At 40.9% G+C, this 59,359-nt stretch overlaps 2 protein-coding genes across 3 annotated transcripts; one reads left to right on the top strand and one right to left on the bottom strand.

Moving 5' to 3' along the window:
• Nucleotides 1-17,462: 17,462 nt before the first annotated feature.
• On the top strand, nt 17,463-27,412 carry LYSMD2 (LysM domain containing 2). Its single transcript, XM_058847140.1, has 3 exons — nt 17,463-17,820; nt 20,880-21,217; nt 26,651-27,412. The coding sequence occupies exons 1-3, from the start codon at nt 17,623-17,625 to the stop codon at nt 26,700-26,702; spliced, it is 588 nt and encodes a 195-aa protein (XP_058703123.1). The 5' UTR covers nt 17,463-17,622; the 3' UTR covers nt 26,703-27,412.
• A 5,656-nt stretch (nt 27,413-33,068) lies between these two features.
• SCG3 (secretogranin III) lies at nt 33,069-58,563 on the bottom strand. 2 transcript variants are annotated; one of them, XM_058847260.1, is made up of 12 exons: nt 58,327-58,563; nt 57,600-57,652; nt 57,010-57,055; nt 56,694-56,909; nt 55,507-55,649; nt 54,219-54,380; nt 53,742-53,919; nt 51,852-51,968; nt 40,553-40,636; nt 39,828-39,956; nt 37,731-37,811; nt 33,069-33,630 (listed from the first exon to the last, which is right to left on the bottom strand). In XM_058847260.1, the coding sequence occupies exons 1-12, from the start codon at nt 58,409-58,411 to the stop codon at nt 33,512-33,514; spliced, it is 1,413 nt and encodes a 470-aa protein (XP_058703243.1). In that variant the 5' UTR covers nt 58,412-58,563; the 3' UTR covers nt 33,069-33,511. The 2 variants fall into 2 exon arrangements, with proteins under 2 accessions (XP_058703243.1, XP_058703244.1); XM_058847261.1 differs by having other exon boundaries at nt 37,743-37,811.
• Nucleotides 58,564-59,359: the final 796 nt, after the last annotated feature.

Genomic DNA, 59,359 nt, shown 5'->3' with positions numbered 1-59,359 from the left:
TAATAGAACATCAAAGCATGGGGTGCAAGCTGACTAAATCTTGTGCCCTACTGCAGGAGCTGTGATCTGTTGGCTGGTGTGTTCCTCTTGCCACAGCCAGGAGCTCCGTGCTCTCTGCCCAGCACAAGCTGCTGCCAAACCTGCAGCAGGCTGGCACCCAAATGCAGCTCAAGGAGAGCACAGAGAAGAACTACAGGGCAAGTACTCTGCTGGGAATGAGGCTGTTGGACAGGAACCACGAAACCATGCTCAAATCAATGTTTTGGATATTTTAATGGAGGACATCATTTGCACATTAAACCAAACAGTCTGTCTCAGCCGCAGCAAATGTAATTCTGTCTGAATGGAGCAGAGTGGCCAATGCCTTTGAGGCATTTCCCCCCTTCCTTTTGGAGGGGGTGGCAGAGGGGCAAAACACCAGCAAAATTGTGTTCAGCTTGTTCCCGGCCACAGCAAAGTGCTTTAAATATTCATGCTTTTCCCATCTATTCCCATAAAGCAGATGAGCACAAACAAAAGCAGCACAAGGGCCCTCCCTTAATGAGGGTCTGTTTCTTATAGGCAGCTGCCTGACTTTATTGAGTCTGACATTAGGTAGACTCAGTGAGCAAGGGAGGAGAAAACAAGGCAGTCAGATAAAGCGATTGCATGTATTGTTTCACAGTCAATCTTCTGGTAATGACTGCATTGGTAATAAATTGAAGAGAATCTAGAAGCAGCAGTTTCCTAGTTGCAGAATTGTTTATTTCTCAGCTGTCACCACAGATGCAGGTCACCTAAAATCTCCTTAGATCTCAATCTGTGTTGGTGAGCACTAAAGAATTCCCTGAGTATCTTGCATTAATTCTGCCACTTGTCCATGAAAAGGTTGTGTACTCATCATTCATCCAAATCGGCTTTAAAAGCTTTCAGATGATGATGGTGGAGAAAGAGGTCACTGCGCCCAGTGTCTGGTGAAGCGGGCGCTGGCATTCATGGTTGGTTTGTACTCAGCAATGCTGGCACCCCATGGACCAGATTGCTTAGAGATGCACTGTGGTTCTGTGTTCTAACAGCTCACGGGTCCTGCATTCAGGAGCCACAGAATTCAGGAGCTGCTACCCAGGCTCCTCCTGCCCTTTGGCTGGAGGGCAGCGCCAGGCAGCACAGTCACTATTGCACCCCTGTATTCCTGCATGCTTTTAGGCTGCTTGAGGGAGAAAGGAAAAAATAAGAGGAGAAAGAAAAAAAAAATGTCATTAAGGTGTTAACTCACTTGAAAATAAGAATAAGCCCTCAAAAGAGTCTCCTTAAAATTTCATTCTGCAGAACCAATTGCTCTGTTGCTGCTGCTGGAAGCTCAGGTTAAGCTCTCTCTGCCTTCACACTCCGAATGTGCTGGTTGACCCAGGTGAGTTACTGTGACATCTTAAATGCACCACAGGGAAGTTTATGGCATCTCTTCTGAGCCTGGAATAAAGTCAAGGGCACTTTTACTGAACCTGGGCCTGGTTACCTCACATTTAAGTTGCCCTCTTTTTTTGCAGGGTACTGATCTCATGCATTTGTGGAAAAAACTAGAGTGCCTGACAGAAGGGAAATGGAAGTTTGATTGTCATGAGCGGACAGAAGCGCTCAGCAGCTGTGACAAACCCAGCCAGCAGGAACATAAGTGGTTATGCCACCTGCCAAGAGCTGGGGTCCCTTCCAGCACTAGAGATTCATGGGGTTTGAAAGATCATTTCCATGATGAGAAAGACTGAAGGTTTAAACAAAGATATGTGATGACATTTAAATAAAAATGCATTTTCTCTAATTTCATATACATTTTTCATTAAAATGAGACAGCTGTACTTAATATTTTCTAGATATTTCCTATTCTATTTCTGTACCAATGAGAAAATCCAATTAAAAGTATTATTTTCCTTCACTCTTCTGAAGCTTTCAAACTGACTCCATAATTAAATGAACAAGTCATAACAAGTTACTTTTAATATTTGCACAATGGAAAACACTGTTTCCAAGGAGAAGCAGCATGATCCTGCATGCTGAGAAGTCAGCAGGGACTCTAACCTGCACACAGCCAGTGCTGGCAGGGCAGTAATCCCCAGAGACACTGGCTGAGGCACCTCATTCCATTTGGTCTCATTTTTCATGAGAGGGACTACTGGGGCCACCTAGTCTGGCCTCTTGTGTATTGGATATCCTTAAACTGCACGCCAGTACCCTATAATTTAATCAGGCCAAATACTTGTGTCATATAGAGTAAAAGAAAAATGCTGACACAAGAACTGTGCTCCAGAGAGTAAGTGATGCAATGGCAGGAATGAATTAGGTGTGACATATGCAGATATTTTCATGTGCTGAAGGAAAAAGCCACCTGCTACAGAGGAAGTGAAAAGCCTGATGTCTCCATCAGCTCAGATGGGTGGAGACAATCAGCTCAGAGTTGGTGATTAAGTTTACCTCTGGACACATGAGCAGTCTGGCTCACAAGGTCTGCCAGAGATACTAAAAAAGCATTGGCACCAACATTCTGCATCCTTTTCCGGATGTTCACATTGAGCCCAATCATTTGCTCTGCTTGGAGCCTGACAAAGAAATCTCAGCAGTCTAATTTACTTGAAAATGTTTAAACCCATGCCAAGCTAATCAGCCCTCTGGATGACCCTTTGAATCTCCTTCCCCTGGATAAAGCTGCCCTGAATTAAAGAAAATTTTGCCCCCAAAAGGTTTTAAATACCACATGGGTACATAGAAGGGATGGTTATCAATGGCCTTGTAACTGGTACAGGTGGCATTTAAGTTTATGGACCATCTTCAAATCATTAAAAACTCACAGTTTGGTGCATTTTGCCAAGCACTTTTGGTGTAAACATTAAAAAGTAGTCAAACATAGACTACTGCACATATTCTTCACACAGTACAGAAGTGCTTCACACTCTACAGGAAACTGAGGTATGGATACATTCAAGGCTTTTTTTCTCATTCACCCAACAAAATGTTAAAAATAGATGTCCCTCTGATATTTGCTGTAGGAGTTTCTACAGATCTTCATGCACTAGCCTGTCAATGAAGGTTTTTCTGCTGGCCATGCATTTGTTTCCAGTGGAGCTCACTGGGGCTGCAGTAATGCTTCTTGCCCTCTGACCTGTGAGCCACCAAAGCCATTGGGGTCACCCCTTCTGCACAGGGAGAGCCAGGCCCAGCACAGCAGAGGGGAGCATGAGGAGCATGACTCAGCTGGAGCATCCAGAGGCAGTGCTTTAACCACTGGCTTACTCAGACTAGGCAGCCTTTAATTAATGGCTTGATCCTCACTCCCTCCTTTCTCCCACACTTGTATTTATTGCACTCCCTAGGCAAGGCCCTGGCACACTCCAAACAGACAGCAAGGAGCACAGACTACAGCTGGTCCAAACAGCATATGGGACAATCTCCTTGATGAATCAGGGCTGGGTACAGCTGCTGGCTGCCTCCAGGGAGGGCAGTAGCAAGGCAAGGGACACCAGCTGGATCTGCCTGGAGCCTGTGTGCTCACTAGAACTGAGATTCACTGCCAGCACCTGCCAGTCTTAACACCGAGAAAGCCCCTTCAGCATCAGAGCAAGGAAGCAAAACATACACTTGGAATTAGAAGCTCCCAAGCATGCCCTCATGCTGGCTGTGGGAGGAAGAGGCCAAGGTTTGTCCCCTCTCCTCACAATGGGATGACTGAGACCTACAACAAACTAGCTTTATGTCTTCTGAATGACAGACAGTAGGCCAGTGACCTTTAGGAATCCAAAGTCTATAGGCTAGAGAACAGTTGAAAACTGAAGACACAGTTGGAAATGTTGAGGTCTTTCTACTGTCTCAGTATTAGGTGAAAGTCTACAGTAGCATTCATTCAGGAAAAAGGTTCAAAATCAAAGACAATAGGAATGCTAACATGTATGCTGGTAATTTTTAGCATTGACACTTTTGAAATGCTTCTGCCCCTTCTCCACTCCTCAAATGCCATTAACTCTCTCTCAGAAGACACCCAGGGTTCAGGGTTCCTGATGAACTTGCCTTAGAAGGGAAAAATTACTGCACTACCCAGAAGGAATTCCTGAGGATAAGAGGTTCAAAATGCTGATGACTTATTTTGGCTCGGGTAGAAGCAGGACACATTTTTTTCTCTAGAACACCATTTTATCTTTAATAAGCTCTAGGCAAAATCCTGTTTAAGTACAGAGGAGGAACATGAATTACGAAATGTTCTCTCCAATTTGAGGACAATTTCTTGTCCTGCACTTCACACCTGAGACACAGAGGAGTTTGATGCTAACAAGTTAGAACTAACCTATTTACAGGGATTGTTCCCAGGATGACACAGGGAAGAGCAAACCTGCATTTCAAAATGACCAGTCCAGCAGTAATAAAGAACAGGGAGCTTTTGTTGTTTTGACCTAATCACATTTACACATGCAAACTGGGAGGAGAATAATGGCTTTAATTTGAACTATTTCAGACTGACTTGAAGGATTTATGTGTCACACCACAGACTAATCAGGGTTCATGCTCTTGTTAGGGGATGAAATAGTAAAACAGGCATAAACTGAAACTGTTTGTGGCCACAGACTGGCCTGAGTCTCCTGAAGCTCAGTGTGGAATTGCCATCCAGGAGCATCTATGCTCTGTGTAATGGCACAGCTGAAATAACAGCAGCCTCATCCCCAAACCAGATGTAATCCCCAAAACAAACCCATATGCAGGGAAGACTAAAATCTGTGTAAGAAAATGCTGCTACTCTGCCAAGATCTGGGTTTATGAGGACTAGAGAGCCTGAGAATACTGTCCACACCAAAGACTGACAGGGATATTCTGATGTAATAGCTGATACCCTAAAATGGAGCTTTACAGACTGTCAGTGAAGCTAAGGTAGATTTTGTACACAGAGGGTGTCCTGGCAATAGGAACGATGAGGAGAAACCCTTGCAAGCAAAAACATTTGCTAAGAGAATTCCCAATTAGTGACTGCAGCTAGGAAAGAGACTAAATTACTAGGATGGGACTAAATTACCATGATGTTGTCCACTGGAAATAGGTTTTGGTGTAATCAGTTTTGGAAAAATAAATTCACTTCTGAGCTAATCCTCATAGGCTTCACCTTTGAAATGTCATCTCTGAGTACACAATCTACTTGACTTATTTGTGTGTTAGATATAACATCCAACAACAGAAGCCTGCCTGTTTACAGAACCAGGTCAGGAGCTGGTCACAGGCCTACAGGATGTTACAAAAGGGACCTAGGGATATAATCCAAGGGAGGATGAGTAATGGTACCTGCTTCTTCAGATGTGCGTCAAAACCAACCATCATTAACAAGTTCGGACTGTTAATCTTAGGATTTGCAATGCTGTTAGATTTTAAGTTATTCAAGGACAGAGAGAGTTATGATTCATAAAAAGGCTTTTAAGAAGATGAGTCTAAGCCCTGCACTGGAACAGCTGATGTGGTGCTCTCTCTCTGCAGCTTAGATAATCACTTGGGTCAATTAAAAGCTACAAAACTAGCACTAAAGATGCATTTGTAACAGCTATTTGTAATTTACAGAGCTTAGCAGCCTCAGCTGAGTGGGAGGCCCCAGTGTGCCATGCAGAGGTCACATATCTAGCAAATGCATAGTTACTATTGCAAAAAGATTAGCAACTAAACCAGCAGGATTATTATTTCTATTTCAGAGTTCAAAATTACTGACACACACCTGGCCCCACTGCACCTAAAAGCCCAGCTGCATTTAACTTCATGGATTCTGCTCTCTCCAGTGACCTCAAGCCAAGGTCCCTCTGACAGCCAGACTGGGCCAGCCCAAGCATGACTGAGTGCCCAGGGACCTCACTGAGCCTCTGCAGCAGAGCAAGGGCTCCTCACCTCCTGAGCCTCCACCTCTGCTCCCCCAGAAACTCCTCTGTGTTTGCAAGAGTTTTCCTCACAGAAATCCCTTCTGGGTGACCAGTGCCAGCACAGCCACTGAACTACAACTCCTAGGCAGCTGCAGTCCTACTGGGGAGAAAGATCTGCCCAAAAGAACTTGAGTTTCTCGTTTCCACTTTCAGATTTAATGTAAATACCAAAGAAAAGTACTAAGAAAAAAGAAAAGGAAGTTTATGAATTTTTAAACAAAAGATGAAAACTGCTGTTTTTTCAGGACACGGAGCCACTGGAGGACATAATTTGTGTTTGTCGTTTGGATTATACAAAGAATTAAAAAGCCAGTAACTAGAAATTAGCTTTTTTGGGAAAAGCAGTTATTTTTTGGACAGAAACATTGCAACTATTTTGAAAAGGTCCACAATTAAAAGTGCTCTCTGACTCCTACTTTGAAACAAGTCTAATAGCTGCAAACAACTATAGATTTTAAAGGTCACTGCATAATTCAATCTCAGTGATTAACATTTTCCTTTTTAGTTATGACTACACTAAAATAATGATCTCAGTTCAAAGAACGATTAAACACCTATTAATTTATTGCAGTAAAACAGGCTGAAGAATCTTTGTATAAGCAAGCTAGCTGTAGTTCACACAACCTTATCATTCAAGGTGCCAATTAAAACAAAAAAAAACAACTAGTTCTTTTTCAAACTCAGATTTTTCCCTACTCAAAACTGTGAAATAAGATTTCAATTTTAATATCTACTTCAGAGCCAGTATCTCAAAACTACTGTTGAACATTATCCTGGTAATTTAAAGCATTCATTATTGCCTTAGGAGGCAGATAATTGTTTACCATGAGAGTTCCCCTGCTGGTCGAGCCATTTGTACAAATATTCACCGTGATGAGTGACTGCACTTGATATGTGAAAAGCCTGCAACTTCCCAAAATTACGCCCTCAGAGCCACTTGATACCCACAGTTATATCTTTCTGTAAGAAACATGGTTTTAGAAGACTTCCCTCGTTTTTTTTTTAGAATTCATTTATTTCTCAGCACTAACTTGGACATGAGCAGACATCTCCATCATGCAAAAGAGCAATCAATCTGCAATATTGTACTCCAAATAAGTTCTTTCTTTTCTTGCATTTTGTACTTCACATTTCATACTAAGGCATTGCATGAGTGAGCAGAAATATACTGATAGTATGAAATGCTACTTTTAATGAAGGAAAATAAACCTCTTACCCTGACAGACAATTAAACAAGTAAGTAATGAAGGCAGATGGCAACTATGTCACATCACTTAAGAGAGAAATACACTCAGTCCTTCTTGTTTCTCAGTCATGTGTTAAATACTGCTGGCCAGCTCGCTGAGTTTAATCTGTACCACTAAATACATGCAAGTGGGTGAGGAGGAGAGAAGTCTAGCCAGCTCTTTTTGCAGCTTCACATTATCTCACATTATGCTGAGGGGGACAGAGGCAACAAAAGGGTCTGAATCCATCCCACAGTGCCATCCTAATCCCTGGGGACTCATGCAAAATGAGGCCCAAATCTTGATAATAACAATTATTATTTTCTTTGCAACTCATTGGAGAGGCTTTACAGAGACCCTGGCTCCAGAGGGCTGCTCTTACTCCACTCCTGACACAGCTTGAAGTCTTTGAGCTTCTGTTCCCAGCTATGGAGCTGTGCAGGTGAGTGAGCTGCATGTTTTGTATGTATAAGGTCAAGACACAGCTCCTGCTGCATTTGCTCTTCTGATGGGATTCTTTTACCCCTGTTTTTGTCTCCTTCACCTTTTCTTTCCCTTTTTATCATGCATGATTCTCTAGAAGCAAGGTACTGAGCAGTAGGTAATAAACAAAGGCATCACTTAGTGGTGCCACGTTAGTGATCACACTGCATCTTGGCAGCTGCAACCAGTGCAACAAACAAATATGCTGCAGGGTTTTATATGATTTTACAACAAAGTCAACCTTGAAACTAAATGCTAATTAATTCCCAGATTGCTTCCTAATGAAAACCTACTTGGGTTTCTCACCAGGAAGCAGCAGAAGATTGATCCTGAGAAACTGAGGATACCTTTTCAGGCTCTTCACATGCATGGAGTTAGGAAATTATTCAGAGCACCTTGAAAAAATTGCTTAACAGGAGAGAAGATGGCGGGCAAGTTCCAGCAAATCTGTGTGACTAAGAACAGCACAGGTATTTACATAAAGTGTTTGGACTCTTTCAGATAATTGGCTCACTTGCCACCTTGAAAATATTTGTTCAGCTGCTACAGCTGACAGGATTCTCACAGGACAAGGTAGGTCTCACACACAGCTCTGTTCAGGTGAATTAGCTGATGGCATCAGTTTGTTCTGCAATTCTTCCACTCCATCAGGTTGATGGCCAGCAGTGGAGTTCATCTCAGGAAAGTGAAAATCCTGGTGCCAAAGAATAAAGCGACAGATTGGAATGGTCTATTTTAAAAAAGAGCTGCCATGTCTAGTTAGTATCATACAGAGATTCACTGCACAGTAACAAATGGATGTTGGACTCAGCTTGGAAACTAAAGCCAAAAGTATATGGAGTATTTCAGCCAGAAAAAGGAAGAAAAAAAATGCTTTTCTGCACTGATTGCAGAGAGCAAATATTCCTATTTTACTGATGTTCTCCATTTTCCTCCCTTAAATTTACTTTGTTATGTTTTTAAGGATACAAGGCAAAATTTGAAATTCAAGGGAATTGATGTAAGCAGCAAGCAAATCAATGGGTCCCTATTATCAGGTTTCACCAGAATGGATTAAATGTTTCAAAATGTATTCATATTTGTTATAAACAAATGTGAGCTATAATGGGGCCAATACAGTCTAGATGAAACACAGAGCCTGCCTCCTTATGCTGCAGCTCTGGCCTGTTAACTACCTTCATTTGCAGGCCCAGTGAAAAGTAACTACCATTGTCCAGACCTCTATATACACACAGCCTAGGCACTGACATTAGCATCTCACCTGTCCCTGGTTTAATATTAGACATAACCACTGCTCCAGGCACTCCAAGTGACTAACTTCAACTCTAGCATTAGCTGCCTGTAACATCGGCTTGAGAGTCCAGAACTCATGTTTGAAAATTCAGAGCATGAACTAATATGTACCTGGTTTCTCCTGGAATAGTCTGGGCATTTGCTTTCTATATTTCTTATTACTCTGCGGTAATAATGCCCCAGACAGTCTTCCCATACTTCGCTGTTTTGATGGGATTTCAGAAGAACTGGGTAAAAAAGGATGAGGTGCTAATATGATCATTTGAAAAAAACCCACATTTTATGGTTAGCATCAGCATCTTAACTAAGGAGCTCTCAGCAACTAGAGATGAGAAGAATTTTTGAGAGAGCTTTTCAGTACAAGAAGCCTTTAGCTGAGCCAAATCATAAAGGAAATTATTTAACTGACAGTTTTTGACAAAGATACTTCACACAGAGCCTCTCAGAGGCTTTCATATACTCACTCATGCCATATATTCACACACACATAGGTAGAACTATTGCCAAGAACAATCACCCAAAGGATGATGAGCAAGAATTAGCTGGTCATTGCAGCAAGCACCTAAATAACCAGTCCTGAAGGACTCCCTAGAAGGGACTCTGCATCTGAAATTATCTGACTTTCTGTCTTCACTTTATCTGAGTTCACAAACCATAGTGATGCTTGAGTAAACAAGCCTATACCTAATTAAGTGTGTTAATGCAGGAAGAAATGATAGTATTTGCATATTGTGCAGGATGATAGAAGTTTACAGTACATAGGAAAAGCACTATCTTCTGTCTTTATGAAAAGATGAGAATCTTCCCAATAGGACACATTTAGGTACTTGCCAGAAGGGTTAATTACATACAGGTAGGATCACAGATCCCTTTGGACAATTGGTCTTCAGTGAAGCATGGAGTGTTCTTCAAACACCCTGGGAATGCTGAGAACAAAGTCCTCCCAAAAGACACCCCTCCCTTCATATAAAAACCCTTCCTCACTTTTGTTTTTGCTTTTTACCTTGCAGGTAAAACAAGTCACATGCTGACACAGTTTTCAGTGGCCCAGAAAAACTGAGTAAAAGCAGTACACTAAGCCATGACTTACTGGCTGAGGAGCCAGCATCCTTATGCTTGCAGCAACACGGCTGCCAAGGCTGAAACCTCTGGCATGGAGACACAGAATAAAGCTCAAAGCAGTAATGCCTCAAGCTGCTTTACCACAAACCACCTTCATCCTTTTGTTAACTCCTGATATTGTATTCCAACTTGTTGGGGTCCTCTGGAGCTCATTCAGGACTTTTGCTCCATGACATTCCCTCCTGAGACCCAGAGAGCACACTGGAGGTACTGCTTAGTCAAGCTCAGAGACCTTAACCCTGCCACAGAAAAACACTCTTCTACAAACAGTTTCTACATTAAAACCTTGAACTCATGTGAAGAAACAGTACAACAGATTGGAAGAAATAATCATATAAATTAAATTTAGGAAGCTTGTGATCAGATAAACAGATCAAAATTTCCTTCAGAATTACAGTTCTTCATCTTCTCATAAAAACTGAGGACATTGTTGGTGTTGGAGTTCCAGCTGCTGTGCCATAGCATAGCTTGGAGACTTCCAAGGGGCTCCTGCACAGAACAGGCTGAGCAGCTGCTTCTGTGGGATGCTGACTCTGGAGCCCGCTGTGCTCGGGGCCACCAGGAACATTCACCTCCCAAAGGGGCACCAGGACACCGGCCAGGCAGCAGGAACGGCTCCATCTCCCGCTGGGATCAATCGGCTGCTCGCCACTCGAGGGCAGCATTTCAGTAAAATAAAACAGACATAGGAACAAAAATGAAGGACACCAAACTGCCAGACTGTGTTAGCTCAACGTGAGGATTTTGTTTGCAGGCTGATCTTCCAAGGTTTCTGTAGCTATTTAAACAGGGTGGCAATATGAGCAGAGTACTAAAGTGTAAGCAGTGAAGGGACATGAGGTCAATACCAGATAAATCTGAGCAGAGACTGTACAGGCACTTTAGTTTACACATGGCTCAGCTACCTCAAGGGAAAGTGGATGCGCCCACATTCGAGTCTCCCACCCTCCTCCAACGGAAACAATTTATCCGAGAAAGGGAAGATGTTTTCACTCAGAGCAGTCAACTCTCTTCGACCAGATCTGAGAAAGTTCTTATAGAAATCTTGTACAAAAGCTAAGGAGCAGCACCCAGTAACTGACAGGATATAAAACAATGACCCACTTGGACCATCATCAGCTTCTCTCTTCCAGCAATGCCATGGCACTTCTAAGGCCAGCTGCCCGAAGCAAGAAGCCTGTAATAAAAGGCATGAATGCTGATTGTTTAGTGCTCTACTCACACCAGCTTAAAATAGTCACAGGCCAAAAGCATACTCCAGTTTTGGACAGTGAATGACAACATGGGCTACAAGGCCAATTAGGTCAAATTAAAATATACCAACAGAAAAGAAATAAACACTGGTAAACTTTGTCTGGGAGGTAAAGAGAGCTCTTGGAATAGAAACTTGCTACACAGCTTCAAATGCACCCATATCATTGCTTTGCCTTCTTGTTCCAGAGAGGCTTTACTTCATACGAGGACAGGCTGCTCTCAGAGGAGTGTCACAAGGGCCACCACCTTCAGGCCTCGGGTGCTGCTGTCTGAGGGATCCTCTGCACTCAGTAAAGACAGGTGATTTCAAAGTGACTCACAGCACATCAATGAAGGTGCCACTAATATCCATATTACATCCAGATTTACTGTGTTTGTTGTTTTTTAATCAAAAGAGGCTAAGGGAGGGATTAATTGCACTGAATTTGAATTTAGCAGGAAAAGGAAGATGCTATTGTTAACTCAGCAGCAGCAGGCTCAGCAGTGGATAATGGTGAGGATCCTGCATATCCAGCTGTAGCCGTGTTGTGGGTGCATGTGAACAGAGGAGGCTTATGGGAAGAGCTGTTAGCATGGACAGCTCAGGCAATGGAAATAGAAACATACAGAAGCTAAATTAAAAATATGCTGAAACTCAGGAGTGTTCTGCAATGGCTAATTGGCAATTTGACATTCATTTCATTCCAGAAACTGAAATCAAGTGTCCCATCATGAGGTCCAGTGGTAATGGAATGACTCAGAAGGTTCACTGTTCTTCACACACCTCCATGTTTTCAGCACTGCTTTTGCCCTCCTCCCCTTCCACAATGAACATGATGTGCTGCCATCATCCTGCAGCAGGGTTTACATGGACAGAAGGGTTTACATGGACAGATTAGTAACATAAGGCAATTCCCCCAGCAAAGCTCTAAGGCAGTTCAGGAGGTAAAAGTTGTGTTGCCAATGTCTCCTGTCACTAATGAGCTACAGAGTGCAAAAGGAAATGTGCTACTGAGGCATTGTGAAGTTAGTCAACATCGTGCCATCTGCTACACATAATCTCAGGTTGCACGTCATCAGCGAGGCATGAATTTAAAGAAGGCTCTAGCCTGACATTTTAGTTCTAAATTGAGTACATTTAATCCAGTAGTCATTGAAGGACAGCAGATACTGTCCCAGGGCACCTTCCTAGCAACCGCTTCTTAATGCACAACAGTGATTTATGTTTATGATGTCAAAGGATATATATGATGATGATGATCCAAATGTTTCCCCCTTCTGTACTGTTGGCTTCACTGCCTGATAACTTATTAAAAAGCTGTAAACAGATTGATTCAAAGGATTTTATGACTTCAAGGAAAAAGTTGATAAGCCATAAAAAGGGTAAAAACAAAATATGAGCAAAATAAAAGCCTGAAGGCCAGAGACTGTCCCTGTAGAGCCAGTAGAGAGCTTGTCCCACGCTCCTCCAAAGCACTGTCAGCAGAAACTCCCTGTGTGCCAAGTCCCTCTTGCTGTACTGGGTACTGCCTGCTGGCCCCATGTCCCAAGGGCTGGGATGGTTCCAAGGATGGTTCCCTCTTAGACAGAGATGTGCAGAACATGGGGATTCCATCCTACACATTCAGCCCACCTATTTTCAGTGAAAATGACAATGAAATTTCCAAGAACTGCCCATCCTTTCAACATGCGCAGGTAAAAAGCAAATATCAGACAAAAGATGTAGTTAAGAAGGAGAGGCTGAGTGGTATCATCACTCTCACACCAAAAACCCACACAGCTGGAGGAAACAGAACACATCTGTCATAGAAGAAGCCAGCTCTCACCATGGGACCGAAACTGGTTTCATCCTTTCTTGTGCAAGATTGCTCCCACCATAATAGGACTTGCAATGCTCACATTGCCAAGCAGCAGGCGGTGGACTAGTAAAGCTGGAGGCAATGAAGAATGAATAATCAAGCACCACAGTACACCTTAGAAAAATATTCAGCTTCTGCAAATGGCAAGGAAGGGGAGTTAATAAAACTTCACTAGAACTTTATACAATGCCGAAAAAGCTCAAAGAATACAAACCCACAGCACATGATATTGCAACGTTGTCATGTAACCTTAATACAGAAACCCACAGTAACCCCTGCGAAGAATGTTAAATATTAATAATGGCTCCCAGCTGCTACTGCTACATAATGGGCTTATTTTGATGAGGAAGATGTGCACAGCTTAAGTAATGTGCACCAGTTCAGATGATCCTACTTTCCTTTTGAAATTCATGCAAGACCCTCTCTCCTTGCTACAATTAATTAAAGAACCCAGGGCTATTATTCTTAAAAGGCAGGATTTGTCTCTGATCTTTGTCCTACATTACATCTTTTTTTTGTCAGAGGTTGCAACACGAGCAGAGGTGGATGGTTTAGCTTGATACACGACTCATTACCAGAGGGCAGCCTTCTTTTCCTCCGTACTGTCCTAATTAGTGTGAATCTGCCCGCACAAATAGCCCACAAGGATAGGGGTTTTCATTGTTCTCTGTCCTACATCAGTGCAACTATTATAAATGGTAATGTTCCTGGCTTGCATCATCATAAACATCGAAGTTAGGAAATGCTCAGTTTCCTTTTATCCTTTACTAAGCAAGCTTGAGCTTCTTTACTGGCAAAGTAGGTGATGAATAGCTGACCACTAACAGAGTGATTAATTAGCCAGAAGGCATTCTCTTCTCTACTTGTTTTGCCATTAAATTATATGGCCACCTTAACTAGACTGAGTTGATACTGATTTCTGTTTTAGAAGATTGTTTTAGACTACAGCTGACTGTAGTCTGCTGACCCATATAATATTTAAAATAAATCATGATCACTGTGCACTTACTGATCTAGATATGAAGAATTTTCAATTATAAAATGGCAGCTAGACATCCAATACTAACTAGAAGTAACACAGACATAAATACAGTTGGTTATTTAGAAGATTCATCATGAAGCATTACTAAAAAGAAAACCCTCATCCTCAGAAATTCAGAATGATGGAAGAGGCAGTAAGTTCCTAGACTTAATGATTCACTAGAACTACCATTAACTACTGCTCCATGAGTAAATATTGAAATACATATTTACTGGCCTTAACCAATTCCTCTCCAAAGATTTTATGTAAAAATGGAAAACTAGTATTATCTAGGTCTGAACATATCCCTGAGGAAAAAAAGGCAGAAAGGGACTTCATCTTTTTCAGACTCAGCTCTAAGTAAGCCTTAGGTCAGAATATACTCCATTCATCTTGGCTGAGCTTTATGAAATTAAACCTTACACCTAAAAAGTGTGCTTCTAGCTGCTATAGTTGCAGCAATAACCTCCCAAAGGTAAAATGAGTAACAGATGTAGCAATGTCTGCAGCCACCCTTGGGACAACGACTCTGAGGAGTGAGCTCCTCTGTCCCATGTTAGTCCGATGAGCGTGGAGTCCACCCCTCAGATATGTGACTTCAGTGAGCAAGAAAGGGGTTTGGACAAGTACAGCTCCTTGAAACTGGGAGCTGCTGTGGGGAAAGAGATCACAGATGCAGGAATAAGGAAACAGCAAAGACAGAAGAGAGCAAGGGGAAAGGAAGAGGAGTCAGTAGTGCCATGAGGCTCCCTGAACAGAGAAGGTCACGATCACAGTAAAGTCAAACTAATTGCCATGTAGCCCCTGCCCATCAGCAAATACCAATGGCCATCAATAAATTGCTGATTGAGAGATCAGGAGGCAAACCTGGGGAGCTGAGAATCCCAAGGCTATAGCAGGAATTCTTTCTAATGTGGCAAGTTCAGTGTCCTGACACTGAATGGTCACAGCTTGAGGGGTAGGGAACCCTTCCCTCTTTCTGCCTGCTAGAGGACCTCCACTTGTCTGGGGTCAGACACAATTTTTAAAAATGACGTGTCATTGGCAAGACACTTCTAGTTTCTTCTGTAACTTTGAATGCAAATTAGAAGATACAGGTGAAAATGGGTTGCCTAACTGAAGCTCTTGCTCAAATTTCTAACTCAATTTTTGGTTTAGAGGGTATTCACTTCGTGTAGAAAAAAAAGGCAGTCAGCTAATCAGATCAAGTGTCTTGGCAACATCCCAGATTCAAATGTTCCTCTGGCTATAACAGGGATTTTGAGATAAGAAACAAACATTTCCACAAATTGCTGACACAAAGAAAGGACAATCCAGCAAGTTCAGAAGAAAAAAACCTCATCTACCCTTGCAAAGGTTCATTTCTAAAATAAAGCTTTATATTAAAATATCTGTGGTATCTTTATACTTCTGCAAGGGATGCTTCTGCTGTTCCCAGAGTTGTGACGGCTGATTGAAAGTGTATTGCACATTTTCCATACAAATAGAGTTTAAGATAACATTAGAGGCAATAAGACTGTCTAATATTAGTGTACCTGTCAAGCACATTTCCAAACTAATTGATATTGCATGTTCAGCTCATTGTATCACTAATGTTAAACAACATTTCCATTTTCTTGAATTGCAGCTCCCTTTTACTAAAAGCCATTTTAGCAGAAGTAACTGGTCTCAGTAATTCCAGCTTTAGGCAGGTATCCAGATGTTTGTAACTTCCATTAACCGCCCTGAGGAGGCTGAAGCTGATCAGACAGAGTAGATGTTTTTAATAAATGCTGACCTGCAGTTCAGCTCTTTGCTAGGTGGGTCATGGCTGAAGTGCTGATGCAGTTCTGCAGATCAAGTTCTTTCACAAGGACTTGAAAGCACTGAGACGTCACAGTCTGGTGCTTGCTTTCTATAGCTGGTATAAACTCAACTGGACATCCCCAGGGGAGCCTCCAAGTTCCCAAATATATTGTAGACTGCAGAAAAATCGGACTGAAGCTTTTCTTGCCATCAGTTTAATCTCTTGTACGGCTCTGGTCTGTCTATGCATTGCCTACAGCCCCTCTGTTCAGGATTGTCACACTGGATTCTCATGTGATGGTGAGGTGCTGATGTGTCAGTCCTAATCAGCAACTTGTGTGTCTTGCAGGGCAACTTTTGTGTTTTCCTAACTTACATCTGGAAACTTGTGGCCAGATTAAAATATTTGTGAGTTCTGTCTTGATTTTTGCACTGTATTCATTAAAGAGACTCCATGACCACCACTGAGCATAATCTGAAAACTACAACTAGGTATTATGAAATAATACCAGAAAAAAAAAAAATGACACCACACTGGTGTTACACACACACGCTTCCCAGAATCCCAGTCTGGTTGAGGTTGGAAGTGACCTTTGAGTGGCATCTTTTCCAACCACCCTGCTCCAGCACAGGTTCCTAGGGCAGGCTGCTCTGGACACTTCTTGTTATTTTGGTACGTATTATGTCTGTACAGGATGCACACATGTGCACCATCTATATATGACACAGTTTTTGCTAGAAAGCTCCAGTTCTGCAATAATGGATCACCTTTCCAAGCCTACTGTCAGGTTTCTCAGTGAGAAGTACTCACTTAGAACACTGTCATTGCAATCAATTTTAATTCCAGTACCTAAAGGGAACTTATGGTGAAGATGGGGCAAGACTATCTGCCAAGTGCATGTAGTCACAAGACAATGGGGAACTGGTTCAAATTGTAAGAGGGTAGGTTTAGGTTAGATACTAGAACCATTTTTTACTGGGAGGGTAATGAGGCACTGGAATGAATTCCCAGGTAAGTTATGGATGCTCCATCCCTGCAGGTGTTCCAGGCCAGGTTGGATGGGGCTTCGTTCAATGTGATCTAGTGGAAAGCATGCCTGCCCATGGCAGGGGGTTGGAACTGGATGGTCTCTAAGGCCCCTTCCAACCCAAACCATTCTAGGGATTCTGTGATTCTAAGTCACAAGTTATTTTCCTCGAATGAATTTTCCCACGCCATACCGTTTCAATAAATTTGGCATAATGAGACTTTCATATTTGAGCACTTTTGCCCAAAGTCACTCCTTTGTACACTCTCTCTGACGGACCGCACTACCGAGTCTGCAGCAGGCGCTGGAGCGTCTCCAGCCGGGGCACTCAGTGCGGGCTCCCTCAGCAGCGCCTACAGAGCAATGGTGCGTTCCTGCTCCTCCCGGCCGGGCTCAGTCAAAGCCCCGCTCCCGGCCGGGCACACTCCGGGCCCCGCTCCCGGCCGGGCTCGCTCCGGGCCCCGCAGAGCCGCAGCGGCGCGGGGCGGGCGCTCCCCGCGCATGCGGCCTCTCGGCGCCGGGCGGGGCTGCCGGGCCGAGCCGGGGCTTCCGCCGGGGCCGGGCCCGTGTCCGGCGCGCCGGGGGCGGCGCGGGGCCGGTGCCGGAGCCGGGGCGATGCCCGGGGCGGCGGCGCGGGGCCGCGGGCGCTGAGCGGGCGGGAGCATGGCCGAGGCGCTGCGCCAGGAGCCGCCGGGCGGGCCCGAGTCGGAGGCCGAGCTGTCGCAGCGGCTCGCCCGCACCAAGGCCCGCTCGTACGGCAGCACGGCGAGCGTGGCCGCGCCGCTGGCCGAGCGCTACGTGGAGCACCGGCTGAGCGCCGGGGACACGCTGCAGGGCATCGCCCTCAAGTACGGCGTCACGGTAAGGGAGCACCGCCCGCGGGCCCGGGAGCGGCGCTTAGAGCCGGAGACTGGCCTGGGTTGGAAGAGACATTACAGATCATCCAGTTCCAAACCCCCTGCCGAGGGCAGGGACACCCTCCACTAGACCAGGTTGCCCAGAGCTCCATCCAGCCTTGAACACCTGCAGGGATGGGGCAGCCCCAGCTTCCGTGGGCAGGCACCGCAGCCTGGCGGCTACGGCTCCGGACAGCAGGCACAGTTCTTGGGCCCAGAGCCGCGAGATGACAGCAAAAAAGTTGTCCCGTAGGGCATCTCCTACACACAGTGGCAGGAAACGGTGTGGGCACGGTGTTAGTTTTAGTTTCGGTATTAAAAAGGCTGACATCAGAAGTTACGGGCTACCCGGAGGGGTCAGCACGCAGCGCTGGTGGCAGAGGGCTGGAGCTGGCACTGCCCGGGACTGACGTGGGCTGGGAGCCTGGGGAAGGGACACACACCTGCTCCCACCCAATAACCTTGTACTCCCACAGCTGTTCACCACTACACTCACTGATTCACTCAGCAAGAAAGTTTATTTCAGTAAAAAATGCTTAATGGTTTACACCAGCCTAGGACATGCAGAGTCCAATAAAGTCTACCAGCAGTCTCTTCTACCATCATTCCATATGGAGCAGAACTCACCTACCCCACCTCATTCCCACTTATGTGGGGCCCATATTCCAACGTGCAGCTTCACTAGTCCCAAAACAGAAAATTGCTCAAGGCTGAGCAGCTGATGAGTGTGGCACTGGTACAGCCACTTTGACATTAGCTGCAAACAGCACCTTCCAGTTGGGCTCTTTCTGGAAGAGCTACACTGTAGTCATGAACTATTAGGTTCTGACTGGAGTAGCTTCTTTGCCTTCTATTGGCCTGCAAGATCTACTAAAACCTTCCATCACCTTTCAGTCTTGGATGTGAAAAAAGTTGAAAGTCTAGTTCTCTTCTCTTTTGAAAGACTGCACCGCTTTTGACTGATTCTTGTTGGCAGCAGGGTTAATGTCACTGGTCCACATTAAAGTAAACTTTTGCTCACTAAGAGGGCAAAACAGCTCGCTGGCTGTTAGATTTTTTTGCTTGTTTTTTGCAGGACTTTCCATAATGGACAAAGTCTCTGGCCTAGAAGTTTTTAGCCATGTTATTCTTCTTCAGAAGTGTTTGCTTACTCCAATAAATGAAAAATACAAACAAATCACTAAAATAGTAATGTTTAGAAAAAAAGCCATTCAGCAAAAAAGAAGTTGTGAATCAAACCTGTACAAACAGCTCTAAGTTGTAAACCATAAACTTTGTTTATAATGTGAGTTTGATAAGTTTTTGCTGTGCTAATGATGTTAGATATATATGTTGGGGCTTTTTCCAAATATCTTATAATTTGATAAGTGTTCTGCTTAAGAAGCCAGATCTGCATCCTTATAGACTGCATTTGAAAGAGGTTAAACTGACATGAAATGCCCCTCAGAGCAATGACAAATGCAGTGAAATCAGCCTTTGTGTTTCTGTTTTAATGGGTTTCAGCCCAGGGTAGGAATGTATGCAAACACATTTGCTTTTAGCAAAATGCAGACTGTTGTGTGTTCACACAATGACAAGGACTGACTTCCCCTAAAGAGTGCTTCTGTTTCTTTCGTGCATAGTGTATTCTTGGCTGGAAGAGAGTTGTAATGGAAACATCAGAATTATCTTTGGCTGCCACTGCCTCCAGTATTACTGGTTTTAGAAGTTTCCCCTGTGGTTTTCCTCACTGGGAATTGCTTTGTAGCCAGAGACATCCTGTCCAGTCCCTGCCTTTGCATGACTTGGCATAGAGAGTTCAAGATAGATAAAAATACCATGCTGGGGAAGAGGGGTGGTTTGCTTGGCCTCATCCTCTGCCCTTCATCCCCTCCCCTAGATACTGTCTATTAGTCTTTACAACTTGCATTTGTTGTATTTTCCTTTTAAGTAAATTAACACTAGGAATTCATGTTTATGGTTCAGCCAATTTATGGTTCAGTGCAAGTGCTGTATCCCTTTTCAGGGGAGAAGGATGAGGACTGTATTTCATTGTCAGTAAAAGTAGTTTTGATTAATTAGTTCAGCACCAGTTTACAGCTTCAGTTAAAATATTAAGCATGTGCTGAAGCTTTTGCTCTTTCACTATGATAGATTTGTAGCTAACGGGCATAACTTCAGTCTTCCTAGCACTAAAAGAAGAAAACTTTTGTTAAATCCTCTCTCCATACACCTCTGAATGTACAGAGTCACACCGAGTTGTAGGAGTTACACTGCACGTATGAAGTAACCTGCTCAGGGCTGAGGGATGTTCTTTTTAGAACCAAGTACTTTCCTTTTCATTTTTGCTCCGTGCAAAGGTACAGGCTTCCAAATGCTATGAACTGCATTTTGGGAAGAAATAACCAGAGGTAGAGTTACAGTGAAACAGGAGAGAGAATAGCAGTGTATTGCATTATTTATCAGCTATTGAAACATCACCTTCCAACTCCCCTTCAGTAGGATCTCAGTTTTCGCCTTCTGTATTGTATTTTTACAGAAAAGCTCCAGGTATTATTTTAAACTTTTTTTTACACCCATCAAGACAGACTTACAGAGCTTTTAACAATTGACATTTACACTAGAGCCATTTGAAGTCTCATGACTGAGTCAGGTAAAGCTTCCTTTTTGCCCTTCAAATGGTGCTCTGTATTAGTAACAGTAACTAGTAACAGTACTAGGAGTTTTAGTTCATTGGCAGGCTATTCCTGTGAGCTTGCATAGAGACTGCAAGACTTCAAGGAAAGCATCTTTAGGTAGTGCAAGACTTTGGAAAAAGTAGTATTGTGGAGTCAAATGCACACAAAGCTAGGATGTTAGTAAGGCTGAAACAGAATATGCACTCTGAAATAATTTTGAATGCAAACAGATTCTTTCCTGAAATAATTGCTGCTGCAAAGAAAGTAGAGATCTACTTTTAACTAAAGGTTGTATACTACTTCAGAAAGTTAGTGTTTTATACTTTGCCAAAACCTAATAACTTATATTTTTTTCTATCTTTTTCAGATGGAACAAATAAAGAGGGCAAACAAACTGTTCACTAATGACTGTATATTTCTGAGGAAAACCCTTAATATTCCGGTTATATCAGAGAAACCATTACTGTTCAATGGACTTAATTCACTGGAGTCTCCTGAGAACGAAACTGTTGACAGCTCCCCTTCTTGTGATGAAGGACTAGTGGCAGTTCAGGAAGAAAGTAGTTCTTCTCCCAGTCCCCAAGAGCCTGACAATCAGCCCACTGCACCAGAAGAATTATCTGCCAAAGATTTCCTACAGAGATTGGACTTGCAGATTAAGTTATCCAAACAAGCAGCCAGAAAGCTAAAAGATGACAGTGTCAGGTAAATGCCGCTTTTGGTGTTAAGCAACTTAATCTCACCCTGAAGGCATTGTAGTCTAAGCTGACCCCTCTTTGTGGGGTCTCAGACAGCATCTGTGACTTTTGTCAACAGCAAGTGCCTGCTATTCTCATGCACCAGATAGATTCAGAGCAGGTGCCTGCTATGGCAGTTAGAAAGGCTGCCTCACAACACATTTTTTAGAGAATACAAATACTATTTCATAAAAGCCAGAAGGCCAGGATTCTCCAAGATGTCTTGCTGTGTAAGTAGACAACTATTTAAGCCAAAACAGTGTTTGGTAGAGTGCTAAGCAAGGGCCTGTGAGGAAGCTGATTGTGTGTAGGAAAGTATGATTCTATTTTTCTTCTGTCCCAAATTGCCTCATTGTGTAAATATTCTTCATGAGGCAGTTTCAGTTAAATTTTCTTATCTCCTTTCCCTATGCAGTCCCCCATTTTGTGGATCCACCTATGCAGACTTCATCTTTTCTTCAGTATTTCCACAGCCAGGAGTTCCCACATATTCACTTATAGAAAAAACAGTACTTTGTGACCTCTGTGCCACAACAGCGGCACATATCCCCTCACATATGTAGGTATCCTATGAAGTACAGAAAAACTCAGAACAAGACTTCAGTAGTGTTTGTTTTCCATGTCCTTGGGATAAGCTTCCTCAGCTTGTTCACAGTCAGTCTCTTGGCTGGCTGTCTGCCTGTTTATTCCCTGCAGAAATCCCCTCAGTGGGGGATGCTGAGGTGGTCCTTCTCACAATTAAAGGTATGATTGCAGGGGACTGGTACTGCTTCTCTTACCAGAGAAGCTGGAGAGGTTATGCCTGCAGATATATGCTTTGCTTTTGCAAATTTGTTCAGTGCAAAACTTCACCCACTATCTCAGTTCACTTCACATACTCTGATTTTGAGGGCAAGCAGAAGGTAGCCTTTCAGGACCAAATTTATTGAGTATATATTTGCATAATTTCTTTAAGAAATTATTTCAGCAACTTTAAAACTTTGTTCAGCAGACAAAAGTTTGAAGGAGAAGAGTATAATGTATTTAGCTATTGGACAAGCCTATCCCCGCACACAACTCTCCATTGCTAGGACACTGGTTTAGAGTCTCAGGGAAGGCTGGAATGCTTTCACATCTTGTTATCACATCTGTCAGTTACTTCCTTTTGAATTGGTTGCATGAAAGGAAAAATAGCTGTTTGAGCTCAGAACCTTCTCTGTGCAAACTCATCCACTTCCATTGTTATATTTGAAGCAACATAGAGCACCTATCAAAATGTGCTGCTGCTGACTTTGAGATCATTAGATGTATGTACCTACCACAGATTAGAGTAGGTGTTGACCCAGCAGTTAAACCGCATAACAGGAAACCACAGCCCCTGCCAGAAGAAGGCAATTTTTTTAACATCCCTTCAACAAAATAACATGCTAATTTAAAGAAGGAAATTCACTTAGACCTTGCGGCACCATGAACAGAGCCAATACAGTGGAAGTGACTGCACAAATATACACTGCTGCCACTAATACCCATTTCCAATACTGCATCAGTTACAAATTGGGAAATGGGGACATGGTACCTCCCAAGAAATAATGTATACAGGAGGATGAGTTATTTTCCCACCTCCTGTTCAGATTTAGCAGGTAATTCTATTTTTGTGTTTCCTAATTCATCTAAATTGTATGCATGCAACAGATTTTTATTGGTCAGGATGTTACAGGAAGCATGAAGCACAGAGCTGCAGGCAGTCTGCTGAGTAGGATGTTGCCCAAAGCTTCTGAAGAGAAATATCTTCCTGTGCATCTGATAGTCTTCATGTTCCCTTCTACATCACTGCCCCTGGCTTTCAGTTATGGCTCACAAAAGCCGTCCTTGCCTTGTCCTCTCCGGCACAGTTGGAAAGGACAGACCCCTTTGCAGTCTGGCAGAAAGGGGCAAAGGACCAAAGTCAGTGTTTACTCTGTAGAGAACAGGAGTAGAGAGACCATTGCCAAAAACCTCAGAGATACTTTTTAGCTGTGTACCATCAATGGTATATCTGGGTCCAGACTGGAAGGTGGCAACATTCCTTACCGTGCTCCAGCAGCTCCCCAGAAGGCACCTGTTCTCCTTCCTGCCCAGTCCTTTCGTGTCCCTTGCTTGGAGCAGGAAGCCTTTGGAAATTGGACAGCCATGTTAATAAACCTGCCTCATGAATATGCAAGTTTCTTATTCTTAGTGAAAACCATTTATGAAATTAGAGTGCTGTTTCCAGCTGCTCTGGCCTGTATTCAGGTTTCCTTGTCAAGGCCTGCTTAGAATTTGATGTGCCAACACTGCTGAGTACTTCCGTGCCTGCTTGAGAGTAACAAAGGAGCACCTGGAGTTAGTTAATCCACTGCCACAAGAAGGGACACTGGAACTCACAAAACTGCAAGCAGAAGCAGACTATCAGTTCATGAACTTAAAGAGCCATAAATTCTCACCATACTATGAGCCTGATTTGACAGGTGGTGAGAACCACATCTACAAAATTGCGCAATAATTTTTCACCCTCATTGGCTGTCAGCTGAGGAAAGAGATGCCTCAATAAAGGAGACTGACTGTGGAGAATCCTTCCAGACATCCCAAAACTAACAACTCAGATTGCTGCCTTATTTAATTGTGCATTCTAGAGGCATCCAGGCATTTGAATGTACTTGCTCACAGTCAGGTGTCCTTGCTATTACAGAAGTGGTTATTTGTGGCCTAATGCACACCATAGCTTGCAGGAGACTTCTTTCAGTTCCAGTAACCCAGTGGGCAAAGCAGCAACAGCAAACAGGAAGAGACAGCACTACAGAGTGTTGTAATGCTGTGCTGTTCCTTTTCCATCCCCTGAAGGAGAATGTTGCTATGACTTACCACTTTGCTATTTTAAGCATCTTAAAAGTGAAGTAAATTGTTCGATCATTAAACATACACACACTGCCGTGGTGGTGCTTGTGGGTCACAGACCAGAGCTACTACTACTATATAATATTATTTCATATAAAGCTCAGCTTGTTTTTGAGGCATCAGAACAGACTTTACTTGCTAGGTATGGTTCTAAGATCTACATGAGTATTATTTCCTGGTCGTTACCCTGGTTTGGGGTAGTGTTGCAGACCTCCCAGAGCCTGGCACTGCAGCCTGGGACAGAAGAGCAGAAGCTGTTCTTGCAGAGCAGTTCCAAGCCTTGGTCAGAAATGTACTTTGCACATTACACCGATCACTGCTTTGCTTCAGTTCCAGCATAACATACATCCCTGCCCTGTTGAGAAGCCCCTCAAAGCTGGTCATTACCCCAGTGCTGGCCTTCTGCCCTCTGCTGACAGCTGCCACCCGTATCTGAGGGCACCTTGCACAAGGGAGGTGGGGACAAACATCCTATGCAGTGGTTTTGGTACTTGGATGTCTGAAGGCTGGCTAATATAACATCATTATTTCAGCTCTTCAGTTATCTGTGTTCACCCATAATTAACTCATTTCAGTCCAGTGTTTAGCTGTTGCCATGTCAGGATGGATGGTATTCCTATAAGGCTTTGAAGATGAATGAATGAAAATCTGATTCTAGCAGCCTTTGATTAGAAGGAAAGTCTTTCTGCTGTAACTCTGCCACATTTTATTCTCCTAAAATGGGAAACAACAAAACTAAGCAGTACAAAGTAATTACCAGTGTAGAGCATAGAAAGTAAGTTTCTCCCCCACTGGAGTCTAAGCTCTGAAAATAACAAAGTTCTCCTTCATCTTCACACAAGCTAGCAGGAAATTGCTATTTGCAAATAAGTTCATCACAGCCGTTGCTCCAGAAGGACATATGTTGGGGCTTCAGAATGTACTCTTCTAAATACTTAGCTTTGGCCAAGCTGTTATGGTTGAGTTTTACAGTCCTGCAGTCCAGTCTTACAAGCTTGGTATGTTGATAGGTTTCAATTCTGAAAAAAAGCTTTAAATGTCTTGAGAGAATTTATAAGTAAAAGTGGTTTAGTGCTTTTTCAACTAAACATGATTTATTTGCTTTCTTACTTCACTGTCATGCCACATATCATGGAAAGCTTGTGCAAATGATATGTTATTAAACTGATAGTATTCCATGGCAGTTTTGGATGCAGAACTGGATATAACTGAGGATATTATTTAAACATACACAGATCATCTGCATTCTTGGTACTGGGTTGGTAGCATCACTAGTGTAAATAGATGTAGATTTGTAAGGAAGGAAAAAAATCTCAATATTACTGTAACCACACATCCATAACACTGTCATAACAACCACTTTCATCCCAAACTTGTTTTTTTGAGATTTCTTTCAAGGCAAAAGACATACGGCTTTGGCTTAAGATGATAACTTTTCTGGTAAGACAAGTGCAAGTTACTCTGCTGTTTGGTTAGTTTGTAGGGTTCTTCAGTTCTGTTTTGGGGGGGTTATATGAAATTTAAATTGTAGATAAATAATCATGTTTATTAGGGAAAAGTCTTCATGGTTTTGATACTGAAATATTTATTTTTTACCTTATACCATTATTAAACTCTTTGAATTGCTGTACCTTTGTGTATGAAGGTACATACAATATTAAAAGTAATCCTTTCACAGTGTAGCAGCTGTAAAGTCCTCTGTTCTTACCAAAACACTGAACTTGGCAGCAGCTTTAAGGATGGACTCTCAGGAAAAAAACTTCGAAGCTTCACTAATACAAAGCAATGACCTTTGGGGAACTTGGCATCCTTGATTTAGTACTGGATGCTGCACTGCAATAGGTTTGCATAACCCCTTTTTTTTAAAGGCAATATTGTCAGGTAAACAGTAGGCAGACTGATTTTCCTGAGGATGTTTTAAAAGCAACATTGCTTTATCCAGTTATTGCATTAACAGTAGCACTTGAGAGCAATTCTTTTTCCTAAGAAAATCCAAGTGATCAGTCTCAATGGGTATTGATGCAAGGGAAGTACACATCAGGAATAGCCTTGCAGCATCAAGACACCCACAGCTATGATGAACTGCTCCTGTTCTTGCTTCATTTTGTCTGTCTGTCCCTCCTATCATTCAGAATGTTGAAACAGACCTCTAACTAGGCTTTACTTTTTTAAAAGAAGAAATTAAAAGCAACAGTGCAGGAACTTCAGCATGCCCTCCACCTTGTTAACCTTTAAGTTTTCCTTAATGATATGATCAAGAATGCTTTTAAAAATACATTCTGATGTTGTTGAACTTGCACAGCTTTACTTGATTTCAGCATTGTGTTCTTGACATCTCAGGAACTCCAGAGATTGTAATTACAGTATACTGCAAATATTCCTGTTAGGCAAGGCAGGCATTGCCTATTTTGGTAGACTAGGAAAAGTGGTCACCTGCATTTTCATTCCAGTTTTACTGTTGAGACATGGTATGCTCCTGACCTGATGATTATGATCATTTTCTTTTTAGAGATGAGGAGAATGAGGAAGGTCCCTATGCAACTTCTTCCTATCACCAGTAGAAGACAGCTGTGATGGCCTGAAAACTTTCCATCAAATCAGTTCTTACAGAACTAAACAGTCAATAATTCAAAACCCAAGTCTTTTGGACTCATCCTCTTGATGTACTTAAAAGAAGTCATGAATGGGTAATTGCACTGAAATTATGACCTCTTCTGCCTTCCATAGGTTAATGTCCTTATGCTATATCAATAAAAGGTTTAAGCCTTCCAAAACTAGCAATGGCCTTTTTACCCCTTCTGTGCAAATTGTAGCATGGTAGCAACTATATATCCCTGAGGTCACCTTTATGCAGGATGTTGATCTTTAGTAAAGGTTTTGTAAATACTTGTTAAAGTGAAATCTGTTTTAAGTATTTAAAAATATTAAATAAGTTTGCTTGTAAATGACAAATTATGAAAGTAATAGAAATTTACTTATTCTGCAAACATAGGCAAGTTTGCTGTGAAAGTTTTGTCTACTTCAGGGCTGCAGAACTTGCCTGTGAACCTCGTGTGTGTCTGTGTGTGGTTATGATATATTCCTAGAAAGGGGAATTCAGCTTGTTTTGATTAGTTAAAGCCTTTTTGGTTAAAGAACTGTTTGCATATTGGATTTCTACTCATAAAAGGGACGAATTACGCAAGAGGGCTTTTTTGTGAGATATGACATTGTGTGTTCTTGTGTGCAGTTAAATTTTGTGTGGTTTTAATTTAATAAAATACAAAAAATACTGATGTGTGTGTTCATAATGAAGTCAGCTTGGTTCTAGCCTGTTTTTTGGGAGGAATGGTTTGTCTAGTTTCACAAGCTATTAGATACTAATTTCAGGGTAAATAATGTCTTTACCCTGTCCATATAACTCACCCTCCTAAGGGAGACCTGCAGGAGCTATTTGCCCTAGTTGTGCAGTCTGTTAAGATGCGTAAGAGGCACACTGGCAAGCCTTCCCTGTTCTGACAAGAGGTGCCAGTATTCAGTATTCAGGTGGATCCCATCTGAAGCCCAGGGAGGCAGAGTGCAGCCCTGTAATCACTGGTTCCCTAAGTTAGGGTATTAGCAACTTCGTATTAAATATCCTGTATTTTTTCCTCAAGTATTCCATAAACTTCACAAAACTCTTGTTAAAGATTTGTGGGATCCCCACTGCAACAGATGCAATTTCCTATCTTTTATCTCATCGGTATCATTTCCTTGAAGCAAAACCCTTCTGCACTATATTAAGAGGGGGACAATATGGAAAGTTTCATTAATTTACTAAAACCAGAAGTAAAAATTCAAAGCTCAGCAGGAATTGGTATTTCCCTAGAGCTGGCAGGAACTCAGAGCCAGCAGGCTCATTCAAATCAACTCTAGCTTGTCCTAAAGAGAAGGTCTGCAGTGGCACACAAATTAACAAGAACAGAAAAAGCTTAGAGTTGAGAAAAGGAAGTTCTGATTTTTCTTGAAGAGACTGGTGAATTAGTTTTAGGTCTTGTATCTTTCTTAAATTGTATCTATTCCTTATAGGATTGTAACTTCTGTTGTTGTCAGTTAATTTCAGTAGAACATTACAAAGCCGGAATGAACTTTTCCAAAGGCAACTCTAGCTTCAAGCTCAGTTATATTTATTATTCCACAGAAAACTGTAATCCTTTTCCACCCAAGACCTGCTGTTGTGATACCCGCAGTGCTCCAGCACAGCCAAGCTGAGCAGGTCAGAGCAGCTCCCTGGCACAGCAGCACTGCACCCCCTGCCTCGCAGACTGGGCTGCCCACCCCCTGGGCAGCCACAATTCCATCGGGCCTTTCCAGAGCGGGGCTGTGCCTGTGGGCTGTGGGACCTGCAGGACAAACAGCGTTTGCAGCCCTTTTCCCTGGCAGAAAGCTGCCACACAAGGGAGGAAGCGGCCTGAACACACCAGAGCCCATGGCTGCACACCCATCCCCTCAGACAGCAGTGGGCACACTGCAGATAATACATGATAATACACAGATACCTGCCCCTGATAACCCACAGAACCTCTCCTCGCTGGGAACCCCTCCACAGCCACACACAACGTGACACTGTAAAACCTGCTAACCCCTGGCACCCCTCATAACCCCGGGGGCACAGAGCTGCATTTCCTGTGTTTAACTAATGCCTTTTCCTGCTTTTCAGGCAGATTAGATAGGTAGCTAGGCCATCACAATCCCTTGGGCAAATCCACAGACTGACTGCCTGGGTTTTATGTAAAGGTAAAATGCTCCTGGGAATTGCTTTGCTGTGCCTCTGTCAGTTCCTTGCACCCCTTCTGTGCCATGAGCCCCCCTCAGCTCTGTGGGTGTCACACACAGGGCCCTGAGGCACCCCCAGCCTGCTCAGCCCCAGGACAGCTGAGCACATGAGGGGAAACAGTGCCTGGAAATTGTCTGTAATACCCCCTGAGCGAGTCAAGGTGGGGCTTTACTGCTCTTACAGGTGTTCTTAAGGCTCTGAAATAACTAATGTTTTAATATCTTGATTTACATTTTCATATTATTTCTTAGCAAAGTGACATATTTTCCTGTATATTTTATGTATTTTTATTCATTACCATGTATATTTTGCTTCCTACTCTGTTTTTATTCTTCATACACTTGTAGTTTCATTCATGCTTACATATTTTTACCAATCCTGCAAGGTGTGGTTTAGGGTGGGAATAGAGCAATGTCAGGCTGAAGTGAAGCAGATAAAATCATGTTTTGCAGCTATTTTGTGCTGAGGAACCTGCATGTTTGAAGTTTTATTTTTACACATTTCTTCAGTCAAAGCTTGAAAAGTCAAAACCTGGGCAGGCTTGGACAAGGATCTTTTTAAGTGAAATATGTGGGACATACTTGGTAAAAAAAATTCATTTGGGACTCGGTTTCAATGCGTCTGGAGCCTACTAAAGCCCTGTGAATCCAGTTAACTCAGCCACCAGGTGCTGTAGCTGCATGTAACATTCTCAGAAGGGCATCCCTGTAGCACCCCACCCCTTCCTGCATGGCAGTGAGCTGCTGTGGATCCGTGGTGCTGGACAGCCTCAAAAAGCTGGGCAGCAGATAGAAAAGATGCATTTTCTTTGACACACAACAGCAGCCTTGTACTGCTTCTTGTACTTTAACCCCAGCTGGCAGCTCAGCCCCTCACAGCCCCTCACTCCCCCCACAGAGTGATGGGTAGAGATCACAAGGGGGAAAGGCACGACACTCACAAGTTGAGATAAAGCCAGTTTAATAGGTAATGCAAAGGCTGGGCATGAAAGCAAACCACTTGAAAAATTCACACTTCCCATAGGCAGGCAGGTGTTCAGCCATCTCCAAGAAAGCAGGGCTCCACCATAAGTAAGGGTTATTCAGGAAAACGAAACAAACGTTGTCACTTTGAACACCCTCTTCCTCCTCCTTCCCCAGCTTTACACACCGAGTATGGCACCACATGGTCTGGGACATCCCCTGGGTCAGCTGGGATCAGCTGTCCTGCTTGGGTCCCTTCCCAGCTTCTTGTGCACCCCCAGCCTCCTCAGGGATGGGGAGAGGAGCAGGAAAGGCCTTGGCTCTGTGCAATCTCTGCTCAGCAGGATCTAAAACATCTCTGTGTTATCAACACGTTTGTGTTCCAACACAGATCCAAAACACAGCCCTATATTGGCTATTGTGGAGAAAATAAACTCTACCCCAGCCAAAAGCAGCACACTAATGTAGCTTGTAGTAAAGTGTTTAATAAAGTACAGTATCAGAAACAATAATCTATTAGAAAAGCTCAAAAGGTGAATACCATATATATTGTACTTGTTACATTTTCAGTGATAATTTAGAGGTGAAGGATTTCTGAAGGATCCAGAAGAGATAGAAACAACACAGAAACCGATTTCTGTCAGTTTTGGAACAGAGATGTGGAGTTGTTGAAAATACCTTTCTCACCAGGAAGAAAGCAAGCACTATGATTTACTAATTATGGCTAAACACACAGCAGTGCATGTCAAGTCCTAATGTGCTTCAAGTGTTCCCTGCAAAATAAGGACTGATCTGTGGTGCAGGCTGAAACTTGCGTCACTGGGTTTGATTTTATTTCGAGTAAGTCACAGCCCTTTAGGAATGCAGGGTGATTCATCAGGCTGGCTGTGTTTCACTCTCTGGTTCTGAAAGGTGTGATGTACTGATAGATGTTCCATGTACCCGCAATGGAACCAGTCTTTGAAGCATTCAAGTAACAAGTTTGGTGGGCTTGGGCAAGATGGAAAGTGAATTTAGTTTGAGGAACCATAGCTGTGATCTCTGGTCTATCTGTCAGAGGCTCGCTCCATTCTCAGCTACTCATCAGGCTGCTCCAATTATCTCCATGTGTACCCCCAGGGATGCACAACAGCAGGGGAAGCACAGAACAAGTCCAAGAACGTGCATAACCTGAAATACAATCAGGTCATACCCATTGTTGGGTTTCTGTTTTCCTAAGTTATGTCACTGATACTTTGTTCAAGCTATAAAATTTGCAAAACTGAGAGGTTAAGAAATACCACCACACCCTGTTCATAATCACTGCTCACTAGTTGATGACATCTGCCCTTTAGTACCAGACTCATGAGAGGATGTAAGAAACTAACTTCCAATGAAAATTTAAATTATTCTTATACTACTCATCATATTGACAGGAGAAGAAAATTTAGGGTCTTTTTTAAAGTAGTCATTGGGGAAGGACAGTTTATCCCTTTTTTGTTTTTTCAAGTGCAGATTCTAGGTCACTACCACTTCCCCAGCTGTAAAGGTTTGTGGTTAGTTACCATCTTCCTGATTTCTGTCATAAATCCAAATTTGGGAAACAGTTTGCTTTTCCCATGTGACAGACACATAAGAAAGGAAGTCAGAAGCTGAGATGCAGCTGAGATCTATAGGGACATAAAGAAATTCAGATCTTTGGAAACAAATAGCAAATAATAATAAACAAATGAGGGGGTTTAGATAAGAACAAATACACTGATTTAAAGTAACATTAATTATTTTTTCCTAATTATTTTCTCTATAGAGTTTCTAAGGGACTATTTGTCAGAGGAAGCTTACATTGATTACATTTTTGAATACAGTTTCTACAAAAAAAAAATAAATCACCACTAGTGACTGATACTGCAATTCAATGACTCATGTCAGGATGTGTATGAGCAGGCAGTGATGATGTATTTTGTGGATGCTAAAAACTCACTGGCTAATATTTCATCAGTTTGCAAGAAGTTATGCTGTCAGACCTCAGTGCCATCACATTCACTTAATACTGATTATCAATAAATCTCAGCTGACAATTTACGTTTTGCAGGGATTCCAGAGTTTACTTCAGTTGGCTGAGAAACATTGCTCAAATCTCCTCCTCTTTAATCTCCAGCTGTGAGGAAGGAAATGACCCTAGGAGTGACTAAACCCTTACAGAACTTTGTGCTGTGCAGGCAGTGCTCTGAGTCAGTATCTCCATTCACTGGCAGGCAAATTCCAACCTCAGCATCAGATAACATTTTTTAACTGTATCAATCTTAGAGATATCATAAGTTTAAAAAAAAAATCGGAGAAGGGATAACCTCAATTATGAATGAAGAATCTGTAAGTAAAGAGTACAGGGCTTTCCTGGAGTTCCCCTACTCAACTGACTGCAGGTGATAGGTCTGAGGCCTTACATCTTCTGGGACTCTTTGAAATTTACCTTTCTAGATGCTTCTTTACCTTTGATCTTGCTTCGTCAGTTCTTCATACATAAAGTTATCCAGTCACTTAAAGAAAAAAGACCTCATAAACCATTCTTCCAAAACTCTGTTAGTTGAGGAAGAAGAATGAGGACAATATTTTTGTTTTTCTTTTTGATTCTTTGGGAAGTACCGAATTCTTGGCTAATGCTAGCATATATAGGCAAAAAAAAAAAAAAAAAGTTCTCCAAGATAAAACTTCTCAGCACAGAACAGGGGTCAGTAATCAGACCATAGCCTTGATATTCAGAGATACTGAGATACAACAGATTCCTTAGGTCCTTCTGAAAAGCAGGGCCCATGTTCCTAAAAACATCTCTAGCTGCAAACTTCCTTTTCCATACAAAATTACTTGAATTGCTTTCTTTTTTTTCTTCTTTAGAGAAAGCAATGGCTATTTACACTTGCTATCAGGATATTCATATCAGGAATTCAACTAATTATGCATGCACAATCATCAAAAGGTGCAAAGAGAATGCTCACACATGCTGAAGAGAATACAACTCTGTAATATGGAAAGCAATTGTAATGTCAAAGATTTATCAGTTATCAAAGGACACTACAGTCCAAGTTACAGAATACTGCATAAAGAAATAAAAAAGGATAAAAAAAAAGGTGTTAGTATTTAAAACCAAAATTAGTTAATATAAAATAAGATTAAAGAAAACTTTAATGGGTAAATTATTTTCAAATATTTTATTTAGAGAACTATGAACTATTTTCTCATAATGCCCTTTACATAGTTGCATCTATAGAAAGCTAGTTGAGTGAAAGCAAAAAAAATGTAGCATTAAAAGAAATTTCCATCAGAAATGATTGGTTTAGCTACAAAAGTAAACCAAACACAAACAATAAATCAAAGAGAGCATTACAGAAATATTTACCTTATCAAATAGAAATTCAGTGTCAGAATTTGGTGTTTAGGGTTGCTTTGTGAATGTGGGAAAATACAGGATGCAGAAAGTGAATGGAGCACTACAGCTCTTCATTTCTGTCTAGAGTTGTCAGTACAATGTAAACAGAGCATTTCTAATGATATCCTCAAATTAACAGATCATAAGTAATTGAGCCAGGAGTGGGGGGAACTAGACTAGATTTCTACAGGTTTGGCAGTCACTAACTCTTTACAGGCTGCCATAGATGCGTTTAATTACATCAGCCTCTTCCTTGTCCAGGATGCCCTTGTCCACATAAGCATCAGCTTGCTGATCAATGAAATCTCTCAGCTTTGAAAGATCATAGTCTGCAAAACAAGAATTCATTTGCACAGTGAGTCATTGCCATTATACCGCTTCACCTAAGAAACAATGTCATTGTAAAGCTTATCCAAGCAATGCACTTTATCTTGAAGAGAATTCTCTCTAAATGCAATTTGTGAAAACATTAAAAAACCCAAAACAGCTGCACAAAGTCTTTTTACACACCACGGTGCTTTTATTATCCAAGAGGAATAATCGTCTCTTGGTCTTGATTGATTGCTGTCAAATGCTAAAGCAAGAATATTTTCCGGTCCAGGGATTTGATGTTCTAGTCTGCACAGCAAAAGCTGCTGTGCCCTATTATTTTCACAACTGCCATGGAATCAAAAGAAAGCATTAAATGGACTATTTCCAGTTGAAATCCCAGTAAAATTCCCACTTATTACAACTGTGGTAGAAATTCCTGAAAGCAACTCCCTGAAAATAGATCAAAATAATACAATTACTTACCTTGATATAGAACATAATATTCTGGTTTGAAAACTACTGCAGTGAGCAGCCTTTGTGACAGTGTTAGTGTCAGTTTTTGACAATCTTCCTCTGTCAATCTGCAACAGAGTGCTGAAAGATCCTTCCTCCTTTTCCAATAGATGACTGCATCTATGCAGCCTGATTCACACTATATGCATTAAATAGACTTTTCCTATGTTGGAAAACATTGCTATTTTCCATGAAAAAAATTCTACTGCAAAGCAATTTTTCAAATAACATAGAAAGGTAACCTATTGTGTAGTTGTGACTCTGGCAGCAGATTCAGTATATTCACATATAAACACAATAAAGTTTCAGTTATATAATTAGCTGCATAAATGTAAAGCTTGATTTGTTAGAACCAGAAGAAGAACATCAATGTTTTAAGGGTTCATACTAAGTCAAATGAATTAGTATCTTTTACAAGAATGAATACATTCTGAATTTTTCAACATACATGTTCCACAGACAGGGCCTTCAGAATATATTAAAACTGGTTTTGCAATGTCCAGTGTATAACATCGTACAGAAATACATGGAACAACCTTCTTTCAAACTCTGCATTCTTAACAAAATAGACAATAATGAATTTGTGGTTCTTTAGGTTTCAAAAATTGACCAAAATGGGATAGAAAGATATTAAGAAGCAAATTGATACTTGTGATCATTTTTATAACAGCATAAGGCAATTTCAAATGAGTAATACAGAAAATTGATATTCAACACTCCCCAATCCTGCAGAGGTGTTCTCTCCATATCTGAGTTAGCAGGAATTTTGCCATTTGCTGTACTGAGGAGATAATTTCTTGTCTGGTCTGTTACTGTCATTACTTAAGAGAACGTAACCTGCTTGTGTCTCCATCCTGTATGAGTAATAGGGACAAATAGTACTGAGCAATTTCATAATTGGGATGAGAGATTTCATTCATGTTGACAAAATGAGGGTCTCCAGTGAAAGATACCAAGGAATAGAAATGAATGCACACCAAATACTAAATTAATTTAATGTCCACATTTTTCACATTAAAATCTCTGTGCTTATTTTACTTGTAGAACACTGTTTCTAACTCTAAGATTATTATGTGGAGATGTGAAGGTTTAATTACTAAACATCCTGTATGGGATTACAGCCATTATGATATTATTTAATTCAGGCTAATTTGTATATCTCACAGCAATTTAAATTGTTTTTTTTTCTAGAAATTGATAACTGCCAATTCCTAATACTCATTTAGAATCTATTGTAATTAGAAAAATCAGCTTTGGATGCTGATTCACTGCAACAGCTGCAGCATTACATGGAGCTGTGAAACAGCTCCAGTAAATGAAGTGAGCTCTTATTTGCATATTCAGATCAAGCCATTTGCCATTGAAATTAATGATAGGATTCACTTTCATTTCTAAATGGCTGCTGTTAGTGTTCTGAAGCTCTGAACTACCTAAGGACATGTTGAACAATCCACACATGCTCTTTGCATGCATCGGTAAAATGCTCTGTTCTGCAATGGTTTCAAGCATCAAGCCATGTCTGTGAGATATGAAGGACGGGCCCATGGAGCCTGGAGGTTGTAAACAGGCAAAACAAACTTTGGACACAAAAGGCAATGAGCCCAAAATCCAGGCTTTTGACGTGTTTATCTTTAAATCATCCCAGCCACTCAAGCTAACTAGCCTCCTTAATAAGCAATTGGTACTTCCAAACTGCAGAAATGCAAATCAACATTTCCAGGGTTATTAGTCATAGAATGAATAGTATCTACTGAAATTCATACAAAATGAAAGACCCACACACATTTGCCTGAAGAAAACCTTAACCTTTTCAAGGATTTTCAGTGAGTAAACCAATCCATGAGTAGGGTTAGGAAAGTCTGGCCATTTTAATACATGAATTACTTTGAGAATCGCTTTTCTGGCAGCCCCCAGGTGCCAGCTGGAAGTGGAGAAATGATTGATGAGCACAGCAACACCACCTAATCTTGCACTGAAGAAACACTGCAATGCATTCACGGTTAGATAAGCTTACTCTGACTACTTCTTTTAACATCATCCCAGGGGAACTGAATTAGCATTTTACAAAAATAAAGAGTATGAAAAGGCACAATAAAGATGATGTATCAGAAAGGTAAGAATGCTATTCTAATTTTGTCATAACTTACACTCACTTTAAGGTCTATTTCCATTGCCAAAGGACAATAAAGATATTCTAGTGTAAATGAAAATCCATCTACACAGATATATATATCTTAATGCATTCACAGGCAGATAAAATGCTATTGATCTGCAGTCACAGCCATTTTCAAACTGCAGCAGTGCAGAAGGAAGATTACTACAAAGAGGAGCAAGGGGCTGCTCAGGCAGTGTGTGATACAGAGATATAATCACACATGATGGAGATCTAATTACTATAATGAGTACACTGCTAAACAGAACCATTAATTAAAATTGGCAGGAAAACTCTTGAGCAAATATGTAGGCCTGCTGCTAACTGCCATCTCTGCCATTGTGTGGAAACTATTTGAGAGATGGAATTTTTTTTTTATAGTCTTTCCTATTACAGTTTCTGTACAGAAAAATGAATGTGTTGGGCTGTCGGCATGCACTCATCTCTGAAATGGAATTCATACACACTTCAACACACAGAGAGGATGGATAGATTACCCAGGGCTAATCTCATCTCAGATCACCCTCTGCTTGGCTGGTGCAAGAAGGGTCCTTCTCGCCAGGCGCCAGTCATTGCCCAGGGATGGAACCCCTGGCTAGGAACCTTCACTTCCAGAGCAGGCAATGGCAGAACACACAGCCATGGCAGAGAACAGGGATAAGAGGCTGGTTTTATGTAAGAACTTGAGGGAAAAAATGGTATGGATAAATAAAGATCTGTGAAAAATAAAGGAGAAATCCTGCTGCTGTTCTGTCCCTGCCGGCAGCTCTCACACAGCCCTGTCTCCGAGCAAGAGGCAAATGGTGGGACAGCTGGTGAGCAAACCCCATGCAGCTGCTTCAGTCACTGCTCCCTTCTACACAGCTTTGCATGTGAGAGCTATAAGTCATTCGAGTTGATTTGGGCTGTAATCCAACGTATTACAGTGCTACTGACATAAGTTCGTATCTCAACTGTTCCTGGCTATGGAACAAGGCTCGTTGCTATCAGTGCAGGCATGCTAGCCAGATGTATGAGCTTCTCTAGACATGTCCAGATATTTCAAATGCCTCTATCTCACCTACAAAGTCATCATTAAACAACACAAAATGCTAAGAAATGAAGAACTAGACAAAGCTGACACAGTTACCTGGTGACAGGCAGACCACCATGACTGTGTGGACGGCACATGACTAACTCTGCTGGTCAGTCCCTGTGGGTTTTGTGGCCAGTGGCCATTCAACCCAGTTTGCATTAATCTACCTTAGTTCCCTATTTATGTTCATTGGCTTAACTTTTACATGACCTCTATTATTTAACACCACTAATGATCACTATAATCTAGACAAGCACAGTTTTACATTACTATTATTTAAGGTATAGCACAATGGTAAATTATACAACACAATATAAATTACTTGCTTTTTAATGCATATGGTGCCCACCCCAATGTCAAAGCCTTTTACTTCATACCTTCTTTGTTACCTTGTTTATTGTGTTTTTTCAGCCATTCTATGTTCTTCCTGATTGCTTCCAAATATGCCTCAGATTTCCCTGGAGGAAAGGGTGAGAGAGACATCAAGGACTTACATCAATGATTGATGCAGCTTGCTTAACTGGGTGAAGTTGGTCACAGCTAAGGCAGATTAAAACTATTCTTAGTTTCTGCTTAAAACCTGAGTCCTGTCAAACTCAGTCAGGCAAAATCCCCACAGATGGTTAGCAGGTGCTGCCTGTTCAAGATTAGTCATACACAAACTTAGGACCATGGCTTTTTTTTATCTTTATATGTAACTTTTGGTGGCATCCACCAAAATTGCATATGTGGATTAAAAATAACCTGTAGCTTTTTGATCATCATAATTGTTCAGCAAAGAAAAAGCTGTTGAGATAGCAAGGAATGACTTAACTAGGGCTGATAGCTTTCAGTATCAAAACTCCTCCATATAGTAGTACTAGCAGCATATAGCAAAACTAAAATTGTGATATTTTGGAAAGGCAACTTGAAATTAGTTACTATTAGTTACTATATTTACTGAGAAAAAGGATGTATTTAAATTACCATGATAGCTCCTTGTTACAGCTGAAATTTAAAGTGTTGGATATTTTTGGACCAGAAACTGTACAGGACACATTTAGTACAAGGATTACCTAATAAGGCCCCTAAGGAAATATTCCAGCAAATGGGTTTTGAATTCTTAACTTGGATGGAGCTTTATTGATGTAATGTTCTTACATTTTGTCAGGACTAAAAACCTAGTGTGATTAGTGTGTAGGTTACTACTGCCAACTATGCATGTCTGCTCCTGTTAGTAAGGGGATACAGTATTAGATACACCCTCATTTTTGAGCTGGCAGTGCAGTAACTTTACAATAAGCTACTCTCTGAAAGAGCAAGGGCATTGCATGATGAGACAAAGAGCTAAATACTGATCCAATTTTAATTTCTAAAAAGCTATTGGGCTGAAGATAAAGGAACCAAACTGAAAAGACAAATCTTCAAGAGACAAACAAAATGTGTTATTTATCACTTCCCATGGGTATTGAGATAACTTTTCTTTCCTGTGAAATCAGACAACCATCTTGATCTATTTTCCTCTTCCATGTTGGAATAGATAAGCTGCTGGAAATAATGCCACCTTCCTTCTGTGAGTGGCTGCACTGCCCACAGAGCTGAACCAGGTGATGGATGGATTACAATCTACTGCCATCCTGATTTCTGCAATTCATTACTGAGCAGCCTGAGTGAAAACACTGCATTCCAAAAAGTATGAGCATCAGACAGCACTGATGCAAAAGAAGTAATTTTGTTTAATCAGCTGGTTACAAAACATAGATACTTATGCTGGACACTTTGCAATAAGAACTCACTGAAAGGTTTCTGCACCAACAAACATTCTCCTTCAAGAGTTCAGCACAATAAGGAGCCACGATGTCCCCTGCAGATTTGTTTTCAGATACATTAGCTGATTTGCACTCAGGTGACTTCAGCCAGCACAGGGTAATTTAGCACGTGACATTATTTGCCATGCTGAGGCATGACAAAAATAACTGTATGCTGTGTTTGTTTAGGGAGACACTAACTCACTGTAGTGTTTCCAAAGTTATGTAAAACAGGATAATTACTGATAACTTTTAACTTCTGGCAGTGGGAAATGTAAATTGTGTCACTGCAGAACTCTTCGCTGCCTTTCAGTACCAGCTTATTCTAACACCAACTATAGAAATCAATGGGCCCACTCAGATTATTGAATACTCTGGCCATCCAAATTCACTGAAAAGCCACAGATGCAAAGAAGCAAAATCTCTCTGCACTACTGCATCAAACTGCATTTCATATTGTTCTAAAAGAATCTAGGAATTCTGTGAATGTCTGCTCAGCAAGGGATGGAGTGTCATATGTTTAAAACTTGGCAGATACGTACACTGCGAATCAAGCTGTTGTGTGCTGACTCCCAGTGACTATAGACTGAAGATATTTATGCTAACACCTTGGAAAGTCAATACCAAAGAGAGGAAAAGACTGTGATCACTAGGAGCACACATAGTAGGGAAAGAAATATTCTGTACCTCCGGATTCTCCACTGTTTCCTGCTGCATTTTGTCCTTCAGTTTTTGTAGAATCCTTTGAAACTTCATACTCCTTTTCCATTTTAGCTGCTTCTTCCTTTGTACTGTCTGCTTCTTCACTACTCTTGTCTAAAGAAATAACAAAAGCAAACAATTTTGTATCAAATGTACCAGGAGTATTTCTCAATCCCATCAATACAATCTCGGCAAGTAAAGCATTTTGACTGCTGGTTGAGGAAGAGCTTCATTGGAGCCTTTCTCAAAGTGGTTTTGGAAGGTCATCTGTACTCCAGACCTCTGGGAAGAGGAATATCTCTTTCTGCTCTCACAAACAATAGCAGAATACAGGTGATTGCTATGCAAAGGCACATTTCTCTGTGCAGAGAAAAATTCTATGAAATTTGCATTTGCTACATTCAAAGTTGACAAATAATGCTTTTTCATTATTATTTTAGTATTAAAAAGCACTGCTACAGCTTGCTTTTGTATATGTATAATGTCTGGACAGCAGTGAAGAAAAAGAGAATGAATGTATTTCTCAAAGACTGGACAATTAAGTGAAAATTTCTCTCTTGTGTGCTTAGACAACCAAGCCATGGCTTGGTACAGGTCCTTGAGAGACTGGCTTTTACAAGCAGTTTGGCTGCTAAAGCAATTAGCATACTTTAAACTGAATAGGTTAAAAAAAAAGGTTATTCCAGGAAGGAAAATTGTAGAGTAAGTACCTGCTGTTAGTTTTGTCCTGGTTTTAGTGGAAGGGTTCTCAAGCTTCTTCTTTGTCTGCTCAGCTATCATTGTATCTAAGTTTTCTAGAAATCAAGGCAAAACCAAACCCCAGTTATTCTTCAATGGATAAGATGCAGAATCCATACTATATTGTCCCCAAAACCAGTCTGAATGGTAATTAGAAATCTCAAAGAACAGCCTTCATCCTTGCCCCTGAACAATTAATGCAGAGCCAATGCTAAAAGAACAAACAAATAGCTATAGGGAATATTGATCAATCTTATTTTACAAAGTTAACAACTAAATCATGACAATAAGAGTACCAAATAGTGCCAACATGCATAAAGTCAGTAAAAGTGTGCATCATATTCCATATTTTAGTCACGTAAGTTACAAAATACAGATGACTCTCTGTAGTAATTTATTCTGATGAAAGCAATGAAAGGCTTTAATTAACTTCACAAAAAAATAGAAGACTATGAAATATGTGCTTCATCCTGGTAGGAAAACACTATCCCAAACTATGTCTATATATATTGATTTCATATGGTTTATTGTATTAGAAAAATGTCTAGTAAAAGGTTTTAAATTATATTTAGATGAAATTAACATGTAAATTGAAGAGATTAAAACAAATACTTTGGAAAGTTGCTCAAGTCAGGCATTTACCTGAAAACCAACTAGACAGCTGTGGCCATGTATACAACTCTAGAAGACTAGAAAATGTATTTCTATGCAAAGTTCAGGGGTGAATTAATCTAATTTGAAAGTAAAAGCACTTCTTCATAAAGACTGATGTTTCAGATATAAACATTGTATGCTTATGTGGGAAAAAAGTCCTTTTGATACCAGACTTGGTATATATTCAAAATAGAGATCAGTGTACAACCTGCCGTGTTTCCTCAGTCATATTATGGACACAGTGTAGAATTTTCCTTCCTTTTATCAGCTTTTTAAAGGTTCAGTTAAACATGGATTCAAAATTTCAGATATACTATCTTGTTGGTGGATATTTTTGAGCGACTAAGTTTTGAAATTTGTCAAAATTCTTTTTACATAAACAGCTGATATATTCAGTGTGCAATGTGGGAACTGTGGCAGAATAGATATAATAAGGCTAATAATATTTAAAATCATATTTTTTGTAGGTATGTTTCTATATATGTATGATTAAAAATATATAATCATATTTTCTGTATTTTATCCATCAGCTGGGAGCATTTTTTTTCCATTAGAAAGATACTCAGCACTGAAACCTAAGGAGTAGTTTTTTAGCATATTTCTCTTTGTGGCATATAAAGTGGCATAAGCATTTGTGAGACATCACATAATCCTGTCTGCCTGCATCTTCTATATTTTGTTATTTACATAAAATTAAAATGTAAGCAGTATTTGTTGGCACCCTGCCTGATTGCACCCTCTCAATTCTACATCACGTGGTTTTTTTGTGAATATTTTCATTTGGTACATATCCCTTTAATGTGATTTCTGACCTTGCCCTATATGCCCTAAACAAAACAGGTCTGGGCTGTGTTACAAGCTGGATCAGACATCCTGGTGAAATAAAAATCAAGCTAGAGTTATAGTGGTATTGACGCCTCATTAATCACTTGATCCAAAGCTTATTTAAAGGACCATAAACATCCCTTTCAGTTCATCTTAAGATTCTGTTTTCATCCTGAATCAGTACCATACTAGTATTTCAACAGGAATATAAGGATTTCTCTGTGCAGAGACACAGTTTTCAGGATAAGATTACACAGTTAAGGGATTATAAACCCTTTGTAAACTCAAGCAGATAGATTACTGTCCTTCACTAATTCATGCAAATGCAAGAATGTCACTGATTTTGGAGCTTAATCCAGCATATTCTATTAAATTAGGCTTAATTTTAAGCCTAAACACAGTATTTTAAAAAATAAAAGCATTTAAAAATTTAAAATATTACACATATATAAGTGCATTGATTTGTGCCTTTCATGTTCTTCCTTAAAAGTGTCTGCATTTAGGCAGTAAATTTCTATTACCAGAAACAAAAAGACTCCACCACAAGATAGATTTATAACCTGCCAAGATATCTTTAGATTTAAAGGTCTGACACTGATGTTTCCAACAGTTTTTGTTCTGTTGATAGATCGTAGTGTTTAGAAGTTGTATACATATCCACATACAGCACGTGCTACTGCAGGCAGTGGGATTTATACTCCTCCGTTATTTATTCATTTCTATAAAGAGCATCAGGAATTGTACAGTTTCTCTGAGTCTTTTGATTTGGGTAAGAATTTCATGTGAGTTCACTATCACTCCTTGGTGATCCAGCCCCATGAAATGTAATAAAGCAATGCTGACCTGGCTTTGCCTCTAAAGCCAGACTGAATACAGTAACCACCGTGTTCCATTTTCAAAGCTTGGTTTTGTCAGTAAGGATGCGCACAAACTTACAAGACAGGCCTTTTAACAGGCACCACATTTTACAGAAGTGGTGAAGTTACTTTGCCAGCTGGATGGCACATCAACATGGGTCTGAACATTTATAATCAGCTGTATTTCCTGAGTGGTACAGTCCATGTTTGAGGGGCTTGTCTGATGTGCACCCTAGAGGGAATATTGCCAGATAATCCCAGGTCTTCCCAAACAGGATTTATTGCCCTTGCTCTGCTTCAAAATTAATGCTTTAACAGCTGGTATTGTTTCAAAACATGTTTGTACTTGCCATGTGTGGCTGGGCCAGGGCTGAGCAGTGTTTGCTCTGAGTTACACTGATGGAGTGAATCATCTTCTCGATGAGCTGTGCTGGCCAGCAGCTAAGCAACCGCGTGTCCTAGCGCAGGTCTAACAGGGATTGATTACTTTTCCGGTGTCGTTTCCTTAGCAACCCAATTTGCACAGAGGAAGAGCTTAGAAAGGTACTGACCTTTCCACAGAGCTGGCTGCTTATTTGAAATGGCACTAATTAAAACAACAGGACAATAACTACTGAGCTAATGGGAGTGACCTACGCTGGTAAATAGGTCAGTGGCCTGGCGGCAGCTTTCCGCAGAGCAGGATAATCTCATCATCCAAGCAGACACCCGGAGTCACAAGATCTGGTTTCTGCCTTGCCTCACTTTCTAACTTGCTCTTTGATCTGGGATGATGCACTGAAGCATTCATGCTGCAGGAGGACTTCTGTTTTGAGTTGGCTTTCTGAGACATCCTAGGCCCAGTTCCTACACTCTAATAGATGCTCTTAATTCCACCTGAAAATGCAAATTCCCAGCACTTTTGAAACTCTAAAGTCCTTCAAATTGGGCATCCAAAAATCTGAACAGCATTAAATCAGGATGTTTATCTTTACTCTGGGAGAATGTACTGTGGTAACACCCTCTAAATCCATGGGAAAAGATACTACATGGATAACTATTAAACACTAAATTACTTTGTTCTTATTAGAGAGGCAGAAACAAACACATTCATCTGAGTATTTAATGGAACCAGTAATGGAAGCCTGACATGTACCTTTCTCAACAGACTCTCTCTCATGGTGTTTTCCAGACTCTTGCAAATTTTCCAGCAAAGGGTTTTCACTTTGCATAATAGTCCTGTACCTGGGAGACAGTTTCATGTTCTATCCTCATCAAATTGACTGAAGCTGAGATGTCATTAAATTTCCACAGAAAGACCTGCTTTGCTGTTCTGTTTTCATACAGCATAAAAAGACTGTGCTTATTAAAGGAGAAAAGGGATCATCAAGGTACCTGAGATCACTTTTAACACTAGGTAAAAATTAGTTTACTTAATGAGTTCATACACTCCAACTGCTTCAGCTGGAAAGCTTTGTGCTGATGACTGCTTGTGTGAGATGCACATATTTGAGGCATTAAAAACACACAGTTTTCCTAGAGCTTTTCTGTCTCCTGCGGTAGACGATCCTTAAGAGTTAGCAAGGCCATTTTCTGTCTGTGAAAAATCTCTGGACATCTCAGAATTTGCTAGGGACTATTCTATGGGAAGAGCATATCTGATTAATTCTTTGGACAAGTGCATGTCCAGGAACTGTCAATATCCATTGGATTTTCCCCAGTGTAGCCAGAAGCAGAGTTTGACCTTTGGTCAGCTATAGCTGTATCAAGCATATGCCACATAAACTACTAAAACTGTGAAGAACAAGAGAAATCCCTCCATTGTGGAATTACAGATGGGTCTCAGCCTTGCAAATCTCCTGCTGCTCTCTAACTCCCTGCCTTACATAGGGCATTTTCTTTCTGAATCTTCCTGTTTGACTGATTTGTTGGGATGGAGTGTCTGAAGCCTAATGCTGCCATGAGGAGTGACATGTCAGATGAGAAATCCCAGGTCATGGCATCACTTGTGAAGGGATTACAGGTGAGATGGTCAGAGTGATTTGAAATTCGGACAGCAACAGTATCACTTGGCAATCAGGTTAAAAGCAACTCCAAAAGTAAAATACAATTAAATAGATGTGCTTTGAGGTAAACACAGCTCTGAGCAAGTCTGCTTTATCACCCTTATTAAATTGCCTCCTTCACAGGCTATTTCTCAGATTTATCCTTTTAATAGTCTACATGCATTTCTTTTGCATTACTGCAGGTCTCTTGGAGCTGTGTTGTGCAGTCCTTTGCTAATCCTTTCTCATCCTGGAGCTGCTCTGTGGCCTGTGCACACATTTTATGTGTTTTTACAGCATTCCCTTTACAAGCATGATGGTTTGGGACTGAAGCAGCACAGAGCTGCCTCTCCTGCAGGAGTGGGATGGAGTTGTAAATGTTCAGTGACACCTTCTTTACCCCACACCCACATAATCATGTCAAATCACAACGGTCTCAGTGCTCAACTGTCAACAGAGAGGCACTGAATTCAAAAAGCTGGGAGGCGGTTTATGGAGCTATTAAATACAGTGAGAAAAAATAAAAGCATTGCCCTCCTTTAGAAACATAAACCACTTGGGAGGATGCAAAACCTAGATTTTCAGGAACCAAGCAATATATTTGTCAAATTAAATACTATGAGAAGATGGAGATTTCCATCCAGTTGGGAAAGCATAGAAGAGGCAATGAAGGGAAATGGAAGATGAGGAAATATATTTGCAAGAAATAACTGCAAACTTAAGCCGTAGATAGCGATAAACAAAGGAATGAACTGTAAAGTATCTGTTTGGATTCTTGAACACATGATTTGATAGTCATGTAATGTGGTGGGAAAAGCAACTAGTGATACTAAAACTCTTGGATCTCTCCCAAACCATATCTGAGAAGATTTAGAACCTGTGGATACTGAAAATACTATGCCCTCACACACAGTGTCACCCTCAGGTGATGTCCAGTTTCCTCTAGTGTGTAGTGGTCCTGGTTCTCAAGAACTGTGAGGTCACAGACTTTTCACACCATAGCCACCCATTTGTTTTATTATGCAGTGAGTCTAAATGGAGAAAATAGGCAATAAGATCTAAGAAACGGGGAAAAAAACACATTCATGTGTTTGTTTAAATGCAGAAGTAGCAAGGGACAGACATGGAGGAGGTTACAGAAAGAACAGATATAAAGGTGCAGTGGGGTCTGCAATCAATATACTTCCTAAATTCCAATCTTGCCTGAGATCTTTACACACTCTCTGTCCCCACATAATTTTATCTTATCTCCATGCAAATTCATCTTTGGTTTAACTATTTACATATACTTTACATAATCACTGCTGCTTCCCAGTATTCACCCTACTCTTGCCATCTGAAGTGTCTCTGATTTCTACTTTTCAGATAAAGTACAGTATACTGGCATCTGTGTGACCCTAGTTCATTAGATAAAAAATAAATAGCAGACAAGAGAGCTGACTGAAATTAAGTAACTCCCACTGGCAGCCATACGCATCACTCACATGATAAACACTGGGTAAGAAAAATCACCAAAAGGAAAATTAGATAGGGAAAAATTTGTTAAATAATTTAATGTTTATGAAGAAAATCTACAGTAGCAACAAGGAGACCTTTGTGAAAAAGTATTTTTAAAAATAAAAAGATGGCATTTTGCAGGAATGGTTCCCTGTATGAAATACTGTCAGTGCCCTTCATTGCCCAGGTCAAAATGAACAAAAGGTCCACATGTCACTGTCCATATTCCACTTGTAGCTTCTGGCTCTGCTTTAGCCACACCTTCCCTCATCCTCTGAAATCACAGTCTTCATCAGGGAGCAGCAGCTTATGGTCACAGCGAGGAGAGGAAAGATGATGCCAGTGTGGGCTGTGATCTGCACTTTGCCTCACACTCTTGGCTCTCTGCCTGTTCTTGGCTAACTAAATAAATATCAGGATCAGATCTTTGGCCTGCAGCATCTGTGCTGATGAGAACTTCAGGCATTAGTCACATTATTCAAACAAGTTCACCTCTCCCAAGGAAAAGTCAGATTGTGTCTACTGTGCACTACAATGGGGAAATCACAGAACTTTGCCTTCATCAGAAGTGGAGCTGTGCAGGTACCAAGAATGAATGCGAGAGGCACAACAGCTATTTCATATTTCTTAGCGTGGAGAGGCAGGGACATGTCAAAAATCACCACAGGAGACTTTCTGCCTCTGCTCCTTCCCCTTTCATGCAGCCTCAGTCTGCCTAAAGGCAGCATTATAGTAAAACAATATCCCAACTGTTCTTTAGGAAAGGACCAAACTAATGAGTGCTCGTATTCCTCAGCAATATTTCCCCATGAACAATCCATCTCCCACCGCTCCTGTGTCCCGCAGCTTGGTACTCTTCCCTGTTGTCCACAAAGAACAAATGTTATGAGGGTGGAAAAGGTAAACAGAGACATCTGTTCATGGCCATTTCTAACTAACACAATCTCCTACTCAGTCACGGGGGACAGTGTGGCTTCTGACAGTGAGTCAGAGCCAAAGGGAGAAGGTGTGAGAGGTGGCTTTGGTTTGGTCTATGGAAGAAAGCAGCTGTGACTCAAACACTGCATGCTGATCAGCTGGAATGATTTCTCTGTTTCCCTCCTAAATAAAGGGGGATTTGCTCCTCAACCAGTCTGCTGTGGGCTGTGTGCTCTACACTGTGGCTCCAGTAGTCTAAATGCTTTACCACAAGGAGGTAAAAGTGGGATCCCTTTCAGAGACAGCAAAGCTACAGAGTTCTTAATTTTCTTCCCAGAAAATTTGCCCTTCTCTTTTCTCCAGTTGTGGAAAATGCAGTACTTCTCTGTGTCACAGCTGTATCAAGAAATGAGAGCTCCACACAAGGCTACAACGTGCACATAACTAATCTGCATTTTTAGGGTAATAGTTTATTGGGTAACATATCTTTCACTTGGTTGGGGTGGCAATGGGTAAATTTGCTACAAATCTAGTCTTGTAAGCAGCACACAGCAGGAGGATATAATGAATCTACTGTATCAAAAGGATTCATACATACACACTGGTGCCTCTTAAGAATTTGTCTGTCATCTCTGAAAGCTGTACTTTTTTTATGGGCTCAAGCCTCTAATTGCAAATATTTCCTAGAATGGTTCTGAAAATCACTTATTATTTTGGTCTTATTAGTGGGAGATGATTTACAACTGTATCAGAACAAACTGGCAGAAACCAAATGGTTCCTGTTTCTAAGCTGACAACAATATTATTAAAATAAATCTACAGCGAGACTATAGTTTACATAATTACTATAAATAGAGCTTTTTTCAAGATGGTAGTGGACTGATATATTTTCATTTTAAAACTAGCTAGATAGTGTGGCATATGCAGGGAAAGCCACTTGTCATACAAAAAATTCTTTGTGTGGTGTAGATGAAGCTTTTCCTTAAGATTTATCTGGTATGTGATAGATGGCTTTGGTGGAAATACTATCAGAGTGAATCTCCACCATCACGTTACTCAACAGACAAGGAAAATGAAGAAAAGTGTGGTATCACTCACAAATTAATATTTAAACAGTACAAGAATCTATGCAATGCATGCTTTGTTGTACTCTGCTGTTTGCTATTGGCTCAAACAGTTCCTTTTCTCTTGAAGCACTCATCACTGTGAAGAATATTGTCCTTTCAGCTGCACATGGAATATAAGATATTTATGCATCAGTATCAGCTATTTATGCAATATAAATGTTATGAATGCCGTGAATAACAAAATATTTTATGCTGAATCAGTCCTAACTTATCTGAAAGCCTCTTGCTGCTTTCCGCTGGTCACTACATGGAACTGTTCCAATGCTTCCATTCCCCTCTGTCTCTGCACCCTTGCCAACAGCAACATCATTTCAGTAACTGTCCCAAGCACTTCCCAAAACTCAGCCTGTGCCTCTGGCAGGCTGGGGCAAGCAAGAGGAGTTCAGCTGTTTGGGAAGCACTTGCTGGATGCTGCCAACAAACACAAAGGTGGTTAAGGTAATACTACAGTTGGATCTAATAAACAAGCCACCTGTGCTCCTGAGATCCTGTCATAATTTACTACCTTATGCTTTCTGTACCAAACAATGTTTGTCCGTTCTTTTAATTGCAAAAGTGATTTTAAGGCAGTTTTCAATATTCAGAGGGCAGATAGTCTTTCTAGAGAGATTTCTGAAAGCCTTTGAACAGGCTAGAAGCATATAATGAGGCTTTCACTGCACAGAAGAATTTGCTCCCTGTAACAGTATTCATAGCTAAGAAAGTAAAGAGTGATAGAAAATTGTGGCATTTTGCCACAGCAGGATAATTATCAAATAAGGTGCACCTCGGCTAGACAGAAAACACATTATTTTCTATTAGTTTCTTACAGGCTCTCTTTAATGCTTCCAGAGCTATACTTTCTGAACACATACTCTAAAAGGTAGGCATTACTTTTTCTCCTGATTCATATAATGAATATACTGGTTTTGGCTTTCTGTATTCTGTTACAGATCACATTTAGCATATGGAAAGCTTTTAAATAAGTATTACATAATATTGAATATATGTATTAAAAAATAAACATATTCCTTGTGTTTCCATGTATGAGCTTTTCATTTTTTTCTTTCATGTTCTTCCACTTCTGTGTTTTTCTTGCACCACACTAGACCCTTTGTACTTAAAGCTAAACCCAATAACATCAGTCACTGCTGCAGCAAAACACTTTCCCCTAGAGTAAGATACAATGATGATGATGTAATGCTGTGGTTTCCAAATCCCAAGCCAGCTGTTACTGGTATATGTATTCAAATTCACTGTTTCTGCACCCCTGTGATGGGCAAAAAAGCTGCACCTTGTGACTTGATTCAGTAAATGATTTATTATTTTGAATGTATAATTCAGAGACATAGCTTACGCATGGCTTCAGTCACAGAGTGAGGAAAATTAATTTAGGCAGTTTCCTACTGTAAAAAAATGGAGAGAGGATGTAATCCATCTGCACAGATCCAGTAGGTATTTTCCACCAAGTAGCACAGAATCTGCTCACTGATTATAGACAGAGGAAACAACAAAAAGCTGCCAATTTTTTACACTGATTCTTCTCTCTGATGTTCATACTAATATTCATATTAGTAACTCTGATATTTATACTAATTCCTTTATCTGCTATAAATAAGCACAGCTGTGTATCAATCCCCTAATCCAAACTGCACCTAGGTACCTATCCAGCTATTACAGACTACAGGACTTTTAGTTGAGTAAGAGTGGCAATAAAACTGCTGCCATGCTTAAGGATAGTGCAGGAAGCTAACATGCTCCTGTGGATGCTCTTTCTCAGTATCTGAGCATATTAGCTCAATAAATGAAGCAATTTCTCAACAGCTGGTCTAAAAAAAGAATACCACAGAAGCAACCTGAGAATCTATGAGAAAGCTTTTTCCACTACAGTAAGTTGCTTTGATGGAGCACAAAATCCATCTCTGCATATATCACTCATTTGCAAGGCAGAGTCTGGATACATCAGTTGACAGTCTTACTTTAAATCCAGTCTAAATCAGACCTCTCAAACTCTTAACCTAATCCTTGCCTTCTGTACTATGCCATCATGGCAATTTGTTTCCAGGGTTACAGTATCTATTTGTTCAAACAAAAGCCAGTGTGAACAACTGCCCTGAATTTTAGCAGGAAAAATACATTCCTAGTGTAATTCCATTATCTGCATGGTCTTGCATCAGGGATAAATTTAGCTTATTAAGTTTTGGCAATATCTGATCAAGCCATAGTATCTTCATTTCTAGAATGACACTGAAACCACTGTGCTTCAAATCAACCATCTCTTTATGTACATTTTTCTTTAAATGTACTGGCAGACTGAGAAATAAAGAGTTGGACTGGGGCATAAGTTATCCAAATATTCCAAAATTCAAGGAGATTTCTTACAGCAAATAAAGGAATAGCCTTGGTCAGATATATCATGAATTCTTTAGAGAGGAGGTGCAATCATGCACTGAATGTGAGTCATGATTCACTGTATCTTTTGTAGGCAAGTAGTTGATAATCAATCCATACAATCTGTGCAATTACAGTTACAATTGCATCAATCAAGTATCTGCAATGTAGAAAGACCATTGCCAGTCCTTTCTCTGTGACAGGCTGATTTATGAAGCTGAGAAATGGACCTCATGCAAACAAAAATTTTTCAGACTAATCCATACCAGAAATACTTCAGAAAAATGAAAGGGTTGTGCAGAGTTTGTACAGATGAGCCCTTCTTCTGTAGGTCAGCTTGTTTAACTAGACAGGCTGCCTGCAGTGAATGGATGAGAGTTTGTCAAAGCCAGGAAAGGTGTGTGAACCACAAAACAGCCCATTCCAAATTCCCTCTTCAGGAAATGGTAACGATTTTACAAAACCTGCATAGCCACAGACTCTAAAATGGATCCAGGATAGAATGCTTCCAAATCTACTCCTCTGCCAAGATGTAACACTATTCATAGATGGAAGGAGTTTTACTTGGTAGACAATGTTGGCATTAGGTCCCATCTAGTTCAGCTACCTACAGTGACAGATTAAAGGAGCTGAAGTGCTGGAATATTTTTGGGAAACGCAAGTACCTAATCCACTTTAATAGAACAGGGAAAACCCTAATATTCCCCTGACATAAAGTCATTGAAATAAATTGTGCTTCATAGATGTGAAAGTGTACTAATACTCTAAATGCATATCTGATAAATTATCTTTCCTTCATTAGATGGAAATATTAAAGCAGTATGGAATTGAACATTGCTGTAGGGAATGACCAATCATTTAGAAGTGTAGCTTTAGCATTTTCAATGAAAAAACCTGAAACAGGTTTCATAAGAGCAAGAAAGATGAGAAGATAATTATTACTGTTGGTAGAGGAAGAACATACCTTTAATAAGAGTTGTATAAAGTAGGTACTCTTACCAAGATAGGAAACTCCTTCTTCTGGTGTGATTGTTCCATATTTAACCATCATCTTCACAAAATCAATCAGGGTTTTCATGATAGTTATCAAGGTCTCTTTCTCTTTTGTCTCTGTCTCTGTGTGAGGCAAAACTAGTCAGACACCAGGCAACTTGGAAGGACTGTTCTGCAAACTGCACAAACTTCATGCATAAAGAATGACCTACTCATTAAAAGGGAAAAGGCTATGCTGGATTAGCAATGAGAACTTACATATGTTTCTTTTTAAACTGTTCCTGCAAACTACAGATGAATATACTTTAAAATATCAGGGGCTGGTTCTTCTTTATAACTTCTTGTCTTGAGGGGCTGTGTCATGGAGGGCCAATGGTATTAATTCCATTTTACAGCTAAGAACACTAAGCACACAAAGATGGAGTGATCTGACAGTTCAAATTGATGGTCAGAGGGCTGATATAGGTAGAGTTTTCTACAGTCTGTCATTTTTCTTTAATTTGTTTGTGAACTATTTAGTAGATCAGTCTGGCTCTGTATGAAAGAGATCCTTTCTCCTACAAGATCCATGGGTTCCATGACAAAAATATAAAGTGTCCCAAACAAGATTGTTACTGTGCACAAGTCCATTACTTGGGTACTGGGACAACACAGCATTCATGGCTGGGAGGATCATGACTTCAGAATAGCATACGAAAAATATTATTTTTTATAAAAATAATCAGGTTTTGCCCACACTTAGCTGCTTCTTAGCTTTTCTTTTCCCACTGTGTTTATGTGCTGAACAGTATTACTGCTATTTCTGCATTACACAGTCACAGTCACACAAGCTCTCGCTGCTGCCCAGGCCATCGCTGAAGGACCCAACAGAGCCGGGGGCACTGTCAGTCAGGGACAGTCAGAACCATACTCCCAGCCTTGGCAGAGGGCCAGCCACTCTGGAGGGCTGCTGAACAGGCTTTTTATTGCTGCCTGCAATTTAACACACAGCTGTAGGATGCAACTGAATCCCTCTCCTCCAGCTTGATACAACCTGACAGGTGAACACAAAAAGCAGGAGATGTGCAGCCTGGTTCTGTTTGCTTGATAACCTGTTAAACCCAACATGCCTGCCTGTGTTGTGAGTAGAAAAAGGAGAAGAACTAGCATGCAGAATTGCCATGGGAAAATTAAAAAGAACAGGAAGAATATAAAGTTTGTAGATTGAGCAAAATATGCCCTCAGGTTTTTCATTTTAGCTCTCCACTTAGGTGCATATGGGGACAATTTGAAGCAACATTAATGCTCCTGCAAGACAAGGGATCTACAAAATACCACTCTCCCACCCATCCTTCCATAAGTTAGAGAGTGTGTGTGTGGCTGCAGAGAGTGGGTATGTGTAGAGGGTGCTGACACAGAGCTGTGGCAAGGAGCCACAATCTTGCCTGCAATAACTGGAAGGCAGTGATGTCCAGCACCGGAATAGGAAGAGACGTGCAGAGCTTTCACTGCAATAAACAGCAAACCTGTGGTTTGTGGAAAGGCTGGGAGGCTCAGACTCATTTACTGGTACCATCAGTGTGAGGATTCTGCTGTGGCTTACTCGTATCTCTGTTGGCTTAGATGACATGGATGTTACTGGAAAGATCTCTGGAGAAAACCATGTGCCAGTTTTTCATCATGTCCTTACGGGAATGAAAAGAATTCAGGACTCCTGAATCACACAGCACAAGATGGGAAGGGCTGTCTAGGTCACTCTCTCTGCAGTTCTGAGTGCTGTTCCTGACAGTATTTTGCAATCAAAATCACTAATCAAATTAGTTTATACTAATTTCTGCATGGTCTCTTGCAACTAAGGAAGTTGTGGGGAAGAGAAAAGAGCAGAAGAAAATAGAGAATTTTTTATGACAAGCTCACCTGAGTTAAGACTTTTTAATAATGCATAAAAATTTGGAAAATATTGGAGATCTTCGAAATTATCTTCAGAAGGCAGCTCATTTCTTCTTTCCAGCACATTAGATGATGACCACGTGTTATCCAGTGTATCATCAACTTCTCCATTAATGAAACTATCCTGATCAGATTTGCTTGATGTCTCCACATAAGACATAATAAAAAAAGAAAATGTATATAATCACATTGCTTTTGGTGATAGAGTTAATAGATTTCTAAAATTTCTATCACAACCTCATGCCAACATTGCCCTAATTGTAAGGTGAAAGCTATACTATTTTCTCAAAGTTATTTCAATTGACATCTAGCTTAAATTTTGAAGTAACTCATGATTCTTTTTTCTATCAGACAGGATTTCTTTAAGAACACCTCGTTTCCAGACTATTCCCTAAAGAATGCAGTGCTAGTACCATAAGACAAAATTATAAGCTAAGAAATTACCATTCTTTCCTGTTGCTTTTCTTTTGTATCACTGTCTGCTCTGGTGGCAGGGTAATCAAAATCTTCAGACTCCTTCTCACGATCCTTTGCTTCATTTGCAATTAGCTGTTGTAAAACCTCTGCCACTTCATCTTCCAGGGTATAGGCCTGACTCTCTGTGATCTGTTAAAATATTGGTGCAGAGTACTTACAGAATACTGTGCTTTTTATTAATCAAACATCAATATGAAACCTGGTATCAATAAGAAAATAGGTTGCTGTAAATGCATTTGCTTCAAAGCTGAGCACAGCCAAATTAGATGTAATACCTGTATGTGTGCATACATGTATACATATAGATATATAAACATGCCTACATTTATAACACTCATATACATATACACATAGAAATACACATCAAATGTGTACACATAAACCACACCCATTCACACATACAGCCTTCAAACCAAATCTCTTTAAGACTTAACACAGTGGAGTGCAGCTTGAAAGATGGAGCTGTAAGTGTGGCACCTCCCTATATGTGCGCCCATATAGAAATACATATGCTCTGCAACACATCTATGGACAGCTGAATAATTACAACAGAATACAGTAATACAGAATGGGAAAAAGCAAGTAGCTTTCTATGATATCATTAAAATGTTTTCTCTTTGCTTCATAACAGCTGTCACTTGAACAAGAACATGCATCTGTCCCACAGCTCCCTCTGTAACCAGTGGGGTGCAATATCCAGCTGCAAAATCTAGTGCTAAAAAGATAAGGTGAATATTTTAAAATATAAGGATTCCAAATGGCAATGGCTAAAGCCATTAAGACATCCAGAGGTCACAGACAAATCCAGTCTTCCTAAAAGTCAGTAATGTAATATATCTTCAACTAGCCAGCAACAGTATGTGTTTGCTGATGGCACTAATTAGCATTAGGTGGATAGGAATGAGTGCAAACCTTTCCCCATTAAGTATAGAAAAGAAATTCATAATAGAAAAGCACTCAGTGAAAATCAGAAGACAAACTAAAGGAAAAATGAGGACAGACATGGGAGGAGTACAATCAGTGAGTGTTTTTTCAGCAACAGAAACATTCTGCAGTTTGGCCTATTTTGTTGCAAAGACATCACAGGAACAACAATGTTATTGCAGAGCTTAACCAGAAAGCCCAAGGATCTCTAGAAATTTTCTTAGCCCCCGAGTCCCACTCGCTTCAGACAAAATGTGCATTCGAGTTGCTTTTTGAAAGAGCATTAATCCAATCCAAAAAGCAGTTGAATGACGATTACCAAGATACTTACTAGCCCCAGATTTAGAAGTTTTGAAACAATCTTGTCAAACACTCCTCTGTCATTTTCCTCATAAATTCTTGCAGCAATTTTTTGAACAATATCTTCAGCAGTCAAAGGAGTGCCATCTAATTGATGAAGGCCATCTGGATCATCTGAAAGGATTACAGTTTTACTGTATGCTGACCCCCCAACTCATTTAGATTAAACAGCTTGTAAAAAATTTCTGCCCATATCTTTTTCTCTTCAGAACAAAACTGCATTTTTAGACACATTAGGAATATACTTCAATACACACTTTGCAAGACATTAAATCAGTCACAGGGAAAAGTTCTTTGTGTCAATTTTCCACATCTGAAAAATGTCTTTCTGACTGGCTCTGCTGAAGGAGCAAAGATGAACTTTAGGAGCTTACTCTCCTGTTTATAGAAAATATTGGTAGAATTTCCATATCCACTTATCTGTGTCTTCCTTTTCATTGTATGGCCACATATCAAAACAGTTCATGACAAATAGCACACAATCTTGTTTGAATTTCAGCAAATTAGCTTTCAATTATGTAATTGTTACCTACAGAAAATAAGATCATTGTGACAATGGGAAAGGGAATATGAGTGAGCTTTGGTCTGTGATCAGCATACTTTGATATAATTAAAAATATCCTGAGCTAAATGCTGCTTACAATTCTCAGAGGAGTCACTTAAACTACAGTCTTAACTTACTTAAACTAAGTCAATTAACTACTACTGTAGCAAAGGCAAGTATTCTTTGGCCTTTAGCAATTTCTTCTAGGTTTGTGATTATGAGAATTATCTAAAACTGCACATAATATTTGGAATAAATATATGTGATTTAGCTGCATATAGAAATGCTTCTTTCTCACAAACCAGAATAAATATATTTTCATTCAAAAATATGTCCCATTTTCCTTCCATCAAATCTAAATTGCTAAAAAACATTACAAATTACACAATTAGACTTTCCTCCACGGAAGCCTATTAAAATCAAGAGCAATTCTTTTGTACTGTGTTCCAAAAACCTAACTGCAATACATCAATCTTCCACAATTGAAAATAATTGAAACTGCACTCCAGTAACAAATAGATCTCATGTTTAGTGGTGAACACAACATTCATTAAGGCAATCAGTTTGCAAGAGAAATCTAACCTAGAAGTCACTGAAAGATGATTATGGAATACCTTGGAATTTATAATCCAGCCCGCTTTTAGTGGAGTCATAGTCATCCACAAGCCTGCGGTTCTTGGTGGAGTCTGCATCATCAATGGCCAGTTGCTGTTCATACAAAGAGCTTCTAATTGACTCCCTCTCCTTCTCATTCCTTTCTCTTTCTGCTACTGATTTGAGCAGGTTCAGGTCATCAACAAAGGAATAATTCCTGAACTCTGGTTTATTTTCTGGAAAATGTATCAATATTAATATCAACATAACATAAAATCTTATACCTCTTTGAATACCATTACGAATATTGATATAAAACCAGGAAAGATATTTTACCTGTGGGAGTTATTTTCCTATTCTTGTCTGCCTCAGCTTCAGCAATCTAATATACAAAAATAAAGCAAACAAAACAGCAAACATGTAGAAGGAACAAAATGTGATCTCTTAATTTATCAGCAGAGAGTTTAATGCCTGATTTTCACTCTCAGTAAGAAGTTTGCCTGAATAAGTAGAACAAAAATAAGCACTGGACACTTTCATCAGTACCACCCATCCTCTGATCAGAACCAGACATTATGAGAAGCTGCAACAGACTTTCCATTTTAAGATAAATGCCAGTTATATTTTCCTTCTTCATTCCAAGCTCATGCTATATTCCCACAGGATGTCAGTAGAAACGGTTGTCACCTTTGTGAGCTGTTGGAGCTAATGAGCTGCTTTTAGAATGCTGGACAGTGAAAGTCTATATGCCAGTTTTCAAAAAATATTGAAATCCTATTTTGTATCTAACCCCATCAATAATCACTTTACTGACAAATCTTTTTTTTACCCATTCATGACATTCATAGATCCAGTACCTGAAAGGCTAAAAATATTTATAGGAATTCTGTAAAAAAAAAGAAGGAAATATTTTTTATTTTACTCACCTGTTCCTCCAAAGGTCTTTCTACACTTAATTGTCTGTTGTGTATAGCTTTATCTAGAATAAACATACACACACACACATATATTCAGTTATATGATACATGCAACTACAAAGAGACCGCACATTTTTTCTTATAGTTTTCTCCCATAAAACATGGTGTCTTAAATAGGATGCCAACTGCTAGCTCTTGAAAAAAGAATTTCAGTGTTCCTAGAGGAATGAGAACACAATAAAAAAAGTAAAACCTTTAAACAAAGCATTATTGGGGCAGAGGTTCTGCAGAAGACAGAAATACAGATATAGACTCAGCAACCTCTTTCTGATCAGAAAACTCACGAATTGGGGAAAAAAGTGCTGGAGGAGATTGACTAAAATAGCAATAATCGGATTCGCACAGCCAAGAGATTAAAAATCTCTTCCATCCAGAATACCGCGGGAGACCGGGAGCAAGCAAAGACTTGTGCAGACACTGCTGTAGAATGGACGAAAACATTGCTTGAAAAGACTGAAAAAATTCAGAGCTTTTCCCTCTACCAGCACCTATCCCTCCACTTCAACATTAGATCGCAGCTTCAGCGATCGGCGTCTCGCACCAGGAATATCGTTGCTTCAGAATCTCATTGCTTTTAGCCAAGCGGAGGGAAAGTTTTTACCATCCTCTATCTCTACCCCGCAGAACTTTCCCCATCCGCGGCAAACGGCGAGAAGGCTCCGGGGCGGGCGCTTACCTGTGCCCGCGGGTTTGGGGAAGCCGTGTCCCCGGCTCGCCAGCAGCGCCAGCACCTGCAGCGCGACCGCCAGCCCGAGGAACATGGTGCGGCCGCGCAGCCCCGCGCCGGGGCCTGACACCGGCCCGCCGGGCGCTGTCCGGCCCGCGGTGCTGAAGCTCGGGGAAGCCGCTGCCCGGGGCTCGGCCCCTCGTCCCCGCGCCCGCAGAAATGGTCGAGCCCGGCCCCGGCGGCGGCCCCGGGCACGGGGAGGAGCGGGGGGCGGGCCGGGCCCGGAGCATGCGCGGCCCCTCGCTCCGCGGGCAGGGCTGCGGGCACGGCGGCCGGGCCGGGGCCCAGGCACGGCTCTGGAGCGGGCCCGGTACCGCCAGCCCGGGCCGCGCCCACCGGGCCCGGGAGCCGCGCTCACAGCACGGCTGAACGTGTGAGGGAGAGTCGGGCAGGGGGCTGGGAATCACCGCCTGCCACCTGCTCACAGCCTCTCCGAGGGGCTGAATTACACCACAAAGGCACGGGCGTCAGTGACTCTTCTTACGGCAGAGAGGACGGGGAAAGTTTAATTATAGCACATCCTACTCTTTAAAATTTAGGATTTAAAAAAGCAGTGGCACAAATGACAATAAGCATGTGAGCTATTTCTGAACGTTTCCAATATTAAAATTTAGCCTTTGTAGACTCAGAACACCAACAAATCCCTAGGGATCGGAGGAAGACATTTTCACCAGTTCGCGGCAAACAAAGGATCGCAGCGGTGGCTCTCTTCAGAACTACAGAAGCCGCTTCCAAAATAAACCACAGTGTTCTTTCTTCAAAAAAGACCTCGTCGTTCCGTAGCCACAAATGCATACACTCATGGAGCAAACGAAAATACTTAAACATTAGAAATGCCAGTTCTTCCTGACTGCTACAATGGCTAAAAACTGTTTTTTGAGGAGATGAAATGGACCAGTTCTTTCACAAATGAAAAGCAGGAACAGAGGCAAACGGTTTATTCCTTTATCAATGAATATATACACAGTATTGTAGCATAAAC

The sequence above is a fragment of the Poecile atricapillus genome, chromosome 11, assembly GCF_030490865.1.
Source record: "Poecile atricapillus isolate bPoeAtr1 chromosome 11, bPoeAtr1.hap1, whole genome shotgun sequence".
Classification (NCBI taxonomy): domain Eukaryota; kingdom Metazoa; phylum Chordata; class Aves; order Passeriformes; family Paridae; genus Poecile; species Poecile atricapillus.
This window is presented reverse-complemented; position numbering and strand designations above follow the sequence as displayed.

Bases quoted from the DNA above. Each gene is read 5' to 3' on its own strand.
- LYSMD2 (XM_058847140.1), top strand. From the start codon at position 17,623: ATGGCCGAGGCGCTGCGCCAGGAGCCGCCGGGCGGGCCCGAGTCGGAG. The intron at 17,821-20,879 runs GTAAGGGAGCAC...TATCTTTTTCAG, and splicing joins CCCTCAAGTACGGCGTCACG to ATGGAACAAATAAAGAGGGC. The intron at 21,218-26,650 runs GTAAATGCCGCT...TTTTCTTTTTAG, and splicing joins CTAAAAGATGACAGTGTCAG to AGATGAGGAGAATGAGGAAG.
- SCG3 (XM_058847260.1), bottom strand. From the start codon at position 58,411: ATGTTCCTCGGGCTGGCGGTCGCGCTGCAGGTGCTGGCGCTGCTGGCG. The intron at 53,920-54,218 runs GTAATTTCTTAG...TCTTATGTGGAG, and splicing joins AAAAGCAACAGGAAAGAATG to ACATCAAGCAAATCTGATCA. The intron at 39,957-40,552 runs GTACTTACTCTA...TTATTTCTTTAG, and splicing joins CAGGACAAAACTAACAGCAG to ACAAGAGTAGTGAAGAAGCA.